Source organism: Capsicum annuum, chromosome 2 (assembly GCF_002878395.1).
Source record: "Capsicum annuum cultivar UCD-10X-F1 chromosome 2, UCD10Xv1.1, whole genome shotgun sequence".
Taxonomy (NCBI): domain Eukaryota; kingdom Viridiplantae; phylum Streptophyta; class Magnoliopsida; order Solanales; family Solanaceae; genus Capsicum; species Capsicum annuum.
In genome coordinates this window covers 146,599,024-146,669,489 of record NC_061112.1, presented here as the reverse complement: position 1 = coordinate 146,669,489, position 70,466 = coordinate 146,599,024, and the positions used below count along the sequence as shown (strand labels likewise).

Below are 70,466 nucleotides of genomic sequence, written 5' to 3'. Positions count from 1 at the left end.
TCAGATGTTTTAACTGAAATTTCTGCCATGGATGACATCTCCAAGAAATTAATAAAGCTCAATCAATTTATTATTGCTTTAGAAGAAGAGCTCAGAAAAATCGAAGCTTTCAAACGTGAGCTGCCCTTTTGTATGGTTCTCCTAAACGATGGTCAGTTTTTTTTTTTTTCATTTTTTTTCTGTTTTTTAAATTTTCTGAATTATTTTAGAAATTTAATTATTTATTTATTTATTTATTATTTTTAATTATTGTTACAGCTATTGAAAGATTAAAGGAGGAAGCTTTACGGTATAAAGGGAAAGATAAAAAGCCTGTGATGGAGAAATTCATCTCACTGAAGAAAGGTAATTCTGATGAAAGTGGAAGGGTAAAAAAGTCAAATGATCTTAATGATAAGAAAAACTGGATGAGTTCGGCTCAGCTGTGGAGCACTCCAGTTCAGTATGAACAAAGCTATGATCTTGAAAAGCAAGGACCTTTTTTACACCTAAATTCTGTAAGTATTGTTTAATTTTTTTTTTCAAAAATATTGTTAAAAAAAAATATTTTTTTTGACTTTTTTTTTTTTAATTGTTGATTAATCAGGGTGGGTTAGAAGAGAAAAACAAAGAGAAGGAATACCAGTTAGGGGTACATAAATTGAAGAGTGATAGAGGGGCATTTTTGCCATTTCAAGGACAAACTTTGAAGGAAGGGAAGAATGGTTTGCCAGTTAAAGATTTATCTCTGTGTATGGCAGTAACAGTGGCTGAAGGGCAAAAAGGTCAAAATCCAATTGATTTGAGTGTAAAAAATGATAATGGCACATCAAATGGGTGTAGTTTTTTACAGGATAAATCACAACAGAGGAAACAGAGGCGTTGTTGGTCACCAGAATTGCATCGTAGGTTTGTTGATGCTCTTCATCAACTTGGAGGTGCCCAAGGTAATTCTAGTGTTCGAATTAGTTTGCTTTTACATAATTATTCATAAGAGCATTGGTTATATCTCATCAATGAAATTTAAGATAATTATCGTGTTTGAATCAATTTGCTTTTACATAATTATTCATAACAGCATCAATTATATCTCATCAATGAAATTTAAGATAATTATCGTGTTTGAATCAATTTGCTTTTACATAATTATTCATAACAGCATCAATTATATCTCATTAATGAAATTTAGTTTGAATCAGTTTGCTTTTACATAATTATTCATAAGAGCATTGGTTATATCTCATCAATGAAATTTAAGATAATTATTGTGTTCGAATCAGTTTGCTTTTACATAATTATTCATAACAGCATCGGTTATATCTCATCAATGAAATTTAGTTCGAATCAGTTTGCTTTTACATAACTATTCATAAGAGCATTGGTTATATCTCATCAATGAATTTAAGGTAATTATCGTGTTCGAATAAGTTTGCTTTTACATAATTATTCATAACAGCATCGGTTATCTCGCATCAATGAAATTTAAGATAATTATCGTGTTCGAATCAGTTTGCTTTTACATAATTATCTATAACAACATCGGTTATATCTCATCAATGAAATTTAAGGTAATTTTTTTGTTCGAATCAGTTTGCTTTTACATAATTATTCATAAGAGCATCGATTATCTCGAATCAATGAAATTTAAACTTACTCTATGTGTCTCAAAATAAATATTGCTTTAAAAAAAATTATCTCAAAATAAATTTAGCTTCATAAAATCATGATAAAAATGGTGATGACTTAAAACTGTACCCATCTTAATGAACTATAGTTTACACTCTAATAAATAATAGTAGTAATTTAATAAATTGTATTTGTATTTATTATTTTGAGATGAGCTAAAGCGACATGGATCTCCTATAGTTTCATGATGGTTTATAGCCTAATCTATTTTTTCCCTTTTTTTGTTTTTGTTTTTGTTTTCCCTTTTTAAGCTAGGAAAGGGTAAAAGGAACACACTTTTATTGTTTTATAGAGTAGCATTTAGAAACCTGACCTTCAAACAAAATAATCTGGAAAAAGGTTGATAAAGAATAAAGAGACAAATACAAGTTTTGGTTTTGTCCATAGATAAGTGAAAACAATGTCTTCATATTAAAATAAAGGGTGATCTTGATTTTGTGTCTAAATTTATTCATCTAAACTGTCATTATTATGGTAGAAGCAAGTGTTAATTTCAATATTTAGTCTTGTTGAATTGCTGAAAATATTTAATATGACATCAACAACGTGTTACTATTTCATTATCATTTCTTTCTTCTACTACTTCGATTACTATATGTGTAACATGCTTTTATATAGAACAAAATATTAAAAATAATTTTGAAATAATGTCCTTGGCAGTGGCTACACCAAAACAGATCAGAGATATCATGCAAGTTGATGGCCTGACCAATGATGAAGTGAAAAGCCATTTACAGGTATATATCCATTTGTGCTCTTTCAATAAATATGAGGCCTCATGTTTTGTTCCCATGACACTTGTGTTAGAAATTAATATGTCCAATGGCAGAGCCAACAATTAATAATAATGGATTCTTTTACAAAAAATAAATCACTTGTATGATAAAAAGTTTGTTTTTACCCCATTTGTTAGTATAATTTTTTGACGAAGAGGTATTGAATTTTGAATGTCCTTTAACACGTAGCTCCACCATTGAATGTCCGGCAGTAACATATTGAGTGCGTCTCTTTGTTGCATTAATCCAGAGTCGATTTACTTTACATGTTGATCAAAAAATTTATACTCTGAATTGCAGAAGTATAGGCTTCATGTGCGACGAGTCCCAGTATCGGGTTGTTCGTGGTCTAACATGGATGAAATAGGAGAATTGTCGAAGACAAATGGCACACAATCTGGTTCCCCTGAAGGTCCTCTTCATTTTACTGGTTCAGGTTCAGCAAAAGGGGTGTCTATGAATGAAGAGGAGGATAATAAATCAGAAAGCTATACTTGGAATGGACAGCATCAAAAGAGCAATATTGAAGCTCATGTATAAGATCAAGTAGCCATAAATTTTGCTGCTACAAAAATAGGACAGACAAAACATAGACCAAATAACTCACAAGTAATGCTGAGTTAACTTCTAAAAAAAAACAAATAGGAGATAGGATCTGCTGATTTTGACATGTTTGTTGTGAAATCAGGTTTAATTAACAAAACATGTTTGATTTACAATCCATGGTGAGTAGGACTAATGAGTTTAATAGCCTGATACTAATACAGCTGGTAGGGTCCAGTGAAACTAGAAAGGAATATCAATTTACAAAATATATTGAAGTTTTATAAATGTTTCTTTACTATTGTACCTGTTGGGTTCAATATGTATGGAAAAGGTGTGAATGGAAAATGGAGAGAGAAATGGTGGAAGAAAGGAAACACCAATTTAGAAGGTGTACTCCCAAAATTAGAAAGTTTACTAATTCTTCTACATTGGTGGGAGAAGGGAACTATGAAGTGTTTTTAATAGAAAGCACTATGGAGTGTTTTTAATAGAAAGCACTTACTCCACATGCTAAGTGAGGCAAGAAATAAGAAATGCCTCGCGCCGTCGTTGCTCGCTCGGCTTTGAATTCGGATTCGGAAAATGATCGATGAGATTTATCTTTTTGGACAAAGTTTATTTCACGTAAATTTAATCTGAATGCCAAAAGGAAAACGCACCAGTAATCCTCCATTTACAACGAACTGATGTACTGTTTCGTGAACTGGTATGTCTGTTTGGAGAAGGACACGTTCTTTGGGTAAACAGACATGAATTTTCAGAAACATCACACCATTTAAGTGAACCAATGCCACCTTTCCGAAGAGGCATCTCACAGGCTATATAAACCTGCTTTCATTCACAAATTTTGATATGAATTTTTCTGCAATAAACTCTCTTCTTGTCTTTATAAATACTTTGTGTGATCAGTTAATCCGTTAAGTGAGTTCAACGATATTTCAATTGTTTGAGGTACCGCTACAGTTGGTCTGTTTGGCCATTTTATCCTGAGAGGAAAATTCCGTAAACTCGGGTACAGTGAGAAAAATTATTTCCTTAAGGAAAGTCCGTAAATTCGGGCAACTTGGCCATTTCTGTTTTCATCTTTATTTCTGAAAATAAAATACACTTCTAAGAAAGATCACTTTGATCTTGTGTTGAGGGTATTTACTGCACTTTATCGTGTTCTTGTTTTTAAACATAGAACTAACATTGAAGTTGTTGTTCTACATATACAGATTCTGCGTACCCGTAGAAGGAAATAACAATCTTGAGGAAATAATTTTCAGAATCTGTATAGCTTATTTTTGGAGATTAAAGTTTTAACTTTCTACTCCGCCTGAACTTAACTAGTGATTTGAAGTCATAAAAACTTCATCACAAGTTAAAGGTCATTCGGTTGACAATTGGAAGTCATAAAAATTTCATCGTCAACTAGAAACAAGAAGAAAAGTTTAAAGTTGCTTAACTTTATAAGTAGTATTCTGAAAATACTAAGTATTTTTTGTCTTGTGGTGACAGGAAAAATGACAAGCGATAGTCAAATGCAAGATGCGGCAACGTCTATGGGGGCAACTAATATTGTCACATCAAGTCGCACAAATGCTCCGCCTACAATGGCACCGACGGAGAAGCCCAAAAAATTTGCGGGCATTGACTTTAAACGATGGCAACAAAAGATGTTCTTTTACCTCACCACTTTGTGTCTGCAACGGTTCACTAGCGAAGACGCTCCTGAGGTGCCCGAGGGAACCTCGGACAAAGAGCATTTCGTAATTGTAGAAGCTTGGAAACATTCAAACTTTCTTTGCAGGAATTATATTCTGAGTGGTTTCCAAGACGACCTCTATAATGTTTACAGTGGAACTAAGACATCGAAGGAATAGTGGGGGGCACTTGAATAAAAATATAAAACAGAGGATGCGGGAATTAAGAAATTTCTTGTTGCACGGTTCCTAGACTTTAAAATGATAGATAGCAAATCAGTTGTCTCTCAAGTGCAGGAGTTGCAAGTCATCATACATGATCTCCTAGCAGAAGGTATATCTTTGAAAAATACCTTAGTTGAACAACTTGAAAAAGTTCTTAATACTCACATAAACTGTTTTGTAGGTTTGATTGTGAGTGATGTTTTTCAAGTAGTAGCGATAATTGAGAAGCTACCACCAATATGGAAAGACTTTAAAAACTACTTGAAGCATAAACGCAAGGAGATGACTGTCGAAGATCTTATTGTCCGACTGCGTATTGAAGAGGATAATAAAGCTGCCGAGAGAAGGTCAAAAGGAAATTCTACAATTAATGGAGCACATATTGTGGAAGATGACAAAAACAATTCTAAGAAAAGGAAGAAAGTTGAACAGGGAAGCAATCAACCCAAGAAGAAATTCAATAAAAAATGCTTCAATTGTGGCAAGATTGGCCACAAGTCCACGCATTGTCGTGCCCCGAAGAAATGCAAGAAAAAGGATCAAGCAAATATGATTGAATCCAACAAAGAATGCGATGATCTGTGTGCTATGTTCTTATAATGCAACTTGGTAGGGAATCCTCGCGAATGGTGGATGAATTCTGGTGCCACCCGCCATGTATGTGCCAACAAAGAGTTGTTTTTGTCATTCGCTCTGGCTCAAGTAGAAGAAATGATCTGCATGGCTAACACCGCTACTGCTAAGGTAGAAGGAACAGAAAAAATATGCTGAAAAATGACTTCAGGAAAGGTCTTGACACTTAACAATGTCTTGTATGTTCCGGAGTTATGTAGAAATTTAATTTCTGCTTCACTTCTAGACAAGAACGGATTCAAATGTGTAACCGTTTCTGAAAAAATTGTAATTAGCAAAGGAGAAATGTATGTAGGAAAAGACTATTTGACGGAAGGCCTTTATAAGATGAATGTAATGACTGTTGAAATAAATAAAAGTTCAAATTCTTCTTATTTGCATGAGTCCTATGATTTATGGTATGAACGTTTAGGTCATGTTAATTACAAAACGTTACGAAAACTTATTAACTTAGAAGCTTTGCTAAACTTTGAGTGCAATAAATCAAAGTGTCAAACGTGTGTAGAATTGAAGTATGCAAGGAATCCTTATAAGTCCGTTGAAAGGAATTCCAATCCCTTAGACTTAATACACATTGACATTTGTGATATGAAGTCAACACCATCACGTGGTGGGAAAAAGTATTTCATAACTTTTATTGACGATTGCACTAGATATTGTTATGTCTATCTGCTAAATAATAAGGATGAAGCAATAGATGCATTTAGACAATATAAAACTGAAGTTGAAAATCAGTTAGATAAAAGGATAAAAATTATAAGAAATGATAGGGGCGGAGAATATGAATCTCCCTTCTCCGAAATATGTGTAGAGAATAGAATCGTCCATTAAACTACGGCCCCATATTCACCTCAATCTAACGAAATTGCGAAAAGAAAAAACTGAACTTTGAAGGAAATGATGAATGTCTTGCTTATAAGTTTCGGTTTACCGCTAAACTTATGGGGGAAAGGCTATCCTTACAGCCAATCGTATACTCAACAGAGTTCCCCATAGTAAGACACAATCAATTCCTTATGAAAAATGGAAATGAAAGAAACCCAACTTGAAATATTTCAAAGTGTGGGAGTGTCTAGGGAGGTCCAAATTCCTATGCCTAAAAGGGTTAAGATAATATCTAAGACGGTGGACTTTGTGTTCAAAGGATATGCTAAAAGTAGTAAAGCATGTCGATTTTTGGTTAATAAATTCGAACATCTGGATATAAATGAAAATACGGTAATTGAATCAGATAATGCTGAATTATTTGAAAATATATACCCGTATAAACTTAGACATGAACAGTTTAGTAGAGGATTTAAACGACCTCGAGATGAACCAAGTATATGTAATTCGGTACTGCCAAGACTCCATTGGATGTTAACTTTGCACTTCGAACGAATAAAGGTGAAAGTGACTCACAATTAGAGTACGCAAGATTATTGGGATGTTTAATGTATATAATGAACTGTACACGACCAGACATAGCATGTGCTATTAGTAAATTAAGTCGGTACACGAGTAATCTCAACAAAACTCATTGGATGACAATGAAAAGAGTTTTGGGGTATCTTAAATACACTCAAGATTATGTTTTGCATTATAATAAATATCCTGCGGTACTTGAAGGATATAGTGATGCAAATTGGATCACTGGATCGAATGAAGTAAAATCCTCAAGTGGATATATATTTACTATCGATGGAGGAGCAGTCTCTTGAAAATCATCCAAACAGACTTGTATTGCTCGCTCTATAATGGAATCTGAATTTATCGCATTGGATAAAGCCGGTGAAGAAGCAAAATGACTTCGAAATTTCTTAGAAGATATTCCTTATTGGCCCAAGCCGGTGGCACCAGTATGTATACACTGTGATAGCCAAGTAGTAATAGGTAGGATAGGGAGCATGATGTACAACGGTAAATCCCGTCACATACGACGGAGACATAATACCATTAGGGAACTTCTCTCTAGTGGAATTATCACTGTTGACTATGTAAAGTCAAAGGATAATGTGTCGGATCTACTTACAAAAGGCCTATCTAGAGAAGGAGTGAAAAGAATATCCAAGGGAATGGGTTTAAGGTCTAGGACAAATCAGCATGGCGGTAACTCTACCTAGTAGACTGGAGATCCCAAGAGCTAGGTTCAAGGAGATCAAACAAAGTTGTGTCTGACAGGTTCAACATTGTCAATTACCCAACCCATTCTCATGATGTAGACAATGTATAGTAATCAAGGATAAGACTTAAAGTGAAAAGTCTTTTAATGATTATCTAAATTTGGCATATTTGACCAAATAGTTTAATCTATAGGATTGAGCGTTTAGAAATCACCTATGTGAGGGCGAAGTGGAAGCCGCTTCAAGGAGAATGTTAGTAAAGGCCTATTCTCCAAGCTCTCATGAAACTGGGACGTGTTCATGGCTGAAAAGAATAAAATCGTGAGAACCATAAAACGGTAAAAGGCTAGTTGTGTGATATGTGTTGTCTAGGTGTACATTAAAGCTCGACGGTTCAAAGATATCAAATCTACCGATTGATCGAGTGCATCCGACGCATGTTTACTACGAAAAGTTCAAAGGAAAATCGATTTATCCAAATGCAATTAGTCTTTGCTTGATGATTACATACTTGTCCGTAAAACTTTTACGAAAAATAGTCATTCCCCATTCATGTGGGGGATTGTTGGGTTCCATATGTATGAAAAAGGTGTGAATGGAAAATGGAGAGAGAAATGGTGGAAGAAAGGAGACACTAATTTAGAAGGTGTACTCCCAAAATTGGAAAGTTCACTAATTCTCCCATATTGGTGAGAGAAGGGAACTATGGAGTGTTTTTAATAGAAAGTATTATTCCACATGCTAAGTGAGGCAATAATAAGAAATGCCTCGCGCAGTCGTCGCTCGCTCGGCTCGGCTTCGGATTCGGCTTCGGCTTTGGATTTGGCAAATGATCGATCGATGAGATCTATCTTTTTGGACAAAGTTTATTTCATGTAAATTTAATTTGAATGCCAAAAGAAAAACGCACCAGTAATCCTCCATTTATACATGCATACAGATTTCGAAACAGTATTTTCTGAAATGATACACTGCTTCGAACTGATGTAATTTTTCAATGAAATGATATGTTTGTTCAACGAACTGATGTACTATTTCATGAACTGGTATGTTTGTTAGGAGAAGGACACGTTCTTTGGGTAAACAGACATGAATTTCCAGAAACATTACACCATTTAAGTGAACCAATGCCACCTTTTCGAAGAGGCATCTCACTGGCTATATAAACCTGCTTTCATTCACAGGTTTTGATATGAATTTTTCAGCAATAAGTTCTCTTCTTGTCTTTACAAATACTCCGTGTGATCAGTCAATCCGTTAAGTGAGTTCGACGATATTCCAATTGTTTGAGGTACTGCTACAGTTGGTTTGTTTGACCATTTTATCCTGAGAGAAAAATTTTGCAACCTCGGATACAGTGAGGAAAATTATTTTCTTAAGGAAAGTCCGTGAATTCAGGCGACTTGACTATTTCTGTTTTCATCTTTATTTCTGAAAATAAAATACACTTCTAAGAAAGATCACTTTGATCTTGTGTTGAGCGTATTTACTGCACTTTATTGTGTTCTTGTTTTTAAACATAGAACTAATGTTGAAGTTGTTGTTCTACATGTACAGATTCTGTGTACCCTTAGAAGGAAATAACAGTATCTCCTTACCGCACTTGGCTTCTCTTTTTTATTTTAATATGCTTTCACTTGAGTTAAAGATTTGGGAAACAATCTCTTCACCTTCACAAATCAGAAGGTAGGGGCAAGAATGCATACACGTCAATCTCCTAAATTCCACTTATGAGATTATATCGAGTATGTTATTATTGTTTTCCAATTACACTGTTTACATTACTTGTGCCTGCTGAACTGTACATATCCAAATTGTGTTGAAAATGCCGGAAGAGTCAAATCATAAGTCAGCTTGGCCTGCTCAAGTTCATTTTCATTTTGTTTGTTTTGTCTTATGACAATTCATTAATAATTATATCAAACTAATAAAGCTTTACTTTTATTTATCATTATCGTGGTTACATCAAATCCAAATTAACTTATTTTCTTACTTTTGATGAACTGGTCTAATTGGGCTACTATGCATATGTAGGTCAAATTAGCTCAAGCTTTTAGATGCGTTAAAGCCCAAATAACTTGTCAGTGTTTACTTAGTTCGACCCACCCAGAAGAATTTTTCAAACAGATTTCCCTGAGCAATACTCCTCTCAATACATTTTTTTCCTTCTTTTGTTTCAAGTGTACTTTTCCGTCTTCTATCGCCCAATATCTTTAACGGAAAAAGGACATGGGCTGATCTTTTTCAGAACAATAGGCCTACGTTTGGGTCATTGGACATTCATGGTCAGTCGGCCTAAACAAATTATATATTATCGCCATTTATAATTTGGGTCATTTTGACTCAGGTAGTTCGATATAGTTCAGATACCATATTAGTACAATCCATATACCTTACTGATACAGTTCATTAAAAAAAAGAGTTGCCAATTTATGATAATTGTATCATTGTTATATAGAATATATAATCTTTTAATATGATATAAGATGCATATAGAAGTTGTATCTTTATTGTATAGAATACTATCTGCATAGGATATGTATCGAATTTGTATCAGTATTATATAAAGCTACCATCAAATGGCTAGAAAATGAAATTAAAATTCAATGATCATTTTCGTGTCAATAGTTAAATTGGAAGTGTTATTTATGTCATTTCCCCTACTTAAGTTTTAAGGTAATTGTCCGCACCAATTTGTTTGGGCCTGAAAATTCTGAAGGCCCCAAAATGTAAGGACTCTAGGCTTTTGACGAAGCAAAATCCGTGGGCCAGTTTTAACAACCCAACTCTAGCTTATAATAGCCCATGCTTACCTATTTAAGCCCAAATCACAATTTCCAGCGAGAACTGTAAGCTCTGGTTACACAGAGGCATCTTGAACTCATAAACCATCAGAGGCGGAGCCAATCCTCTTTAGGGTTCGTTCGAACCCCCTTCAACGGAAAAATATACTATTTATACATAATTAAAATTATTTTTTATGTTGTTATAGTAAGTGTTGAACCTCCTTTGACCTAGTTTTCTTTAAATATTGAACCCCCTTACTTGAAATCCTAACTCCGCCCCTGTATACCATCATACATGTCATGTCAACTTGTTATAATTGGATAACAACTTATTAAACTAGTTAATCAAGATTTGGCTTTGTAACTTTTACAAACTTGTTTTAAGGCATAATAGATAAATATGACTTTAAACTTGACGCCAAATTATAACTTTGACCTTAAACTTTGATAGTGCACAAATAGGACCTTTAATTATTCAAAACCTGAACAAATATGACCTCCGATTTTGCAATCCCCTTGCATGAGTTTCACTTGCGCCTACGTGGAAAGGTAAGTCAATCACACGATGCCACGTCATTTAAAGGACTGATATGGCATGATGACGCGGTTTCAATTAAAACAACGTCGTTTTGCTTCTATTAAGTCAAAACGACATCGTTTTGCTGCTTATTATTATTATTATTATATAAAATTTTCATCTTAATAACGTTTTATTAATAACGTTAGTTTAATAACGTTAATTTAAAAATTTTAGTTTAATAACATTTTAATAACGTTAATTTAATAATATTTTAATAACGTTAATTTAATAACGCTTTATAAACGTTAATTTATTAACATTAATTTTATAACGTTTTAATAGCGTTAATTTAATATCATTTTATTAATAACGTTAATTTAATAATGTTAGTTTAATAATGTTTTAATAACGTTAATTTAATAATATTTTAATAACGTTAATTTAATAACGTTTTATAAAAGTTAATTTAATAACATTAATTTAATAACGTTATTTTAATACCGTTTTATTAATAATGTTAATTTAATAATGTTTTAATAACATTAATTTAATAATGTTAATTTAATAACGGCTTAATAATGTTAATTTAATACTATTTTTATAATGTTAATTTAATAATATTAATTTAATAACGTTAGTTTTATAACGTTTTAATAACGTTAATTTAATACCTTTTTATTAATAACGTTTTAATAACATTAATTTGATAACGTTAATTTAATAACTTTAGTTTAATAACATTTTAATAACGTTAATTTAATAATATTTTAATAACGTTAATTTAATAATATTTTAATAATATTAATTTAATAACGTTAGTATAATAATATTTTAATAACTTTAATTTAATAATATTTTAATAACGCTAATTTAATAACATTTTAATAATGTTAATTTAATAACATTAATTTAATAATATTTTAATAACATTTTATTAAAACTATAATTTTTTTATTCATTATTAGTATAATTTCATCTTTGAGCTGAAAATAATGTAAAAATAATAGTGAAAAGTCATTTAAATAAATAAAAAGGAATTAATAAGGGTATAATAGTCATTTTATCCTTTTTTTTACTGTTGGAACGCTCAAAATTTAAGATGGACGCACCCAGTTTTGCGTGCTGAATACGCGTTTTGCCACGTAGTATCGGAGGTCATATTTGTGCAGTTTTGCATAGTTTAAGGTCATATTTGTGCACTGTCAAAGTTTAAGGTCAAAGTTATAATTTGGTGTCAAGTTTAGGATCATATTTATGTATTATGCCTTGTTTTAAATTTTATGTCCTTTTAATAACATATTCTTATGCAAGATATTTTAAAAGAAAATACCATTTTCTTCTATTCAATTTATAAGTGACGTGATCATTTCCACATCTAGTTCAAGGGATAATTTTTTTTAACCAATACTTAGTTTAAAATACTAAGGATAAACAGATACGTACTTAAAGGACAGATAAATACCTCCTTGCTTTTCCCCTTTTTTTTGGATTACATAATATAATTGAGTAAATTTTTTGTTTGTTTTAGTATTTCTTTACTTCTAGTAAGAGTTGACTACTAATAGTTATGAACATTGAACACGAAGCCATGATGTGTGCTTACCTATCCAGTTCCCAGAATTTAACAACATAATAAATTGACGCAAATAATTTGTTACTGCAATGAACATAAAGTGTGTGCTCCGCCCCTTTATACACTTTGATGAAAAACTATACTATATTTATTTGATTAAAATTATTTTTTATATATATATAATTAATGTTAAACTCTCCTTCGATTAGTTCGTTGTTCTGCCACTGTTCTCCACATTCTCCTATACTCAATTGAGTAAATTTAAGGCGAAAAAAAATAAGTAGCTAAAGACCCTACAGTACTTGGAGCAAATAATATATTTTAATAGGGGTGGGGAAAAAGAAAAGAAAAAGGTGTAGAGGAAAAACAGAACATATGGAACAATTCAAAATTGGTGCACCAACAAGCAAATATCTCATATTTATTTGATTGATGATGAGTTTATTTTTATTTCGAATTGTAATAGATGGTGAATGTTCCTTTTTTTCTTTTCTCTAATTCGGAGTACGACACTTGTACTGAGTTCGATTAATCCGAGTCATACCTCGTAAGACCTATTTTGAATGAAGTGATTTCTATATAAAAAATAATTCATATGAAAGACATCTAGTGGTGGTGAGATTAACCAATCCTCTAACACGTCCTTTAGTTGATGAACCGTTCTAGTAATATACTCTGCCGCCCACCAATTGCATGGTCATCATAATTGCTTTTCCCTTTTCTCTATTTTCACTCTACATAATAATTAAGATACCTTTTTCTAACTTTAGAGTGCAAATTTTCTACAGAAGTTATTTCAGATAGTCAATCACTGTTGTACTAGAAGGCTCATGCTTTTTGGTTGCCTTTCATTAAGGGTGTTTTAGGGACTACACTTGTTGATTCCCAACACCCCATGACCACCGCTTTCATTAAGGGTAAAGGGGTCATTTTATCTCTCATTTGTATTAAGACTATATAGTCCCTTATTAGGTCTTTACTCTTTAGTTTTGATTGATATGAGATATTGAAAGACTTTTCCTCTCTTGTGAGTAGACCGAAATTGTAACTAGGATAGCATTAGTGTAGAATCACTTTTGTTACGTTTTGGCTTGAGACGTTGGTGCTTGAGGAGGTAACGTCCCTCTTGTATCTCTGTAAGAGAGTGGTGATTGTGTGTGTAGGTGTTAAGAGTCCTTAGATTTAATATATCTTAGGATTCTTAGGGTTTATACACCCATTTGTCATTCTATCTATCCATTTTATCTATTGAAAATCTTTTGCTTTTGTGTTTGTGTTCTTGTAGCCGTGTTGTGTTCTTCTTGTTCTTGTGTTGTTTGTGGACTGTTTTGAGTCATTGTGGGGTGTCTCGTTTCACTAAGCTAAATTAGAACTAAATGCATGGGGAGTGGTAATATGTAAGTAGTTATGTATTAAGATAAAGGTGTTGAAACTGTTAATTAGTGGACATGTCAACTTACTTCCGGTAATGTCCAAGCTATGCTAAACTAGAGCAGAGCTAAATGCACGGGAGTGGTAATATATACGTAAGCAGTTGCATGCGTATTTGGATGGAAGTGATATAAAAAGTAGTGGATATGTCTAGTAAACAACTATTGAAAAGTTCCCTTATCATGTCTATCAGAAAACTGGATTACAAAAGTACTATATATGCACAAAGTTAGGAACCAGATCCTTCACAGTAGACAGGAGACGATTGATGATCAGCTGACATACACGAAGATTCCAAGTGCAAGAAGGCTTCCTAAAGGACTCAAGATGGAAACATTATCATATTTGCACACATAGAAAGAGCTTTGGATATACATAGGAGAATCTAAGTGAAGGTTGAAACAAATATAGAAACCACAAGTCCAACTGGGATTGGATTTACTGAAAATTCTCATGGGATTTAGAGATTGAAGCCAAGGAAATTCGACCATCATATATCTTATATAAAACACCACATTGATGCTATAGCAAGTAGAGGCTATTCGTATAGATTTATTATTAACGAGTAGTTTCATTGTGAGAGTCTTTTGTGTGGGTATAACTATCATCAACGAAGAGAACCTACTGCTTTATAAGTTCTCGCGTTGCTCATTTGATTGTTCTTGAATTGTAACCTATTTATTTTTATAGACGACTTATAATGGGTGTTTGATTCTTGAATAGTGAAGGCTTTTCAGATTGAGGTACCAGCCATGTTTGGCTACCTTCACCCAGAACAAATGGTAGGTAATCTACTATAGTAAGTATGGTATCTTTCTTGCATCTATGAATTCATATGCATATTGACTTGTGTCTAGTGGGGTTCAATGTAACAGGAATTTCATTGAAGCAGGATTGCTTTGTGTGTCATATGAGAGGGCTGTTTGAAAATTTCCTCAGGTGGTATTTTGTCAAAGTTAATAACCGATCATAGAAGTCAAAATATATATATAGACAAATATGTATGTATAACTATAGCCTATCCTCGGAAGATTAATTGGGACCCTTTGTCCGTGTCCCTCAATATTAGCGGTCTGCTATCTTGACATATATTATCTTCTTAATTTTCTTCGACTTGTCACTCACAATATCTTTGTGGTTCCAAACTCAATAATGGTAACTAAATATGATGATTGATATATATATATAATATCGTGCTCGTTAGGAGACTTAAAACTTATGAAACGATCTGGGGATAGTCATGTACCACACTTTGTGTTTGCATTCTTGAAGACAACCTCTCTCTATCAAGAAAATCACAGTACTTATAATCCTAAGAAGGTTCTTCTTTTGGTTGTTTGGCTCTTCGTCGTCTACTGATAATTATCCAATATCAACATCATATATGTCATGTAAGAGGAATATTAAAACAATAGTTTGCTCAGTTCCCAAATAAGGTAAGGCAGGCTTCCCCAAGGGGTTGAGTAGAGTAAACCCCTTGTTGGTTAGGTAAGGACCTAGGTGGCCAAATAACTTGGAAAATCTCCCTCAAACCATAAACTATCACCTATAAAATCTCACATCACCTAATAGCACATGACAGGTAGGTACCTAGCACCTTTTTCTTCCAAATATGAAAGTGTGGCCATGTGCAGGTGATCACCAAAGAAATTCCATCACAATATTTTTTTAGTTTCCAGTTCTCTATGTTAGCCAAGTATACCACTTGTGTAACACTAGAATCAACATATATTATAAGTCAAATATCACATGGCCATCAAAGCCATTTCATGAAATCTATGAGCCCAACTGTACTGAAGATAAAAAAATATTTCATAATACTTCTATATTCCACGGAAGCTCTGAAATCTATAAGAAAAATACTACTATTAAATTTCAATAAACAGTAATAGAAATATAAAGAAATCATGGTCAACGATCTAAGGTCCCATGGTGCATCTGAATCTATCACATAAATTGAATGACTTGACACTGATGCATCATATACTCATGTAATGCTATCATTCTTTCTGTTGATCATTTATCTAGAATAAAGATAAATGTATTTGAGCCTCTACGTCGATTGCATTGTTTATATTATACTGTTGACAGTTTCCTTTTCAATTATTTATCTTCTTGAGTGAAAGTAATTGAGTTTATGAAACTGGTACCACTTATTAAGGAACAAAGTTCCACATACTCTAAACAAGAAAAAGTAAGCACCTACACAGGTAAAGAAAGACAACAGTACTGCTGTTTTAATTTGAAATTAATGCTGCTCCTACATTTTGAGAAAATGTACTTTCAAAACTCTAAAAGGGTCTTGATCAATAGAAAATTTGGAGAAGGAAACAAATCTAAGAAAGGCCTTATACCTAAGAATTTTAATGGTTCAAGTTGAAAATTAATATTCATATCTCTTTCCGACTATCTCTCATGTCTCTTTGTACACCATAATCTCTCTTCTTCTATCTGATGTCTCTTTATACGCTTGTGTATATCCCCCGTCAACTTGCTGCAGTTAAAAAGAAAAGTTAGCGGAGATGTTTGCTTAGCTGAAAGTATATATTATTAGGAGAATTATCGCAATAGATAATTATGGATACGCTCTCGCTAGGAGACTTTGTTGCCAACAAAATTGAACTCGAAAAAATTTGTTAGCTGATGACTGTACAACATGAAGGTTTCCTCCTAAAACAAATTTATGCATATGTTAAAGATACACAAAGAGAATGCAAGACCTAGTAATCAAAACTTGCACTGGATGTCTAAATGTAATAAAAGCTTCATAGAATCACTTTTTAAACAAAAATTAGCTACTGGATAACAAAAAGACTAGAAATAATTAATACCCCTCCAGAATTGGTCCTAGTACATTTGCATTTCATAAGTCTTCCATTGGGATGCCATAATTTCTTCAAATGCTTTTGTGATTGAGAAGGAACTCATATTTCTTTGTCAAAGTCAGAAAGCACAAAGCAAAGTCATGTTGTTGAGGGATACCCATAACTTGGTATAATAATAACAACTAAATATATCAAGTTAATAGGGAATGACATAGTCATAATGGAACATTGCAAATATTAACTAATATAATACTATCATAACTACCTAGAAGACATTTCACTTGCTTGGCTATGAAATGAACATGCACTGGTTTACAAAGAGTACTTTTTTTTTTTTTTTTTTTTTATAATCGTGGTCCAGCTTTCGCGCACCTCGACTAAATTCACGGGATACCTGCCACCTCCCACCAGCAACAGGTACCAGGTAACTCTGTCCACCAAGGCTAGAACAGATGGGAAGAAAACACCTTTGATTGCTTAACAAAGAGTACTATTTGCTTTAATTGCTTTAAAAATGAAATCACCCATTTAATGCTAGAGAAGGGATTAAAACTTTTCACCAATAAATGTAAGCCATACTACAAGGACTTAATTATGCATATACATATAGAAAATGCAAAGCATTTAATGACACAGAGACTTACCAAATAAAAAATGTAGATACTGAAGACATCAACATGAAGGCCCAGTGCTCCTTGCCTCCTCTTGGCTTTTGGCTCTTTGTTGTTGCCTCGGAGTCTCTGGTTGCTGCGGTGGCGGTTGCTGCTGCTGTAGCAATAGCTGAGACTGAAGTTGCCTTTCTTGGTAACTAGGATAAGAATGCCCATGTTGGCCAGTCGGGGGAAACAGATTATGAGGATTTTCAGGGGTTCCAACCAAAACCAACGAAGGAGATATGGGTGAACTCATTTGATGAAATCCAGTAGCTGTAACCGAGCTCGTAGAGTCCAACCCACTGTGAAACCTTAAAATATCATGTTGCTGAGAAGGATGCTGTTCTTGTTGTTGTTGTTGTTGCTGCTCATAGTTCCCGAGCATCTCCTGTTGCTCCCTTTGTTCCCTTGCAGCCAATGCTGCTGCAAATTGTTGAGCTTCAATTATCTGCTGCTGCTGTTGCTGAGGGTCGCGAATCATCAATTGACCACCTTGTGGGACTCCTGTTGGCATTCCTAAAATTGGGTTCATATTGAAAGGCATCATGGTACTAGAAGAGGGAACATTCATATGATGCTGTGGAATAAACCCTGGAGGCTGAAGATTAATCGGTAGCATTGCTGATGGACCAATGTAGTTAGTCAGTTCCTTTTTAGCAGCCAACAAATCATCCTGAACTTGCTTCAGCTTATGTTGAAGTAATGAAATAAGCCCAACACACCCATAGACTGGGTCTCGAAGGCGATACTCAGCCTCATAAGCAAGGGAATTCACAGCATCTTCCCTTTGAGCAGCATTCAGTTCGTTGAGGAGTTTAGCCACATTGCTCGCACCGAACACTTTGTGGACATTGGCGAACTTTTGGGGCTGATCAGGCGGAAAATAAGGTGCGAAGACACACTCCTGGGTGCATTTTCTGCGTAAGAATTTGCAAGCTGCGCATGGAGAACTTGACGATGACATCCTTCTATTCCTAAAGAAAAGAAATGTACACATCAATCCCACAAAACACACAAGGGATCTCAAAGAATTAAAACTAATACTAAATGGAAGAGAATATATATATATTCGCTCTCCAAATACATTTACACACAAATTGAGCATAAATAAAGAAATGATTGTGGCATTCAACGAAGTTTCATTTAACAATATTAGAGAGACAGTGAACCATTAATGGCACAGCAAATCGAAGCAGACATGGTAAGTTAATAAAATCATTAAATACCAGTAGGGTTTTTTCTTTTAATCTTCATTCATTGCTATAATTAAATCAAGTCAGAAAGCATAAATTTGGCAACTGTAGAGTGATTCAAAATCATACACAAACATTTGAACCAATTTTTCCGAGAAAACCCAATGTCATAACCAAGCTTAACAACACCATTGCCAATAAAGACAGAAATGAAAATAAAATAAAAGAAGAAAAAGGTACAAGGAGCATGCTAAACTTGCAGTGATGAAGAAAGATGCCAAGTTTCTGAATGAAAACAAAATTTCACCGATAACTCTCGCTTTTCTCTCTCTCTCTCTCAAAGTTGATAAACTTGGAATGCAAGAAATCTTTTGTTTTACGGATCTATCTACATCAATGATATCAAACACAAAATAAAAATCACACAGTTCCTTTTCATAGAATTCAAACGCGAAGATCCTTCCAATACACAAAGATCAGAAGAAACAAATCAAACACAAAATCAAATATCAAAAGCGAGTTCAAAACAGTATAAACAAAACCATGAAGTAAAAATAAAGAATACAAACGAGGATTTTTCCTTATCGAACCGTAGAATACAAAATCAAAAGAAACAAATCAAACACAAAATCAAAAATAAAAAACGAGTTCAAAACAGTATTAACAAAGCCATAAAATAAACAAAAAGAACACACACACACAAAAAAAAAACGTGAAAACAGAAAACTCATTCACCTTTCTTATCTAAAACAAACCCTATTCAGATCACTCTTTAACCTTCTCTCCTTTTCGTCAACTCATTTCATCTGCGAGTTCACAAAAAAAAATGAAAATGAACAAAAAATATTGCTTGTAAAAAAAAAATTAGTTTAACCCTAAAAATATAAAAATAAAAAAGAGAAAAAAATTAAACTTTGGTTAATAGGAGAGTGTAGAATTTCAAAAGCTCTTGATCCGATTTTCAACTTTCACGATCCCACAGAAAGAATCCAAAAGAAGAAAACACCGCTATTTTTCTATAGTTTCATCATTGATATATAGAGAGGAGTGCAAATGAAAATGAAAAAATAATGATTAAAAAAGGTGATTTATTTAGAAGGATTTTCATGAGTGGTCGATTTTGTAAATAAGTACATTTACTAGGGTTAAGTGATGAAAGAGAAACCCTTACACGGCTTCTAGTATATTGAGGACCGTCGATGGGATCAAATGTAATGTATTGACCGTCCGATTAGAACTTTGTCTCGATTGGACACGTATGAGAGAGGATTAGTTTTTCTGAGTGATGAATTAATTGGACACTGAGTTACCTTTTTGTCCCTGCGCAAATTTATCGTATTTCCCAAACTTCCCCTATGATGCGTGAGGAGTGAGGACTGTGAGGTGCTTTCAAGAAACGATTCTAACTTCCATATTGACAAAACTACCCTCGCATTTAATTAGTATACTTTTGGGTTTAATATCTCCAATGTATAATAGTATTTCTTAAAGAACTTAGATTTCTCAAACTGTCACTCATCTGCTCATGTTTGTAAATTGTAACAAAAAAAAAAATCACTCAATTATTTTTATTTCACCTATAAAGTCATTCAACTATTATTATTTCATCTAAAAAGTTCCTCAATCAATTTAATTAAGTCATATTTCTAGGAGATATTGTTGACGAGAAGAAATTGAAATCCAATTTTAAAAAAAGAAGTAAAAACTGATTCATTTTTTTTTCGATAACAGATTGTGAATATTACCAGAGCAGACACAACTTTACAAGTTACTGAGTACGACATCAAGTCATCAGGTTAGAGCCTCAAGGAGCCCTAATTACAAAGTTTTTCCCGTAGCCATCTACATTGTCTAGCATTTCTTGATCCCTCATACATTAATATTCTCTCCCTAATCACAGTTTGAATTTACCTAAATACAAAGTTTTTGTCCACAGAATAGTTCTTGAAAAGTCGACCATTTCTTGTCAGCCATACCTGATAAATCAACGCACCATACCCAGCCATCACCACTTCTTTGCGAAAGTTCTTCCAATGCTTACGTCTAATCATTTTGATAATATAAAAAATTGGTCAATTTAATGATTAATTAAAATAAATAGCTTTTAATTTTTATTTTTCAAAATCTGGATATAAATAAATAACTTTTTAATTATTTTTTTAAAAAATAAATAGTAATAATTGAGTGAGCTTTGTAGATAAAATGACAATAATTAACTGACTTATTTTTATAAAACAAAATTAAGTAAATTTGTGAAATAATTATTATTAATTTTATTAGATAAAAACAGTTAATTGAATTGTTGAGAGATTAAAACAAATCAAATTACTCATCAAAAGTCAACACTAGCAATATATTCTTGTAAGTTTTGAAGTAAATGTTATAAAAAACAATATTTTATTTTTATTTGGATTTACACATTATTTATTGTGTTAAATACTTCACGTAATGCTTCATTATAGAATTAAAACGCCATAAAATTGCATAAGGTCATTATAAAAGTCTTTCCAAAATAGCATAATTTCGATGTTATTTCATAAAAGTATTTAAGCACATAAAATTATTAAAATAAACTTATTAAAATAAACAGTAATTGGAGATAAAATTAATTATATTTTGAATTTACATGTATTATCAAGATATGTACCAACCATATGAGTTTGGATTATTTCTAGAATAGATATTGTTGAATTTGAAATTCAAAATGCAGAGGTAAAAATTTGAGTTCATTTTATCTTGATGTCTAACTTGTTTATTTAACTTTAATTCCTTTCTATTAATAAAATACAGACTTGACTTGTGAGTGAACGCATGATATAATGAGCAATATCCTCCTAATAAAATTAGTGGCCTAAAATTAAATTTTTAATTTAAATAAATATAATTAATTTAATTGAAGGGTCTTTTTTCTTTTTCTTAAAACCTTTAAGTTTACATTGTAACATAGCTATTTATAAAAGTAAGAATTAATTCTAGTTAAAGATATTTGTCATTTGTATGCAATATATTAACTTGGATATGCTTGTAAAATTTTACTTATTAATATGAAGTTTTGAATTATTTAATTTAAATTTCTAAAATATTTCTGACAAAAAATAGATAGTTTTTCGTGTTTTTTTAATATAAACTTTGCACTATTCTATAATCTTCAATATTTATTTAAGTGAATTTTTAAATCATAAAATTTATTACTAATTTTTTTAAGGCGTCAATAAGTAAATGCTTAATTAGCTTTTACCTTTGAGCCTCCTGACAATCAGCCACGAGCCATCTATCCTTGGGATGACCGTTTACCAATTCACAATTTTTTCAATATTAATATTACTAAAAATAAATGTTCTTCAAAGTAATAGATGAATTATTTTTTTTGAAGCAAGTGTCTTCTTTACTTTACAGATTATAAATTCACGTATTATGGTCAATTATATATACCGCACATATTTAATTAGCACTTAATAATATACATTATTTGACTAAATGACTCTAATCTACTTATACGAAAAAGTAAATAAGGACTGAAATTTTTTCGAATATTTATTGGACCATTTAGTACACAAAGTTAAATTCAGAGAAACACTAATCCCTTGTTTTGGACTACATTTTAAAAGTTAAAAAGATTACTTTTTCCATTCTTTTTTAATTGTTTCTCTCAATTTTCGTAAGTCAATTTAACTAAGTTTTAAAGTTAAACTTAATTAGATTAACTTAATTTTTTAATTAAAATTTAGATGGTCAAAAATGACATGAAAAGTACTAAATTACAATTTTTCTTTTATTTTCAATTTAATTAAGAAAATATTAATCAAAATTTATATGTTTAACTTAAAAAATGAGTAATTAAAAAAGAACGGAGGAGTAATTAATTGTCGATTAGAGAGAGTATAAAAATTGTATCCTTTTAAATGATGTCTTAATTTCCCCCCCCCCCCCCCCCCATTAAATTGGCACTTAGAATGAGGCCAAAATATAAGAATGAGTACTAAAGTTGGAGTAGTGAAGAGGGTGGCAGTGTGTTGGTGAGCAATTGCGTGCAGAACTATCCTTATTTCCATTAAATACAATACTACATGCTCCTCTTCCTCCTCTTTTGTCCTTTCCAGTTGTGGTATTTTAGTTAAAAGGTACATTTCTGTATCACTATGGACTCTGCACAGTACATTGCATTCTCTCTGGTACACTGTTTCCCCTTTGTCTTACTTATATCCTCCTTTTTATTTTATTTTTTCATACATGGATTCCAGGAAATTCCTTTTTATGTGGTAATTGGCATGTTTCTATATATTTGGAAAATCAACTTAATTAATTTCCTTTTAATTCATTCTTTTCAAAAGGAAGGAAAGGTAACTTGCCGGGTTGGTTGGAGATAACACATACTTAGCTAGAGAGGAAATTAAGTTTAAAAACTAATCAATCTCCATGTGATGGAGTAAAAAAAATCTTTTCTTCTTTCATGTTTTGATTATGTGTTTGTATCATTAATTCAGATAATTGGTGCCAATAAATTAAATTAACCTATTAATCAAGGGGTAAATAATTCATTTTGAAAGAGTCAAACACTGTTCTCATATTAAATTAGACGAAAATTCAAATCATAGAACTTGTTGCATCTGTATTGTGAAGGCCTTTTAATTTATTTCCAACTTAGTACTTTCTGAAATGCATCGCCACACATTCAATCGTCCTCCACTTTGTCCTACTCTGCAGAGACTAAGGTAATTAGTTGTCACATATGTAGTGTTTTCTCTAGGGAAAGTCATCTTAAAATTAATAGTTCAATTTGACATTATTATATTGCTGCCAAATTCAACTAATTTAATTATTATCACAATAGCTCAACCCGTTCTGCTAGGTTCTCCCAAATCTTCTCCCTTGCATTAATGACAAGAAGGAGAGCTATATTTGGTTACTGAAACAGTGTTAGAGCATTTACTAATTCAAAAATATATCTTAAAATGTTAGTTAAAATTACAGTGTTCAACTCTCATAAAGTAAAACATGACATATATAAATGAACGAAGTAAGTACATGGTACAACAACAATAACAAACCCAATGTGTTCCCACAAAGTGGGATCTGGAGAGGACAAGATGTACGCAGTACATACCGCTACCTCCGAAAAAGTAGAGAGGTTGTTTCCGATAGACTCCGGCTCAAGAGAAGTAAGTACATAGTAATTGAAACAAATAGAGGGAAGACATAGAGTGTTATAAACGATCAAATCTAGCATAAATGTGAGGACAATCATCCTCTATCCCATCAAAATTAAGTTTATAGCTAGCAGGTTAGGGCAGTTGGCAACGAAAACGAGAAGCATAGCTAGCTAGCTGCTATATATAGTACATGCCACATGGGGACAGATAGAGACGAGAGATGAGCAGTCTGGGCATATAATACACTTATATGGTTGATGTGAAGTTTCGTTGAAAACATCAATCAATATATAACCTACAAAATATTTCAGTGAATGAATGAATTTGCAGGATTGGTTCAGAATATACACACTTGAATCATCACTTTTATCATCGTCTATCTGCTTCGCCATGCATACATATCTAGTCAATATTTCATCTACTCTTTATAGTTTTCATATTATTACTGTTGTCTACAGACATGCATGCACACATGAAATTAATGGGAGAAGGTTAAAGCCCAAATTATAATCATATATCAACACCAGCAGCAAGCAGCAAGTACTTCCTCCGTTTCATAATAAATGAATTGTTAAATTTTGGCACATATATTAAGAAAAAAACATTAAAGACAAATTTAACACAATTTTCCATTTTTACCCCAAAGAAAATAAAAGATGACCTTGTAATATTTTTTCAAAAGTTAATTGGTTGTCAAATCATAAGGGTAAATTTGAAAAAAAATTCAATGATTCACTTATTTTAAAACATCAATAAATACCCCAATAATTCACTTATTCCGAAACAGAGGGAATATTGTTTTGCCACGTAAAAAATAAGACAACTTAAGAATCTTATCAAACACAAAAAATATGCATTTATGTATTGTGTCTGTTATATTGTTATTGATTCTAAGCTGGGGTCTATCAGAAACAACCTGTCTACTTCACCTGAGGTCGTGGTATGGACTGCGTACACTTTATTCTCTTTAGACCCCACTAGGTGGGAATATATAGAATATGTTGTTGTTGTTGTTTAATTTAATGGTGCAATCACATTTATAAAACACGAATTACACCGAATGATGACAATGTATGAATTGAACCTTGTTACAGAGTTGTTTCAATACTAAAAATCTTTACAGAATTTTCACTCAAACTTGAGAGGAATTAGAGAAGGAAGAAGTTTTTCCTCTTCTTTTTCCTTTTTTGCAGAGATTGAAGTTGTAATCCTTTTACAATTTCGAAGAGGCAACTTTTCAAACAATTATATCTCTTTTATTTATTAATGTATTATATATAAATTTGAGTTGACCCACATGGATGACTCGGTCCAATATCCTTCAACAGCAAAATTCGTTTAATTTACTTTCGAGATATACAAACGTATTGTGTTTATATGTATTTCTTATATATCATACACTTATCAACGGTCATCAATTTTGACTTTGCACGTGCATAGATATGCAAATTGAAATTTTTGATCTATTATAATCATTAATAGTATTATCTAGTGAATCAGTTTCAACAGGTAAAATCCAACTAATTGGAACCCGGTTCCTCTTCATTTCCATTCTCTTCAATTTCTCTAAGTTCTTGCTTAAGATACATGTTATAGTTTAAAATTAATAATTAAAATTTAATAAATTAAATCAAAATTTTAATCATAATAATCTACTTCCATATATTTATTACTTAAATATTTTTAACAATTCATTATATCTTTCTTAAATATATTAAATCATTTCTTTTTTTAATCCTTGAACAAGTTTCTGCTGGCTTTTTACTTTTCTTTTTGGCTAAAGTTTGCCTTTTTCTTCAATAATTTTTTCAAATGAGAAAATAAAGATTGTGTCTTGAAGTTTTACTAATTTTATTTTCTTTTTGTGTCAATAATAATCCATTATATTTGTGCCAAATCAAATATATATAAAAATTGTGCCAAATAAATCCATTACATTTTCTTTATGTAGCTCTTTTGAATTCTTAATTAGAAAAAATAAAATTTTAACTATAGTATGAATTTTTAAAAAATAAAAATATTTAGAAAAAGTTTTTAATATATATTTGTGGTGGTAAAGAATTTATTTTAAAAAATAAGTAAAAGATATAGTGAATATTTAAGAAGAAAATATAACTAAATATAATTTTAAATCGTAACATGGGTCTTCAATTCAAGCAAGAATTTGGAAAAATTGGAGAGAAGAGCGGAATGCAATATCATGTTCTCTTGTAGTGTATGAACACTCCTCCGCCCACTTTTATGTGAAATTGATTTATAACATTATTTTGCATATATTGTATGTTTTTTTATAATAATATTTTGACGTAAAATCAACAAAATATTGAAACAAATAATAATAATAATACTATCATAAAGAGATCCAACTTATTTATAATTTGAAAAATTCAATCTCTTTTCGTTATTGTGCAAGAGATCAATCAAACAGGTTGAGATTATTGACTTGCATAATTGCATTAAAAATGGAATATAATGTTGTTTCCGTACGTCATCCATGCAAAAAATAACATACCTTTTGGTTACTTTAATTCTTACATTGCTTCAGTGTAAGATAAAGTGCCCCTTTCTTCAGGAGTTTTGACTATTATGATAACGTGAGCGTACATAACTGTTTAATTTCTCCTTTACTGATAAAAAATAAAGAAAGAGAAATTCAGTGCAGTCTCGTTTTTTCCTTTTTCTTTTTCCCAATTTGGGGCATGGAAGGGAAAATGGGTAAGGACTAATTAAGGAGTTTACAATGTGTGAAATTAAACTTAGTTACTAAAATTATTCATAGAAATTCAGTAGAATAATGTTTGGACAACTTATAATTAAAAAACAGAAAGTGCTGCTTCTATTTGGTGCGAATGTCTAGTAGTCGATTTAAAAAATATTTTTAGTGTTTGGTCTATTTTTAAAAAGTATTTCTAGGTGTTTTCTCAAAAAAAAAAAAAAAGTACTAGTTTTAAGATGAGATTATTCTATCTCTACTTCATATGCGATAATAGCTCACTATTTCATTATTTTATCTCAACTTCATATGGGGATAATAACCCACTATTTTACTATTTTATCTCAACCTCATATAGGATAATAATCTACTATTTTAATATAAATGATGGCATAAAATAATTTTGAAATTATCTACTAATATTTTATATATATCAAATATGAAATAAAATTAATCTTAAATTTATCTTGAGATTATTATATTTATCTTACGAGCATGCAATTCTTATAGTAGTTGATTCAGAAAAAGTAGAAGCTTGTCCATGCATAACCTAGACAGAAAGCTGGCTTGGCAGTGTTGTTTGGGAAAATAACCCTTATCATATCCCATCAAATTAAATAATATCCCCATTAATTTGCGGTATAAAAAGTTAATTAATGCATCTGCCTTTGAAGTGTGTAGAGAGTAGTTGGCAACGAAAACGAGAAGGTGCTATGAGTGACTGATCAAACCAGGCCTTTTACATTGATGTGAAGTTTCCTTGGAAACCTCTATCCATCTAAAAAACAATGTAGTGAATGTGTATGTAAATAGGAGTACCCTTTTTGTGAATGTGTAGAATTTTATTTTCTTTCTTTTTCAGATATAAATTTGAGCGTGTAGCGGAGGAAATAGTTTCTCTATTTCAGTTATGAGGTAATGCAAAGTATGTTGTTGTTTTCATATATAAATTTTTTTGAAAAATATTTTCACATTGTTAGTGACAATCGACCGACGGTACGGTATATTGGACTTTAGAATCTTAGTTGGTTATTATAACTAAAAATATCAAAAATTGCGTGAATAATAGGAAAATATGAAGATGGAGGATTAAGATAAATTGTTAGTAGCATAGGTGAGCGAATTCTCTCTTTCCCGTGATAGAAAGTGTCCTAGTATGAATCAACTATTTACTCCTTTACCAATACTATTATTAATTTAATAATAAGCTAACATTAGTTAACTCTTCAATTTTATCACTACATTTCTCCTTTTACTTTGGTTAGTAATATATATTATTTCCACTGTTAATATTTTTCCTTTTTCCGTATTTCATCATAACCTTTTAGTTGTGCGAACATGTTCTGAAACACAATTTTTCTAGTCAAGAATTAAGCAAATTCAACCTTCCCATCCCGCTAATATAGAGATAAGGTCTATGTGCATTCTATTCTTTCCAACTCCACTTATGGGATAATCAACGTCTGTGTGTATTTCATCCTTCCAAACTCCACGTACTTATGGGATAATCCATCTCTTTGGCTACTGCAACTCTTACGCTAATCTCCTTCAACAGACTTATCTTTGATCATAACGAGCGTGCAAGTTTGTTTTTTATTTTCAAAGGGAAAAATGGACCCTATAATGAATGTTTTCCTTTATTTTTCCTCAATAAAATGAATGTCATCTAATCACTACCTCAGCAGTCTGCTCTCTAATTATCCTTTGTAATGATAGTTCTCTTAAAAATACATAATATAGCGTGATAGTTTGAATTTTATAACGAATATGCATGTGCAAATACACTGTATTTTACTGTTATTATATGCACGAATAAAGTGTGTTCTGCTACGTTTTATAATATAGATGATGCTAGTTTTTATAATTAACGGAAAATATCATAATAAATCTTAATTCAAAATAACCCTTTTATGTGCTAGCATTTCCTTATCTGAGCTAAATTTGGTTACATCTAGTGGGTGGTGTTCGATCTAAATGCAAGGGCCCAAATCAAAGCCATAGTCCGGCGAATCTAAAAAATAGATTTAAATTGGGGTAACTTTTAAATTTTAGCCCCAAATAATTTTTTTTTTATTAAAATAGTCTTTACCTATTAACTAATATTCTTTTGGAAAAAATTGCCCCTGATCAATGGAGTAAATTACATAAATGATCCTCGTAATGGATAACAACTCAATATTTATATCTTTCAACTTTTATTTTTTTTTTTCTCTTTTTAATTTTACTTTGATTTTAATTTTTTTCTTTTTCTTTTTAATTTTAATTTTTTCAACCCTTACTTTTTTTCTTTTTTCCTCTCAACTTCATTTTTTTCTTTTTTATTTTATATTATTTTTATTTTTTATTTTTTCTTTCCTCTGTTTTTTGTTCTTTTTAGCTTTTCTCAATCCTTACTTTTTTTTCTTTACACCTTTCAACATCTACTTTTATTAAAAAAATATTTTTCTTTGATTTTTTTCTTTTTAAATTTTTCTCAACCTTTATTTATTTATGGTTTTCTTAACCTTTTTTTTTTTTCTATTCTCTCTCAACTTCTACATTTTCTTTGATTTTGCTTTTTAAATATTTTTCTTCACTTTCTTCTTTTTTTGCAATTTTTATTATTTTTGTTCTTTTCTTCGATTTCTTCCATTCAATTTACATCCCATGAGCAAGAGTTGACACTATCATATTATAAAGGCAAGTCTTATGACTTTCGAACAATAAGCTATGTTTCATGGGCAAGAGTTGACACTACTACATTGTAGAGGCAAGACTTATGATTTTCAAACTAAAAGTTATGTTTAATGGGCAAGAGTCGACACTACCACATTGTATTTTGATTTATGAGATGTTTTATAACTCTTACCTTAGAGGAAAGACTTAGCTCAGGGACTTTCAAACAACAAATTATACCCCACGGGCAAAAGTTGACTCTAGCACGTTATATTTTCATTTATGAGATGTTCTACAACTATTGCCTTGGAGGCAAAACTTAGCTCAAGGACTTTTAAACAACAAGTTATGTTTCATGGGTAAGAATCGACACTACCACATTGTATTTTGATTTATGAGATGTTCTACTACTATTGTCTTAGAGGTAAGACTTAGTTCAGGTACTTTCAAACAAAAAATTATACCCCACGGGCAAAAGTTGACTCTATCACGTTATGTTTTTATTTATGAGATGTTTTACAACTGTTGTCTTTGAGGCAAGACTTAACTCAAGGACTTTCAAACAACAAATTATGCTCCATGGGCAAGAGTTGACTCTACCACAAAAAATTTCATTTATGAGATGTTCTACAACTATAGAGGCAAGACTTGGCTCAAGGACTTCCAAACTACAAATTATGCCCCACGGACAAGAGTTGGCTTTACCACGTTATATTTTCATTTATGAGATGTTCTACAACTATTACCTTAGAGGCAAGACTTAATTAACTCAAGGACTTTCAAACTATAAATTGTGTCCCACGGGCAAGAGTTGACTCTACCACGTTTTGTTTTCATTTATGAGATGTTTTACAACTATTGCCTTAGAGGCAAGACTTAATTGACTCAAGGACTTTCAAACTACAAATTATGCCCCACGGGCAAGAGTTGACTCTACCACGTTATGTTTTCATTTATGAGATGTTCTACAACTCTTGCCTTAGAGGCAATACTTAATTAGCTCAAGGACTTTCAAACTACAAATTATATCCCGCGGGCAAGAGTTGACACTACCACGTTATGTTATCACTTATGAGATGTTCTACAACTTTTGTCTTAGAGACAAGACTTAATTAGCACAAGGACTTTCAAACTACAAATTATGTCTCACGGGTAAGAGTTGACTCTACCACGTTATGTTTTTATTTATGAGATGTTCAACAACTATTGCCTTAGAGGCAAGACTTAATTGGCTCAAGGATAAAAGAGGGAAAAGAAAAAATAAAAATGGAAAAAAATAAAAATAAAGTTTGAGAAAAATGAGAGAAAAAAAAAAGAACTGATAAAAACTAAAAAGAAAATAAAAAATAAAGGTTAAAGACAAATGAATTTAAAAAATAAAAAATAAATAGATAATGCTTGAGAAAACAGAAAAAGAAGAAAAAAATTAAGGATGAGACAAATAAATTAAAACATGAAAATAAAATTAAAGCAAAAAATAAAAAGTAAAAATAATAAAAAAATAGAACAATAAAATTAAAGAAAAAAATAAAAAAGTGAAAATAATAAAAAATAGAATAATAAAATTAAAGGAAAATAAAAAAATAAAAAATAGAATAATAAAATTAAAGGAAAAAATAAAAAGTGAAACTAATAAAAAATAAAATTTGAGAGACAAATAAGTATAAAAATTTTAAAAAATATATTTGAGATGTTGAGGGGTAAAATGATACTTGTACTATACTTAAAAGGCAAAATGACTCGATGGACTCTTGTACTATGTCTTTTTTGTAATGTGGATACTGCTACTTACATGTTTGTCATTTGGACCCCTAAACCCACTAAAAAGCAATATTTTAAACCCTTTGATCGTTGATCGGACCGATGTGGTATTTAAATGACTGACTAGAACAAAGTGCGTGATCACACACGCGTGAGGTGCAAGTGGGGGTCATTTTTTAATCAATTTTATATTAAAATAATTAAAAATAATATTTTTAATAAATAAGTAATATTAAAATAATACTAATTTTTTTTTTAAAAAAAAAGGGCAGTCAGCCCTACAAACCCCCCCTCCTCTTCCACACATGCTTTTTCTCCCTCTTCCCTCCCCGTCCCTGTCCACCACCACCGTCTCTGTACACCACCTTCACAAAAGCTAATAAAGTTGATACGGAAACAAGTTATACCATACATATTAGAAGAATAATCCTTCTAAAAAAAATTAGAAGAATTAAATGAAATTGAAGAAAAAAGAGCAATAAGTATTTGGCCAACATAAAATTTTCCAAGGATTTCGTGGGCGCATATTGTGAATGATAAGTTTATTTATTTTGGAAGCATAGTAAAGCTTAATAATTCAACGGAATCAACAACAGTGGTCGGGTTTAGCAGTTTGAGATCGTTAATGGAGTTTTGGGTCGAATTTTTGGTGGGATGGAGCAGATGACATGGTTTTTCGGCGAGAACTCATCGAAAAAAGTGAGTTTCTGTGCGTTTTTCCTCTCTCGAGTCTCTCTCCCGTCACTTTTTTTTCTTTTCTCCTCTTTCTTTCTCAATTCTTTCCTTCTTTGAATTCCTTTATCGATTTCTCTCTACTCTCCCTCCATTTTTTTTGCGTCTTCTATGATTTCTTTCCTTTTTCGCTTAATTTGTGTGTGTGAATCTGTGAATACGATGTGTGTGGATTGTTGCGTGTATATATCAGCTTATGTGTGTTCTGTTTAGTGTGTGAGTGTGTGTATTTTTTCTTATTCAATGGGAACAGCTTGGGGCTGCAATGGGAGATACCCTGCAATGGTGTTGTGTTTGTGTGGTGATGGTGGTGAAAATTTACAGGTTTTGGAAGGTGTCGAGACAGGTGCGGCCATGGAGATGGAAAAGAAAACCCAGCCCCCACCATTTTTTTTTAATTCTTAATTTAGTTTTTTTATTTTTTAAATATCTATTTTCTTATGTGGCATTTAATGTAATATTTAAAATGATGTGGAAGCTGATATGGAATTTAATATAATATTTTAAAATGATGTGGCAGCTGATGTGGAGGCGAGTGTGTTACACACACCAAAATAGAGTTTAAAATATTACTTTTTAATGGGTTCAAGGTTCCAGATGACAAACATGTAAGTATGAGTATCCACGTTACAAAACGAACATAGTACAAGGGTCCACCGAATCATTTTATCTACTTAAAAAATAAAAAAAATTACTTTTTAAAGACATTTGTTATTGGAATCAAATATTTAAATCCACCATATTTGGATCTAGGACATGCAACCTTCTGGTCATAGTCCATTATCACTGCACAATGGGCCAACAATAAGCCCACTAAAAAGCCCAGAAGCTTAAACCCTCCAAATTATTCCATGCAGTAGTAGAACCCTAAACCCGAATTTCCTTCTTTACCCATTTCCCCGACTGACACTTTCACCGGAACAGCATGTCGAAATGGTGGCGTGCGGCGGCAACAACCGCTGGAGTTCAGAGGTCGACGGCGTCAGCTAGACGGAGATCGTATTTTACAATTCAAGCGATCCCTAGGGAGGTTACCGGAAGTAGAGTTTCGAGTAGAGATCGAGCTCAAGGTCGTATTCCGGCCGTTGTTTTCTCACAGAACTGCGTTCAGTCCAAACCTAATGATCCAACTTCCATTGTAGCCGGAGGTTCTGTTTCTAGGAAGTTCCTTCTTACAACTGAAAGGAAGCAGATTAAAGCGATCATTGATTCGATTGATCTACCTTTCTTCTATTCCACAACGTTTCCTCTTCAGATTCGAGCTGGTTCGGGATCGTCAACTTTACTGGAATCTGGAAAAGTACTTCCCATTAAGGCAAGTGATACTTGTTTTTGTGTTTTCTGTTATTGTTCTATTTGAAAAGGACTGTATTTGATTTGTATATTTTATTAGTGATACTGAAATGTTATAGAATGGTTTAAGAATTAGTTTGATTGAAGAAAAGTAGGTTAAAGGTGTACATTTAAATAGATTATTGAATTCGAATTTAGGAAGCTGTATGCATTAGAATTATATCGAACATTTTGGACCGTTGCAAGTGGATTGTCATTGTCATTGTATTTTGTGGTAGTTTAAACTTATGTTTTGATTCTGCTGTTTGTATAGATTCATAGGGATGAAGAGACTGGGAAGATATTGAATTTGGTCTTTGTATGGGCAGAAGACGGAACGAAATTAAAGGTCGACGTGCCTGTTGTGTTCAAAGGGGAGCATGAGTGCCCTGGTCTTAAGAAAGGTAAAGGCTTCTCTTCTTCTTTTTGTCTCTGTTTTTTTCTCTCCATAATTTCTTGTCACATTGCTTATGGACAAGCATATTCTTCAGAGAATGATTTATCATTTGCAAGTAATAAGACCTATCTCTTTATGGGGACTGTTCCTGAAAAATCTCCAGTATATTTGTAATAGAGTGATCAAAGAGAAAAATGGTGAAGCATGCTTGCTCTCACTATTTCAGAGCACTATTATTGATATACTTAGTTGTTGCCGTTTGTGTTTGGGAAACCAATTAATCAATTACAATTCAATCTCAAATTTATTGTAATGTTAAGCATCTAACTGTGGTAGGTTTTCTGTTGTCTCTTATGCTTATTACGGAACAAGAGTGACATATCATTATAATGTAGCTATAATTTGTGAGCTTCTGTAACTTATAAAAGAAGCATGAGCTTCTGTAACTTATCAAGAAGATTAGGGGCTTCTGTACGTATATGGCAGTTTTCTAAAGTATGGCTTATAAGAATATCAGCTTACATTGTGTATCACCCTAGTTAGGATTGGTCTCGTATGTGAAATAGGAGAAGTAATTTACCCAAACAGGTGAACCATGAGAACCCAATAGCTTTTGCATAGCCGACCTGGGATATATATTGCTCACATGACATTCTATGCATTTTATCACTTATAATCTTTTCCATTGCTGGCTGATTTTCCTCTTGAATATACTCAATTAAAGTGAAATTACAATCTTTCTGAGTGATTTCTGTTAATTAGTTCTGGTTCTGAAATTAAACACAGAAATATGACTAGCTAGTAGTGACTTACAAATCATAACCACGCATACCTTTGACAGGCAACTATTGTCCGAAACAACATCATATAGGCTGATTTGAACCTTCAAAGCCAGAAAGTCCAAATACTTCAAATTTCCTGTTTCCTTTTATGACCAACAAAGATCATTTGAAAGAGAAGAAGTTTTCCATTTTCTTTGTTAATACCCTTCTTGGGGTGATTTAACCGGAAAGAGAATACTCATGAATACGTTGGAATTTAATTAGTCTGTAACATCATGGTATATATGCTGTCTTGAAGGGTATCAAAGAGGATACTTTTATTGCTGAAATCCCAGAGTTTATGCATTCTACATTTGCATGACAACTATAAAGAAGTACCACTTTATCCAGCTCTCTGGATTATCCTTCCAACACTATTTCAGAAGCTGATTGAAGTTGCACAGTGAGAACTCCGTATGAGTATTTTATGTGATCCAATATTCAAGAGATCCCTTCCCTGCAATAGTGTTATTATACTCGCATCCATTTACGAAGGACAAATATTTAGGAGCATACATTTGCTGACACCAGCTGGCTGCAAGCTAAGTAATAAGATATTTGGACCTATACTATAAGTCTATAACTAATCATCGAAGACTTGGTATGCGTCGATTCAGTGAACATATCAACTTATTAGGCTCAATATGCAATTTCATCTCTAGCATTGTCTGAAAATTTAAATGAAGTACCTTTTGGTGATAGAATACTGCTTTCAATAAGATCTCCCTCTCAAGAACTATTTAATGAGAATTCCAGTTTGAACCTTGGCTATGTCCCGTCGTGCTTTCTTAGATTATGCTCTGAGTGGATGGTGATTGAAAGGATTTATGTCAGCCTGTCTGTCCTAGCTTCCAGCCTACTACATTTGCTTGTCAAATTATTTCAGGCAAACTTTCATTTAATCTTTTGAGATTTTAACTGCATTAAGCAGCTTGAAACAATTAACCTAAATATCGATCGAAGCAGATGGTCTAGGCTCTACAAATTTAACACTACCTGTCTTTGTCTAATTATGAACTCCAGTTCCAGCAATAGTAAGCTCCTGTTTTTGTATCCTTAGAATATAATAAGAGGAACTAATATTTCAAAAAGAGTTTTCTCCAGGAGTTCACTTAAGATGCTGTGAAGCCTGATACTTCCTCTAATGGAACCCACATGATAAACTAAATTTGGTTTAAACCTAGATAGGTCGTGAAAGCCCTTTTTTATTTGCTTCAGAAAAGATGTCTTCTAATATCAGCACGCGGAAGGGTTATCTTGTTTAACAGGATTAATTTTCTGTTCAAATTATGTGGAGCAACTGCCTAGTGCCTTCTCAAGTTACAACAAAATATAGCGGGTACTTATTGTCTTGACACCTTAAACTAATGGCAAATTTTTGTCAGAAATCTTGTGCCAGCATCATTTTCAAGTTTCTTTAAGGTGCTTATTTGTTATCCTGTCTAATGCTAGGAATGACAATGGAAAAAAGTAAGTAAAGCTTAATGCTTAGATTGGCTTGCAGTAATCGTACCACTTCTCATTGATATGATAGACTGTGTGCGCTTCCTTTGCTATTAATTGTTCCATGAGAAAATCCGACATACATATATTTGTTTATAAATATGTTCAATGAAAATGATTATTCGCCTTTAATACGAAAGCAGGTGGTTATCTAAACAAGATCAGACCTACCCTAAAGTTCTTGTGTCCAGCCGAACATATACGTCAAAAAATTGAGATCGACATAAGTCAGCTAGATGTTGAAGACAAAGTGTCCCTGCATGATATAGATGTTCATCCTACGTGGAAGCTCTTAAGCAAGAATGAAGCCATCCCAGTTTGTAAGATTAAGGCAACTGTTGATAGATAGTTTTTGTCCAAGCTATATTGAGACTGCTAGAGGCATCTGAAGTCCATTAGCTCAACATTGTCTATTCTAATTTGACATGGTTTTGTTGGTTGAATGGTGTATAAGGACGGTCAAAAGACATTAGAAGCGTTTGCATACTGTAGTAGTGAAAGTGCTATTTTGGGACTTCTTCTAGAATAATAAACCTGTGCATTAATGAGTAAATGGAAAATGCAACTGCAGTCTTTTCAAGTTTTTAGGAGTGCACCCAAATGCTGAGCTTTGAGTCACCTGTGGCTGCGTCATTAAAATATTTTGTTATTAAGCAGGAATCCTCTCGAGGATTTTTTTATTGTTAAGACTTGAAGAGTATTGTACTATGTTGAAGTTTTTGATAAACCTATGTGACTTATTCTAACTAGTAAAGTCAATTTCCGTTCTTGTAAACACCGGAAGACCTGGAAGGAAAGTGGCAACTAACAAGCTTTAATGCATTGAAATGAATGGTGGGTCAAGAGAGAGAGAAGACACAGGAAAATATTACTATATTTTTTTTCATGATTGATTGATCTGCAAAATATATGAGTTATCTTTAAAGTCAAGAAGATGACTTCCTTGGTGAAGCAAGGGGAAAAAAAAAGCAAAATGATTTCTCATAATTTCGTAAGCCACCATCTTTTTGGAAACCTCTCTATCTCACCTCTGAGATAGCGGTATGGGCTGCTTACATTTATCTTCCTCAGACTGAGTATGTTATTGTTGTTGTTCGTAAACCACCATTTGTTGAGTAGAACCCGAATAACCTGAATGGCCACTGACTCTGGGAATCCCGACCTGAACTGTAGGAGTCTCGTCCAGAATAACATCCCTGGAGCCCCTACCTCCAGATGAGGTACCATTGAAAGAACCAAAAGTGGAGGACCTTTTGTTCTAAGCTGGTTATTAAATATAAAAAAAACCTATAAAATTATTTATTTAACTTCTTAGGCAGCCTGGATTCCAAGTCCTTGCTCCGTACAACTTTGCAATCATAAATGAAATAAGATGTCGGGGGATAACACGTTCTTAACACTAATGCAGAAAAAAATGGGAGACACGTTGTTCTTTCTTTTTCTTGATTGGTCTTTTTCAGAAATGAGAACCACATTCTCTCTTCTTCTTGGTTGTTATTTTTCAATGTAGTAGTGATAGTGCGTTATCTCTTCATTTTGGTTGTTCCTTTTTCAGTGAGAAATCTTTTAATATATACTCCCTCAATATTAAATGACTAAACAAAGTATGTTTACTCAAATTTATATTTTCAAAGCATAATTAATAAAGCTAATTTGGTAAAATAAATTCCTAATAAATGTTTTCTTAAGAAAAGTGTCAAGTAAAAAAGGGTCAATTATTTTGAAACGGAGGGAGTAAGTGTTTCACATTATTGCCATTAATGATGTGAGGCTTTTTTTTTTTTGTTTCTCAAAAAATTGAATCCAATTATACACTATCTTCAATTCCAACTTTTAAAAATTCAAATAAAATGAAAAGTATTTGAAAAAGAATATATAGTAGATCATATATAAGGTCTAATCTACGATATTATGAAATTATATATTTTGCGATATTATTTTTTAAAGCTAAATTTTGATTAAATTATCAACTTAATAATTTTATCAATTTTTCAAAATTAAGAAATATAAACTATATTATAAAAAAGTAAATGTAAGTTTTAAATATTCGATTTTCACTAACCAAAATCTAAAGTCTGAACTCTAAAGAAAAAGGCAAGACCAAATTATTCAACAACTTGAAGACAGGTGGGTCTAATTTTTTTTTTTTTGGGTCTTATCACCGTAAAAGAAAATTGGAAAAAAGGTGGAGTAGCACGTACTAATTTTGTACTCCCTCGGTTTTTAAAAAATAACCTACTTTAATTTGGTATAAAGTTTAAAATAATAAAAAATATTTTTGATCTTAAATTAAAATTATGTCAAATATATCAAAATATTTTTTAATCTTATGATCCTAAATATGTCACGAGAAAAATTAAAATTAAAGTATTACAAAAAAAAAAAAATCTTTCTTGTTGAAACGGATTAAAAAGAGTAATTCGTCCTAAACATGTCACGAGGAAAGTTGAAATGAAAGTATTACAAAAAAAAAAGAATCTTTCTTGCTGAAACGGACTAAAAAGAGAAACGGATTAAAAAAAATTAGATAATTCTTTTTAAAATGGAGGAAATATTTTTTATTAATGTTAAAATATTTATTTTAATATTAAAATAATTTTTAATAACAAATTGGTATAAAAGAAATGTACTAGATGAAGAATAAAAGGAGGAAGAGGGTAGAGTTCATTTTGACCTCACGATGGAGATATTTTTCTTGTTTTTTTCCTATCATTTTTCCTTATAACTCTCTTTTACTTCCTTCCCTTTTCGAACTTTTTCCGGGAACCCTCCGACGCCGATCAACCCGACGCCGGCGAGTTCCCCTTTCTCCGACGTCCCTCGGTTTCCGTGCCCCCCCCCCCCCCCCCCCCCCACCACCACTATGCTCCTTATCCTATCTTATGTACATGCCTTAAATATATCATGCATTTTGTAACCATAATTACAACAGGGGGCGGAGCCAGGGTACCGTAAGGGTGTTCATTTGAATCGTTTTATCGAAAAAATTACACCGTATATATATATATTTCATGCATGCATGCGTGTGTATAATATATGTTGAATCACCTTGATTTATTTTTGTAACAAAAGATCCTGGCTCCGCCACAGTAATAGAGACAATGCGTTGGTGGCAGAGCACATTTTCATCTTCCTCCGGTTCGTCCTCCTCTTCTTCATCGTCCTCGTCATCTTGCTCCAAAGTACACTCTGACGATAGTCTTATTGCCTCCAGTGGAGGCATTCGTTATTCAATCAAATCGGCTTTTTTCTTCTCTCGTAGGTGTCATCATGCTCGCGCTAAAAAGCTTCAAAATCTGACGGAAAATGACGCTGATGACTGGCGTTCTAACTGTTCCAATGATAATTTGCAATCTAAATGTTCCTCCTCCTCCTCTGATCGTCCGCCTCCGCAACCTTTGCCTTTGCCGGAACTGCGTCTTCTGCTCCGCCATGAATCCAATGCGGGTTCGAATGAACCTAATGTGCCATTGCCGTCGCCCTCAGACGCGCATTCCCATCATAAAACTGGAGAGGGTTCTTCCGATGTTGATACCCGTAAGGATGGTGTAGCGTCTCATGGGAGGTATGTAATCTCCTTTATGAATTTTCTTGCGCACCTCCACTAATTCCATCAGATATCTGTCACCTCTCATTAACATTTCATATACGATTAGATGAATAGTTATTTGTTTCCAATTTATTTTGTTTTAGTTGTGGATTCTGAATTGAATGTTTGGGTTTCTTTTTCAGAAAAATCAACTCAGTCAACATTAATGTTTAGTTTTTCTTGTAAAATTTAGCCTTTTATTGTAGGCTCTACCACAGTTTTTATTGGTCGGACTCTCCAAAAATGTTTCCGTACTTGTGTTGGATCCTTCAAAAATGCACTTTTTCGGGAGGATCCTACCCGCACCTAGTGACATTTTGTAGAGTCCGAGCAACACAGCGAGTTTTGGGTTATTAGTTTTCCACATTTGGAGGAGATAGTTGAAATTCAATGATATTAACTCATGAATTGGAGAAGATTGTCTGGTTGATGGATAGATCTTAGTTCTTCCAATAAAAGGAAAAGAAACCAGTGCTGAAATGAAAGTACCTTCGACCTCTAATGATGAGATTGGGGGTTCGACTCAGCAAAATGGGCTACTGTTGACTCATTCGCCATAAAAAATATGATGGAGGTTCATAGTAAACTTGAAAGGATGTTCCTATTTTCTCTCAGCATGGTATTTCTCATTCAGCTAGGAAGCTCGTGTAATCTTCGGATTATACTGACCCTGTATTTGTGTTCTTCTCTTTTCCTGTTTCAGCAGATTATCAGGCCAAGATGCTCAAAAGAAGAAAAAAGAGCACTTGGGAAGTCGGTTGTCTAGGAAGACACCTCAGAAGCTGCATGTTGGTGACAGAGTCTCTGAAATCAGGATCAGTGCACCTATTAGTGCTCCTGCAACTCCTTATGCAAGCCCTGGACTCAGCCCACTAAAAGATAGAGATCATTTAAGTTCTAATTACATGGCATTCCCTGGTGCTTTTCAAGTTTATTCTGCACCCGAGATGCCTCCATCCGACACCCCTCAGTATCCAGGTTTCTATTACCGTGTACTCCCGGAGAAAAATGCTTTTAGTGTTGAGAATTCTCCTCATCAAAGTCCAAGAGTAAGCCCACAGAGGAGTAGAAAGGTTGCAAGCGGACCTTCATCACCTTTGCATCCCTTATTACCAAATGAGAACTCAGCAGCACGCCGTGAGAATAGTTCTCAGGGCAATGTCTATCCGCTACCACTTCCTCCTTTAGGTGCCACTTCTTCACAACCTACTTCGATTCCATCGGTGTCCTCTAATGCAGAGCTGACACCAATCAAAGGCCAATGGCAAAAGGGGAAGCTTATTGGGCGTGGGACATTTGGAAGTGTATATGTTGCATCAAACAGGTATAGTTTCCAAATAGATCTTATTGCATATGAATATGTTTCTCCTCTTGCATACACCGTTAAGTTTCTAATGTAGCCCATTGTTTTTAATTTTAATCAGAGAAACTGGAGCTTTATGTGCGATGAAAGAAGTTGAATTATTACCGGATGACCCAAAATCTGCTGAGAGCATAAGGCAATTACAGCAGGTAATATTTCCCTCATTCTCTTTGTTTCTTAGTCCTTCAACACTTATACTTTGTGTCTTGATTTTGATTGTTCATAGTCAATAGCACTTACTGAAAATCTAGATATTTTTTTGTTTTATAAAATTTAGATATTCAAAAATTATATGAAAAATTTTACAAGTTGCATTTCTTGCTCATGTCAATATGACAAAGAACATATATTTTAAAACTTTATTCTAAGTTTACATTATTTGAATCTCGAAAAACGAAACATGCCACGTAAGATGGGACAGACGGAGGATTAAATTTGCATCTTGATTGATGAACTGGATCATATTGACCATTTAAAGCAGCAGTACCAAGCATATTGAGTATGAAATGTTGAATGTGAATACACTTAAAAATTAGCAATCACCAAAACTCTATCAGGGGCACATGAGGACATCTTTGTTGTCAAATGGTTTCAACTTCTAACAGTCTCCAACTTTTATCTTGGTATAGGAAATCAATGTTCTCAGTCATCTCAAGCACCCAAATATTGTCCAATATTACGGCAGCGAAATAGTAAGTCGTCGTTATTCTCCAATTAAGTTATGGACTTGATTTATCAGTGCATGTTGTCCTCAACGAGAGTCTACTTCTTTGATTGTGCAGGTTGGTGACCGATTTTACATTTATCTGGAATATGTTCACCCTGGTTCTCTCAATAAATTCATCCATGACCATTGTGAAACAATTACAGAATCCATTGTACGGAATTTCACTCGCCATATTCTTTGTGGATTGGCTTACTTGCATAGCAAAAAAACCATTCACAGGTAAAAGTCTGAGATTTCATTTATGATGGAGGATTATACTGAACATTCTGAATAACAAATTTGAAATTTGTACATGTATAGGGACATAAAAGGGGCTAATTTGCTTGTTGATGCTTATGGGGTCGTAAAGCTTGCAGATTTTGGGATGGCTAAGCATGTAAGTTCTCAACTCAAAAATATGTGGTATAGTCATTTTAGTTACAATAACAGAAGTAAAAATGTCGTTAGGAGATTCCCTTTTCCTGGATGCCAGACTGCCAGTACGTGTAGCATAACCTTTCACTTTGACTACATTATCAATGACAAGAATAGAATTTTTTTTCATCTTTATAACTTATACCGGCTGTTGTGGGCCGACTTTTGCTAGTCTTATATCTTATCTTGAACCTTTACTCTTTCTATGCAGCTCAATGGGCAAGCAGCTAATCTCTCCTTAAAGGGAAGTCCTTACTGGATGGCTCCTGAGGTACTTTCTTTGAAACATTCACTTCGTTCTTATGTTCTCTTACCTCATGCAGTCATGCTTATACCTTTTGTTGCTTGGCAGCTCTTGCAGTCAGTTATGAAGACGGATACTACCACTGATATCGCGTTTGCTACTGACATATGGAGTTTGGGTTGTACTGTAATTGAAATGCTGAATGGCAAACCACCTTGGAGTGAATATGAAGCAGTAAGGACTTTGATTTGCTCATGCCTAACTCAACACATAATCTTTTTTCTTCCTCATGCTTAGCTCACATGTAATCTTACTTGATGGAGATGCGTTTCTTTTGCATGCTGCCATGCTCCCTTAGATTCATGTGGTCTACAAGAAGTCTCGCCCTTTTTATGGATAATTTTTTCTTGTAACCCTACCTCTTAGAGTGAAGTGGAGGTTTTCTTGTAGTAGTAATTGCGCTAAGCAAGACTGATGTTGTTATCTTTTGCATTGTGTCTAGGGGATCTTTTGATTTCACTAGTTTCCCTATTCATTGGTGCCAAACAAATATTTTTGCTGGATCGGTATGTTATTTCATTTCCTTTTTTTACCCCTCCCTAGGAGCTCCCACCCCTTTTTCTCCCTTGATGACCCGAGCTCACAACCTTCGGATTGGAAGTGAGGGGTGCTTACCATCCCAACAACTCCCTCTTGTCGTATGTTATTTCATTTCATTATTGAAGTTTGCAGTAAAGGCACTGTAGTGATTATATAAGTACATCGGCACAAAGATAAATTACTGACTCTGCATAGAACCAACGAAGCCACACAACTTGTCTAGTCATCTCTCCTGTGTTTTTGCTCTAATGCATAAAGTTCAAGTATTTCTTTCCTCCATTCAAAAGTCAACACTTAGTTATCTTACCAATGTAAGATATAAATGGATATAAAATCTTATGACACTCGAGTCAGTGGAATGTTAGTTTATCCCCCTTTTTGCAGGCTTAATTTGTAAAGCAACTTGTCAAACCGTCTATGAAGAGCAGCACCACATTAACCATATTCATTTTTGCAGGCTGCAGCCATGTTCAAGGTTCTAAAAGATACACCTCCAATACCGGAAACATTATCACCTGAAGGGAAAGATTTCTTGCGCTGTTGTTTCCGTAGGAACCCAGCAGAGAGGCCCTCGGCCAGCATGTTATTAGAACATCGCTTTATGAAAACCTCTCATCAGCCAGATGTACCTTCTTCCCTCAAACCAGTTGATGGGCTACGAGTCAAAGTAAGTATCTTCAATTCCTCTCCTCTCCAGCTCCTTTTCTTCATTTTCTCTTTTGAGTTGTGATTATCAATGCAATAATGTAACTTTAACAGGAAAAGTTGAATTCTCAAAAAAGGCAGACAACATACCATCTTGACCCAGGGCGTTTATCACTAGAGAGGTAGCTCTCAAAAGAACTTTCAGTGAAGTGAAACTTAGATGATTCCAAATGATGGACCGCTTACGCGAACACATTCATGAGATGGGCATTTCTTCATGCATGGACATCTAATCTTCTGTACAATTAGGACAGGCCAGCTGTGGATCATTGAAACTCCAACTTAATATTGGAGCCCCATCATTTCACTCGTTCAACTCCTATGGCCATGTCCACAGTTAATCCCCATGCACCCTGTTCGGCGTATTGTTGTGAGCACTATTGCAAATGTAAAGTCATTGCATATACCGGGTGCAACTACAAAACCGTCAACTGATTTGGGATGTAAGTAGCAGACAATTTTTGGTTTCTCTTCCAACAAGAGCTGAACTTGTGAATACAATGGAGACCTCTACTATATATATACGCTGTGTAGATAGCTTGAAGGTGAAAACTGAGTTGGAGCCTGCAGGCACTTTTGCTTGTTGTCAATACTAACACCTCGAGAGGATCATAGGTTTTATCAACTAGGGAAGTTTTTTTCCTGCAGACTTTGGAGTTTAGAAGTAGGTTTTCTGTAATTTTCCAAAGCAGGAGATTCAACAACAATCAAAAGAAAATGATATTCTTTGACAATTACAAAATTCATTATTGAATCTCGTATCTATTTTGTTTTCTTTTTCAATTTCCACGATCATGATTCATGTCTAGTGTTTTTGTTGTATTGTGCAACTTGGGGCAGCTAAAGCTAGTTTGACTAAGCAACTGCCACTCTTGTGTCTGTAATAATGACTAGATTTTTCAGTGCGTTAAATTTATAGGAGTATCATGGTATCTCTTACTGAAGTACGAGGATAAACTAAACAGCATCACACATTTGACATTTTCAGCTAAAAGAGAAAGAAAATGAATTGTTGAATGAGCTTATTTATCAAGCGATGATAAATAATACTAGTAGTAATAATAAGCCCAACTTATTGATCGTCATTAGTGAGAATGACACAAAATAAGCTAAACTGTTGTGCCACTTACTAGAACCTTGCTTAAAGCTGAGATGGAAAGTGTGGTCAACAGAAAAGGTAGAAACGTCAATGTAAAAGATTTTTTTTTTTAAAAAAGATAAAGTACAATTTACTACTCCCTCCGTTTAAAAAAAAATGACCTAATTTGATTTGATTTGAATTTTAAGAAAATAAAGAAGATTTTTGACTCTTGTGACGTTAAATGTCCTTCAATCTTATGGTTTTAAACATGTCACATGAAAAGTTAAAATTAAAAAGTTGCTAAAAAAGAAAAAAATCATTCGTTTTTAAAGGGACGGAGTAATAAAGTAGGTAGGTGTAGGCTGTAGAATAAATACATAAAATTTAAATACTATGATTTTCTTTCCAAATATATGGATTTTCCCCTCATCCAACCAAACAAACATCCCCCAATCATAGTGCAATCACGTGCCTCTTTCCTTTTGCCAGTTCATCTCCTTTCAATATCTAAAATTTCCATAAACAAAATCTTCATCGCACAGGGATGGATCCACCACAGGTAGAGTCCATGGACATCTCCACCAAAAACTACCCCCCAATTGAAGATGATCAAGACAAAATAGTTGACCAGTGGTAATTTTTTTTTCTCCTCAATTTTCCCCTTGTTGTTTTCTCTTTTTAGTTAAGTACAACTATTTCTGTTAGCGTAAATTTACTTGTTGTTTTTTATTATAATATTTTTGTTGTTTTTGTTGTACATGTTTGTGCAGTTGTTCTTGCTTTTACGACTGTATGGATAGCTTGTTGGAGTACTTGTGCTGCTATGATTTCTGGTGTTCTTAGGGATACACTTTATTCTAAGTACTCTGGAGTAGGGAACTTGTTAGATGAACTAATTATTATGTTCTTTCACTTTTGCTTAGCATGATTTTGCACTGCATTAGTCAATTTAGATTAGAGTTATTTATCCGTCTTATATTGTAATTAAAGTACTAATGAGAATATGAGATGGTCGTTGTCTTCTTCCAGCTAATTATATTCCTATGGTCCATAACATATAGTAACATACAGCATAGTTATTATAGTCCTACAAAGTGGAGTCGTATAGAGTGTATGCAGACATTTCTACTATCTCGGAGTACTATCATGTATAACCAATTTTGATATTCAAGTAGGTGTTGGTTCTTTTAACAGTAGTGTGATTAAAAGTTTCAGTTGAGAGAGACTGGATTGATAAATAATTGATCAGGGGAAAATCAGAGAGTTCAAGAATTCTGTGTTAGTGATGTTCATATGTACATCCATTGGCTTTCTGGCCTAAAGTGGGTTCCCTCCCACTGTTTGTGGAGCCATATAGACCACTTGCTTGATCTTGTGAATCCGTATCTTCAAGATTTACTCCTTATATCAAAATTTGTTGACTCGATTAATTGGTTTAAAAGACCGAAACGAAGGAGGTTAAATCTCCTTTCAAGTAAAATTTCATCTCTTTCAGTAGATACACCTTTATTTATTTTATGGCGGTGTTGGTAGTAATTGAACTTTTAAAGTAGTGGTAGCCTACCAGAAAAGCCGCTTAACGCGCAGCAGATCCAGTAAAGGAGTAAAACACTCCATTCCAAATATCCTAATCATCGACCACATAGAACATTTATCACATTTTTATATAAAAGGTGTATGAAAGCACGTGTCTAATAGTCTACCGGCACACCAATACACAGCAATGTATTTGGTTTCTGGGATTAGCTGTGGACTATGATCAGGTTATAGTTGACTTGCAAATGAAGAGGATATGGATAAATGCTCCATTTTAATCTCCTTAAAAAAGGATAAGAGACAACAATTATAATTTAATTAATTGTTATCAGTAGCATAGACGATAAATTTTACCGCACATATTGTTCATTGGATTGTCACAGCCGGGACCAAATTCATTGTTCACAGAAGATGACTAGAACTGCACTATTTGAAAAAAAGTGTGTTCTCTTTTTTTTTAAAAAAAATAAAAATAAAAAATATACTCTTAGCTTTATCCAAGTGCAGTCAAGTTATAGCTTGTCGAGGATAAATCAATCAATTAATTAATTACATCTCAATCCCAAATTAACCGAGTTTGTCTATGGTAATATTCAATATCTGTATTTATTCTGTTGTATTTAGACTTGTAATAGTTTCAATCAGGTAGAGACTAAGTATCGGTTATGGATTCAGCTAAATTCGGTAGCTTTGCTTCAAACTCTACAATTATTTTAAAAATCAATTGACGAATATGTATAAATTATTAATTTAGAACTCAGTAACTTTTAAAAAATAAGAATTTAGAATTCATAAGCTTCAAATTCTGAACCTTAGTTACAATGCTCGACGACCATAAGGTTTTATGAATCTGAATAATCAACTTGCCTTTTTTCTTTTATGTTGTATATGACAGCAACGCAGCACTCTTTCTTCCTTCTTACTACCACTAGTACACAATATACTAGTTATTTCAAATAGTGATAGACATGTCATGCAAGTCCAACATATGCATAAATTATCCAAGTTAAGAGTTAAAAAGGGTGATACCAATTGAATCTGGACAGAAGTCTAGCTAGAGAAATATCAGTTTTATACAATTCGATTGTTCAATTTGGGCACTAACACCTCCTTATTGCTGTCATTCGTCATTCCTCATATATAGTTCCCACTAGCTAGTGACTAGGTGTAGTGCAAGGCTGCTGTACACTATGAGTTTCTTTAATGTGCACAAATGTTTTACTATACTATACTACAGTATTGCAATTTGCACGTTTGACAATTTTTCCATTTTGGGTTCTTCCATCATCTTTACTTTTTTTCCTTTCCAAGCCAAACATTTTACAAGGTGTCCTCACTTGTTACAAAGATTGCATTCTGGTACTTAGAGTTGATAGTGTTTATACCAAGTCAATACTAGAATGAACTTAATCAAAACCCCTGAGCATGGAATGATACTCCTTCTGATGCTTTTTATCCTTCACTTTGAAAAAGATTAAATTTAATTGAAAAAACAACAATTAAGGAAGAGATAAAGATAATAAAACCATGAACAAGAAAGACAGAGCTTTGAGTTTTCTTATTTAATGTTGTCAAAACAACGAAATAGAGGGCGAGTTGAATTGATCACCTTACAAAGGAACAAGGTTCAAGTCTATCGATTTATATGGATATGGGCAATCCTCCGCACTTGAGCCAGCTTTTGGGGTTGAGTTAGACCCAAGTAATTACTTCAACCTGTGATGTATCATCCTGCACTCACATGAACTACTTTATTTTTGTAAAGAATCAAGGATTTGTACCAAACTTAACTGACAGAGACATTTTAGTTCTTAGTGGCCCTTCCACTCTCTACTCTGTGCTGAGCATGAGTTTCTGTTTGCTTATAAATAGCACCTACCACTTTCTCCTGATGTTATAGTGAAAAGAGTAGTGTTTACCTCATCTGCAATCGTGAACATGAAAAGCCATATGATTTTAACTAACCCTTTGCTTTGCTTCTTGTTTCTCAGTACCTTTGTGTGTAGCCAACTTGATTACAAATACTACGATTACACTTGTCCCAACCTCACAAAAATCGTTAGAAATGGCGTCTGGTCTGCTATTTCCAACGACACCAGAATGCCTGCTTCTCTTTTGCGCCTTCACTTCCATGACTGTTTTGTCAATGTATACACATGAAAAATCTTGTTATAACCCAATATTCTTATGCATTCAAAAAGTTAAAGCTATTATAAACGTAACAACATATTAAGAACATCGAGTTAATGCTGGTTAATCTAATAAGTTCCTGTTTGTTTATGTTGTGTAGGGATGTGATGGATCAGTGCTGCTTGATGATACTAGTACGTTCACAGGAGAGAAGAACGCAATTCCTAATCGAAATTCAGCTAGAGGATATGAAGTCATTGATGCAATAAAGGATAATGTGGAGAAAGCTTGCCCATCTACTGTTTCATGTGCTGATATATTGACTCTAGCAGCTAGAGAAGCTATTTATCTTGTAAGATTCTTTTTTTCTTGTCAAAGGGCTTTCTGGTTCCTGATCTATATAATATACTTTGCCTAAGCATCTACGCTATCAAATTGTTTGATACTACAACGTAATTGACTTAACTTGTAATTGATTTATACAAATGTTTTTTAGACTAGAGGACCCTATTGGCCAGTCTCCTTGGGACGTCGAGATAGTCTTGCTGCAAGTCAGAGCGCAGCTAATGATCAGATTCCATCACCTTTCGAGCCCTTAGCAAACATTACTGCAAAATTTGTATCTAAGGGTCTTGACATAAAAGATGTTGTGGTGCTTTCAGGTAAAAAATAAGTTAAACTTTGATCATCCAAGGAATTGGTTATCATTACCAAGATTAGTCCTTTACAAAGTTGATCATCACACATTTGATCCAGGTGCCCACACAATTGGATTTGCTCAATGTTCCACGTTCAAGCGAAGGTTGTTTGATTTCGATGGATCAGGCAATCCTGATCCAACACTGGACTCATCATTGCTAGGCAGTTTGCGGAGCGTCTGCCCCAATCAGAATGATTCAGATTCCAACTTGGCCCCTCTGGATCCAGTCACAACCAACAAGTTTGACAACGTATACTTCAAGAACTTACTGAACAATTCCGGGCTTCTTGAATCCGACCAAGCTCTAATGAATGACAATACGACTACTGCACTGGTGTCAAACTATAGCAAGTATCCGTATCTTTTCTCCAAGGAGTTCGCGGCATCAATGGTAAAGCTGACCAATATCGGTGTGTTAACAGGAAAAGATGGAGAGATCAGAAAGAACTGTAGGGTGGTGAATTAGAATTTTCGGATAGTGAAATCATTAGCTTTGCTAGCAAGTAACATATTATCGATGTATGTTTGATGTTGTATAAGAAATCATCTTGGATCTAGTTGAAAGTACTTCATTGTCACATTTCCACTGTTTAATATGAACTAAGTTTATATGACATTGATAAACAAAGCAAAGTTTCTTCTTGTCTAATAGTAGTAAATAAGTTAGTTATGGCTTCCATAAAGTCTGTCTAATATATTACCTAAACAATACAAAATTGATCGAGTTGGAAACCTGGAATTTGGGAAAATGTGCAATGTATGTAGAGGCAACCTACATTATACATGACATGAAAATAAACTAAGCAGATACAAGGATTGCAGCACATACTGTTCATTGTCTTTGACCAAAATAGTTACAGAATACATGGACAAAGTATCAATAGCAATTACGTCAGGAACAATGAATCTCTTTATGATAAGTAAATCCATTATACATCGTTTTACATGTTTGTTATTACGGATAGTTCCTATAAAGAATCGGACTAATAACGTATATGATATTTGAATTGTAGATATAAATATTACATAATTGATTCTGATCCTTCGAAGTTTAAGAGTGTAATAAGAGCATTAATGACAAAAAATTCAGCCTAAAATGATCATTACAAATAATAATGGCACCTTACTTGAGTTCATTCCTTAATGGTGTACATCGAATTTTACACAAAAGATGTTAGTTCTTTGAATTAAAGATTGTGATGGTTAAAACTTCTATTTATGTTCCAAATTAATATTTATTCTCATACTAATATTTTGTCATGTACTGTCAGATAACATTCCTTATTAAGTGTTATTTCTATCGTTGTCCTAGAAAATGTTTGAAACACAAATAAGTTTATTACTTATTTTTTAATGTTTCGTAATAAGTAAAAATATTTGTCTCAAAAATATTTATATGTAATTTTAAAAATTATTACTATGAAGGATGAAATTACAAGATTTAATCAACTTTGAATTGAACGACCTTACATCATTTACACTTTTGAAAATTTTTAGAAGATGATTAGGCGCTTGATCATAGAAATCAAATATTTTCATTTTATTTGAAATTTTAAAAGATAAAATTGTGTGTTAAACTATATTTTTTTTTACAAAGGAAAGAAGAAAATATTTTATTTAAAATTATGAAGACAGAGTTGGAATTATAAGTTATTATTTAAATAAAATAGAAAATATATTCCGCAAAAAGTGAATAATTTTAATGGCCAACGGTCCTAATTTCCAAATTCTTTTTGAGTTTATTCATGTTTCTTTTTTTTTTTTTCAGCGAAAAAAAATGAAATCTTTTTCATAATTTTCAAATTAATTTTTTTTTTAACATTATTACAACCAAATAAAAATTTCCAAACAATTCATTTCAACAAATCATTTTTGGCATAGGATGCCAAAAATTTTATGTAGCTACAGAATACAACAAAAAGCAGACATGCATTTGGCGCTATTATACTGACAAATATTACAGCTGTCACTATACAGCCAAACTGGGCTTTGTAGGTTATAGTGGGCCCATGGGCTTGACAAAATGGCCCACAAATAACATTCCAAAATGATCCAAACAGTTTCCCCATTAGTCCACAGGTATTTGACAGTAGCAGGAAAAGCGCATGCTGTCTACTGCCTACTAGTACTATACCATAAACCCCTCTCCTTCTTCAAAAGGTTTTTCCATTGAAGCATTTTAAGTAAAAATGGTGAATCTCAGGTGCTTTTTGGACATTAGTATTGGTGGTGAACTTGAAGGAAGAATGGTGATTGAGCTTTACAAAGATGTTGTACCTAAAACTGCTGAAAATTTCAGGGCTCTTTGTACTGGTGAGAAAGGCATTGGCCCGAACACCGGTGTTCCGCTCCATTTCAAGGTTTTTATTCTGTTTTACCGTTTTCCTGTCCATTCTATTGAGTCGCCCCTGTTTAAACACTAATGTTACTCATTTGGTGGTTTGTTTTCCGTCTCTATACACATGGCTAATTGAGTTTTTGAATGAAAAGGGCTAAATAGATGAATGTTTGGAATTTGAGGCTTATTTGTGCACTTGTAGCAGTTGTTGTTGTTGTTGTTGTGTGTATTTTAGTTTTTGTATGTTCTCATTCTTTCAGTTTCGTATTTGTAATCTATTTTTATGGCGGTATATGTTGATGAGTCAGCGTGCTGTATGTGAATTTTTGTACGAGTTGATGTTGGTCAGTGTTCGGTGCTTATGAATCTGTCATAAACTCTGATATTCTTGTGCCAGTAGGGGTGGAACTCTTTTGCTTATCTGCGTTGTTTTACAGTTGTACAAGGAATTAGTATTAATAAGTTTACTATTAAGATTAGGGAAAGAATAAGGAGAATGGGGCTATTCTCACAACTTCATGGACTGTTAATCAAGATTATCAACCACCAGCAAATATAAATATACATATATGAAGAGGAGGAAAGTAAGTCTGGTTGCACAAATGGAAGTTATTCTCTCTTTGGGTGAGAAATGGATTATTGTCCATCAGTTTTTGGTTATACGACATGATATTCTGGAATTGTCGAACACTCTTAGTTCAAGTGATGATATCCTAGGGGAGAATGAGGACTGATTGCTGAGAATTACTCTAAACAGTTCCAACCCGGCATGAATTTTGAGTGGATGTTCTGGAATTATTTGAACTTCTAGAGCAACTGGCTCTGTTTCTTCATGCTCTATCCTATTTAAATCTATTTTTTTTTTCCAGTGACCCAAATAAATTAATTCTCTGAATGTGATTTTCCATTTTAACCTTTGCCTTTAGCTTTTTGTTCCATCCATTGTAATATTGTTTGCTTCTTATGCAGGGTTCTTGTTTTCATAATGTTGTCAGAGGCTTTATGTTGCAAGGTGGGGATATTTCTGCTGGAAATGGCACTGGCGGTGAATCAATTTATGGCTTGACATTTGACGATGAAAATTTTAAACTCAAACATGAAAGAAAAGGGATGGTTTCTATGGCTAATTCTGGTCCAAACACAAACGGGTCTCAATTTTTTGTCACTGTTTCTCAAGCACATATTCTAGATGGAAAGAATGTTGTATTTGGACGAGTAATCAAGGGTTTGGGGTTGATTCGTGTAATTGAACATGTTAAAACTAGTGAAAATGGTTTTCCTGATCTTCCTGTGATAATAGAGGACTGTGGAGAAATTCCAGAGGGGGCAGATGATGGGACAATTAACTTCTTTAAAGATGGTGACACTTACCCTGATTGGCCAATAGATCTGGACGTGAAACCAGATGAAGTTGCTTGGTGGACAAATGCTGTTGACCGTATCAAAGCCTTTGGCAATGAACATTACAAGGTACTAGATTAATGGATATTTCCTGTTCGTTTCAAGTATACCTTGTGTTGTTGTATAAGTTCATACAGATATGTCTCCAAAAGTAGCGTGTTCTTAACACGGAATAAGATCTACTGCAAATTATAACTAAATAGACAAAACAAGTGAGAGAGAGAGAGAGAGAGAAAGAGCAATTTCAATGTAATTTGTATAATTTTTTTCCAAGGGCGTAGACTTAGATGCTCATTTTGTCTATTTCAAAATGAGATTGCATGTTACCTTTGTATTTGTCATCAACAGAAGGAAGACTATAAGATGGCTATCAAAAAGTACCGGAAGGCTGTTCGTTATACTGACTTATGCTGGGATAAGGAAGACATTGATGAAGGTGAACTTTCTAATTGCAGCTATAAATAACTATCTGATTTGCTTTGATTCTACCATTTAGAGCTTCTCATAACTAGGATATCTGTCTGAAGGAATTATTTGCCTCCTTATACAGTAAAAAGCGAGTATTTGAGGAAGACAAAGTCCCAGATACTTGCAAATAGTTCTGTAAGTTCTCCTAAATTCTCTTGCAATCCGTTGGTGTCACGTAATGGTTTTCTTGCTGTCGGAATTGTGTAGGCCTTAGTAGGAATTTCAGTTACATAAAATAAGAACTAGTCCCTTTTGTGAGCTTTATGGTGAGAGCATATCCTGAGTATGTAGCTTTCCTGAAGAAATCAGCTTTGTTAATGTTACTTCTATTTAAGTAAATAACAACTTTGTTTTAGTCTGTACATTTTGGCCATCAATGTCTATATACATTGAAGAATACTCAAAACTTTTTTTTTTCACTACGAGATGCCTTGGACTTCTACATTGTTCGTTTTAAGCACTAAGGCCTTTTTAACCTCTTGATTTTCCATTTACCGTGGATTTCAGACTAATTGCATATAAATATTTAGACTTTGTTCTTGGTTCTGGATCATGTAACATATCCTTTTCTCTTGCTCTGCAAAATCACATTCACATTCTTGTTCAGGCCTGTAAACTGAAGTTAGGAGATCTAACTGGAGCATTGTTGGATGCTAATGAAGCAATTTATGAAGGAGAAGACAACGTCAAAGCTTTTTACCGTCAAGGCCAGGTTGGTGTGTCACCTATAAAAGATAGTTCAAGTGGCTAGATTTCCTGAACGAAAGCCTGACTTGATTTGTGAGACATAGAACAGTGAATAGCGTATAACATGATCTACTGCACAACAGCAGTATTGTGCTAAAAAGCGCCTGTAACATCATTCTCCTCAGTATTCTTGGACTTAGAGGTCTTAATGTAAGGAATAACGTACAACCTTCCAATCTTCATCATCCATAGAGCTAAACAAATTTCTATTTCTTTTGCATTGAGATTGTTTACCAACCTTCTATTTCTTCCTAGTGAATAGTGGGGTCTTCCTAGTGAATAGTGAACAGCCCTTTGTACTATTATATTCCGGAGAAACGTTAGGTCATAGCAATATATCTCTTATATTCTTTAAATCCTACCTGAGGCAAAAACACTAGGCGACTTCTTCCCATTCGTCCAAGCATTGGTGGACAGAGTTACCCGGTACCTGCACTGGTGGGAAGTAACAGGTACCTTTTGATTTAATCGAGGGCGCACAAGCCGGCTGCACACCACAGTTCTAAAATATTTAGTTGATGGTGTAGGATTACTGATTCATTTGTACCTTAATGTCTTCATACTTCACTCTGCAGGGTATTATACCTATCGAAAACTTTGAAACATCATTTTCTCTATTTCAGGCATATATGGCAATGAACGCTATAGATGCAGCAGCTGAAAGTTTTAAGAAGGCCTTGCAGTTAGAGCCAAACAATGGTTAGTGCGTATAATTTCATCTTTTGACATTTTATGGGAAGGACTTCTCGCAAACTTTTGAAGTATAAAGAGTATATGTTGCTGCGTTGATTAATGCATGTGCTGCCTCTCTACTTCTTCGGAGGTAGCGGTATGGACTGCGTACATTTTACCCTCCCCAGACCCCACTTTGTGGGAATACACTTGGTTTGTTGTTGTTGTATTATTTCCCGGCTACCTGTGTACTCTAAGTTGTATTATATGATTCTCTTGGAGCGAAACAAGGTTGCAGTCTTTAGCTGTGAATCTCAGGCTTAGTAACTTGCATATAAAAGTCCTTTACATGCGGCAATGGAATTTTTAATCCATAAAAGGAGAAGTAGCAGTTGAAAAAGTGTGTTCATTATGTTTTGCCTAATCTGATTATACAAAAGCCTCAGAGATACGCATAGAGTTTCCACTGGAATTTCAGATCATGTAAAGTGCCGTACGCTTCACACCAACCCAAACTTCCTACCCTCATAAAAAGTTTTCACATTAAACTCCATTTGACTGGTTATATTTTGTACGAATAGATGAAATAAATATCATTCACCTCTAATCTTGTTATACGTCCTTGAATATCAGCCCTGTGAAAGTGTCATCCTTATTTCTTACATTTTACTTCCAGGGGGGATAAAGAAGGAGTTGGCTGTTGCAACGAAGAAGGTTAGTCATTATCAGATCAAAATATTTGATCCAACATCTTCACTTCCTTTTGCAATTTCAAGTATATGAACATAATACAAGTTTTCTAATTTTTCTCTCTCAAAAAATGCATGTTTTCTAATTTGTTAACAATTATGACAGATTGCTTATAAACTAGAGCAGGAGAAGAAGGGTTATGCTAAAATGTTTCAGTAAAATTTCCATTGGTATGCTCAATTCTTTCCTCAAACGTCAACCTGCAATCATTTTCTATGATCATCCAAATTTATGATTCTCCGAGATAGCTCAAATGCAGGCTGCTAGTAATACTTGTTAGTTGAATCTTTTGGAACAGTTCACAATAGACGTATAGTGGTGCAGTTTAACTTCCGGGCCTCAAAAACAGCTAGAATCAGGTATGTCGCTCCGATGTGCTACATGCAAGCCTATCATATCTTCTCTCTCTATTTAGCCTATCACACCAGTCTGTCATTTCTTATCTTATAGGAGTAATAGACACTTTGGTAGATAAATTTTTTGTATATCCTTCAATCTCATTGATCTTGTTGTTTCTTTCTAATTTTTGAGTCCTTGCAGGATTTGTTTCTCGGAGTACAAAAACTAAGGGTTTATTCTCAACTCCCTACAGAGTGGAAGACTAACTGCGCTGAATCGAAGTTTGAGCTGATTTCGGGAATTCTTCTGTTGAATACAAAATATATAGCACTTAATATACCTCAACGTATTTTGTACAGAAAGGAAAGGGGATTTAGTGCAGGAAAAAAGTATCTTTCCATTTAATACAGTGATATGGATGTTTGGCTGCCCTTAACTTGAATATTTTGAACCTCTTGATGTGCAATATATCTAGTACAAAGAGTTTCCTGGATTCATTTTTATCTTCCTATGGATTTACTAGGAATATATCCGTTGTGCATTTGTCTGTTCTTCCTTGAGGTTATGCAGCAATTGTCATCTTACTCTTAAAAGCGCTGCCTGGTGCTCTAGGCTCGTGTTATGTGCGTGCCAGAGCAGATTGAGTATATTATGACACCTTAATGAAGCAACAATCCATAGGAACTTATGGAAACAAAAAGAAGTACATAAATTTTATTTTCCTCGTGGGGATGTTTATTTTACTATTGAAAGTCAAAGAATGAAAATTAATCTTCTAATCATCCAAAAAATTGTGTGATAAATTCTTGTAGTATATCACCAGTTAGGGTGATCTGTGAAGTGCACTTGTTAGTTGGCTATTCGGAGCTTCCTTTCCTCTGAAAGCAACTGGGCAAAACGGACCATAGCAGCTTCGTTGGTGCCTTCCCCAACAACTGGTTCGTATCGCCCTGTTTCTAAGTTGACCCTTGAAATTGGCTTCTTCAATAGACCATTACCAATTTGTACAAGTGTCTCCATGTTTTCTCTGGTTGCAATATCCATAGATGCAGCCTCCCCGACCAAATTGTCGTCCTGTACAATCAAACAAAAATAGCTAGGTTACTTCACTGGGTATATGGGAATGTTGTTATTATGTATATTAATGAACTTATCTGATCGAGTCATTCTTACCTGAATTCTGACGTAATTCTTCTCACTGCCAAAGGTCTGAAACATGGTGGAAACATGTATATCTACCATATCAGCACTAGCATCACCAAAAATATCTATCAAAGGGGTGGCACCATTGTTGAACACCCAGCCTAGCATCCCCCACCTGGAAGCCACTGTAGCGTTGTACTTCTCTTCGTGCTTGCCTATACCCGTTCCCAATGACAAAACCAACATTTTCTTGCAGTCCACATTCTCCATATCCTCATACTGAAAGTTGCCCCTCATGATTTGTTTTGACACGTGTGTTATTGCCATTAAGGTCTAAGATGGACTCAAAAAAGTCGTGTCAATACAGATACTTCTAAAATAATTTAACTTTCGTGCGCTAACAATGTAAGTAGAATGTCTACTCACTGGATTATTTGCAGCTACGCCTCCATCGACCAGATTAAATGTACGTGTTTTCCCTTGAGCATCCTTAGTCTCAAAATAGTGCACTGGGAAATAAGTAGGTGCGGCCGAGGTACTGAGGCAAACGTCTGACAATTGAGCATTCTTAGACATATTTGCTTTTGCCTGTAGACAAATTAATTTGAATAATTAGATTATACAGAAGAAAATGTATAACATAAATTAAGATAAAGAATGTTGTTGCTATAGAAGTTTACATCAGCAGTACTGAAGATAATTGGTTGAAGGCGTTTGATATCAAAAGTTGGTATGACTGTATTAGTCAACGTTTGCTTCATAGTAAGATTGCCTAATATTGAAGTAATAATTGTTCTCAAGTACTTGCCATCATACTTTGGTCCCCCAAACAAATTTGTGACTCTTCTCAAGAAGCTGTTACGCCTGAATCATTTATAATTAAACACTTCCCTTCAGTATTAAATATAAAATTAGAAAGACAAAAAAAAAAAGCTCATAGATTAATTAATTCACTGTTTTAACCTGCTTTGAGGAAAAATTTGAGGGCCATGCTGCATGTAGAAACTGGAAATTTCTTTTGCTTGATATAAAGGGCGATTATCCTTGTTAGGAGCAGTAAGCATAGTTGTTACTAATCCACCTGTGCTTGTTCCTGCTACTACATCAAAATAATCTGCAACTCTTGCATTTGGTCCATCAAGTTCCTACCAGATACATATAAGTTTTTTTCAGTCGATCTGTTAAAAAAGAATGACATATTTTTGTATAGAAATGTCACAGTATGCTTAAAATAACAAGTTCCAAGTATATCTTTAGGTGTGTGGCAAACATCTTTCTTTTTCTTGTACTCAGTGTATAGTCAAATAACGTCACATGAAATAAACAAATGATGTATATTAGCATAGATACCTGAAGTTTGGATTCAAGGAAAGCTAGAAGGGTGCCAGGAATAATGCCTCTAATACCACCTCCATCGATACTCAAAACAGTTACCATCTTTCCTTTGGTAGCAGCAGAAACCATTAATGGAGGTTGTAAAACTTGAAGGGTCACAAACAGAATCATTGCTGCAGCTATAAGAACCATCCTCCCCATGTTGAGTTATCCAATACACAAAAAAAAATTTATCTATCTGATTTTTTGAAAGAGAGGGAGAATGGCGTATGTTAATATGTTAAAAGAAAGCTAATTTGGTGATTCGTTTCTTTGTAGGAGGCAAGTATTTATAACATTAGCCTATATTGGCTGCTGGAATATTGCTAAATGACTTTTATCAAAGTCTTTTTGCTCTTGTCCTGACTTTGAATGAGTGGATTTTGACGAATTTTAGTTCACATGTTATTTTATTACACGTTTTTGGCTTTATCGTAATGACTAATATGAGTCTTTATAGCTTTTTTTTTTCCTCTTGTATTTGGATTTTGCAGAATTTCAACTGTGTAATTTTATCCTCGTAAATATATGTGGTATTTACTTATACGGTTTCTATATCATTATTCTGACCGTAAAAATTTGCTCTCGTATGTTATTTATAGTAATGTGTATTTATGGTATGATTTTATCATGAGGCAAAGGACAACAGAAGTCGCTTAAATGTCTTAAGTGGTAAGCATATAATTAAGCTAATTTAGCAAGCTCTAATCACTATAAAGTCGTAGCTTAACATTTGTTTTGGTTAATTTCTACCAAACACTACTACTCTCTTCATTCTCAAATGCTTCTTCTCCTTACTAAAATAGATATTTCATAATATTTGTCATTTTAAAAAAGTAAGATGTAATTAATTATTTATTTCTACTTTTATCTTTAATTAAAATTCTGAAGAATTATTAATATAGTGCAAAAAAAAAAGAAGTACTATTAATTAAAGATTGGTAGTATATAAGAGTAATTTAATTAAGGAGTCATGCAAATAAAAAATGTGATACGATATTTAGAAACAGAGGGAGTAGTACTTAATAAAATATTATTCCAGTAGTATCAAACAGTATTATTTGTAGTGATATGGACGAATCTCTTTTGGAAAGTTAGTTGGAGTTCACTTATATATATATATATATATATATATCCCACTAATTACATCTTTTTCACTTTTTGAACCTTCAACGTTTTTTAATATTATAACGTGGTAAGGAATGGTAATAAATCTGGTATAAGTTAATTACCCATGAGCATTTTTAAAATACAAGTTAGTTTCGACTCTATTAACTTTTGTGATCGTGGATCGTGGTACAACAACCTAATAGTCTGACTTTTAACCCACGACACGCGTCAAAGAAAGAAAATGGGAACTTAGAAAGTTTCCAATCAAGTTGCTACGCCTCCAAACTTGATTTTTATGCTGGACCTAAAGGTTATGGTCATGTGATTAGCGTGAAAATATCATTTTGTAGAGATATAAAGTAAAATTATATATGGCAAATTATATTCTTATGGTATGATTCTTATTTGAACTTTGCGCATAAGGGTAGTTTCAGTCATCGGACCGCTTTTTTTATATAAGGAGTAAAAATATTTCAAAAATTACACAAATACATAACTTATGTTTTCAATATTATAAAAAATCTCAACTTCTTAAATATATTATAAAAATTCTAACATATACACAGAATATTATATATATATCGACTATATTATGTAAATTAATAGAAAGAGAGAGTAAAGTAATTAAAAAAGTGAAAAAATTGATATTTATGTTATTTATAAAAAAAAAAAAAAAAAAATACTTCTATGTGAAATGAAAGAATGGTCCACTTTTAATATGGAAAGACCCAAGAATTTTCTTTACCAGATAACACCAATTACTAGATCTTTGTAAGCTTTGACTGATTACAAGGTGAGAAAATGTTGGGACCAATCAATATCGTCAAGTCCTACTCAGTAGGAGGACATATCCAAATTAGTGATCAAACGCGCCATCGAACACTTTGATACCAACTTGGATAATTCTTCTTAGCCATCGACGGTTTTTTTTTTTTTTTCCTTTTCTCTTTTTGTTTCTTCTTCTCTAGATTTTAGATTCTAGTAGCCATTTTGCGCCGTTTGCTAAGTTTTAACAAGGGATTACAGATTATATAAAATTTTCCAAACACTTAAAAAGAAAAAGGAGTCATGTCCAAAAAAATAGCCATGTTCGCTTCTCTTCTTATGTGCTTCTCCTATGTCTTCTTATGCTTATTCTTTTGCACAAACAAGAATGTTATCCCGATCACAAAGAAATTAAACTTCGTAGAAATGTGATGCTGTTGGCATTGACCCAAATACTATCCCACTTTATAACATGACCCGGGTGCATTATGATTTTACTTCTATTTTCATTTTATTAATACAATGTATATTATCTTCTAGAAGAAGAGGGACGGTTGAGATATTTTTAGTTTTACAGTCAATACAAGTTTTCTCTCTCTTAACTCAGTTTGAGTACTATGTTTTGCTCCATGAATTTCCATGGCGATCTGGTAATCGAAATACTTAACATGGTATCAAAGCAGGGATCTGAGATCCTCTCGTCCTGATCTATCTTCCGATATTACTCGTGAAGGTCTCGTCGGAGAGTTTTTTGGTGACTGTTCATCTTCTCAATGACATTCAGCGTTTTCCGACAGTTTTTTTTGGTTTATTTCATTAGACTTGAAGGCCTTACTTCTTCAGGTTGCGAAGAAGGGCGGTATCTCCTGTCGTTTACATTTTGTATATTGCGTCTATCTGTACGTTGTACGTTGACTGATTTTTACCACTGATATTGTGTTTCTCGATTGTTGCTCGTTCTACAACTGTTTTCTTAGCAAAGCTTCATCATGTCTACTGCTGTTAATAGTACAACTACTGACGGGTTTGAGGAGTTTACAGTTTCTTCAACTCACCCTTTTTATCCGCATCCGTATGATAACCCTAGATCTCGTTTGGTTTCCCCACCATTTAATGGTTCTGGGTTTATTATATGGAGAAAAAATATGCTCACTGCTCTTTCTGCTAAGAATAAATTAGGGTTAGTCACTGACACTATCCCGATTTCATCGTCCAATTCTTCGTATTTTTCCTTCTACAAGAGATGCAATAACATGATTATTGCTTGGATCATTAATTCTCTCTCTCATGAGTTGGCTACCAGTGTCATGAGTTTTGACACTGCGAAGGAAATCTGGACTGACATTAATGAAAGATTTGGTCAATCAAATAGGACCAAGTACATTCAAATTCAGAAGGAGATTAACTCCACCGTCCAAGGTTCCTCCAGTATAGCATCTTACTTCACACGAATGCATAGTCTATGGGATGAATTACACTCTTCTTATGTTGGTTCAGTGTGTGCACCTGTGGTGCTTTAGGGAAATTTATAGAACAACAGAAATTGTTTCAGTTCCTGAGTGGACTTAATGATGACTACTCCGTCTGCAGAAGCAATATGCTCATGATGCCTGCCCTCCCCTCTCTTAGTAGTTCATACTCTATATTGCAACATGTTGAGAAACAAAATGAGACTACTACTTCTATTCTTAGTTTTTCTAGTGAATCAGCTTCTTTTAATGCTTTCACTACTTCATATGGGAGAGGCCTTTCTCAGAAAGTCCACAATGATATTAGGAGGGGTTTTATCCCTTCTCCTTCTTCTGATCTTAAGAGAGGATACATACTTCCTCCAGGACCTTATCTGTCTAATGCTAAGAGGTTTACCTCCAGCCCATTGACTTCACTCTCTTGCAAGTACTGCAAAAAGTCAGGGGACACCATTGATAAGTGTTACAAATTACATGGATATCCCTCAGATTTCAAATTTACAAAAAGGAAGAAAATTCTGGCCTGTGTGTAGAATGATGCTACTCTAGCTAATGCCACAGTCTCCTCTCTTTCTCTTACTGAGGGTGATTATAAGTTTTCCAAAGATCAGTATCAACACTATCTGCATCCTCAACACCTGAATCCAGGCACCCCTATGCCTACTGGTTCTGCAGTCCCTGTTGCCACAGATTTTGGTTATGCGCATTTTGCAGGTGTGTTTACTCACTCTGCTGTTACTGCTACTGCGTTCCATGCTTGTGCAATGTCTTTACTGGGCTCAAATCCTTAGATTCTTGATTCTGGGGCTACTAACCACATGACACCACACAAACATCTTCTTTTTAATCTTCTTCCCCTTCCCACTCATCTTCTCATTTCATTACCAAATGGTTACAGAGTTAAGGTTTTGTCTACTGGGTCTTTACAACTCAAGCCTGACATTACCTTACATGATGTTCTTTCGGTCCCCTCTATCCAATTTAATCTCATTTCCATCCACAAGCTTCTTATTCAGCTTTAATGTACTGCACTTTTTACTGAATCAAAATGTGTATTGCAGGGCCTTTCTCAGAAGAGGCAATTGGAAATTGGTAAAGCTGAGAATGAGTTGTATTTTTTCAATGTGGATGTTTCTCCCCCTGTGCCCTTTTCTTTTCCTGCTTCTTGTAATAGTTCTGTTCCTTTAGCCCACTGTAATCACTCATGTAATATAAATAATTTTGATTTGTTCTGGCATCAAAGATTGGGTCATCTTCCAGTAAAGACATTGCTGGCTGGCTTTGATTTATCTGAGATGAATGCTCTTAAGTCTTTTCTTGATCATTCCTTCAAGATTAAAGACCTAGGATCAGTGCATTATTTCCTTGGTTTAGAAATTACTTCTAACCGTTCTGATTTCCTGATTAATCAGCACAAGTACACTTCTGATCTGTTGGAGGATTTTAAGTGTTCTCATTATACTCCTGTCATTTCTCTTTTCGATGCCACTGTCAAACTCACTACTGACATGGGTGATCCACTGCCTGATCCTTCCATTTACAAGCGTTTGGTTGGTAAATTAAACTTCCTCCAACATACCAGACCTGACATTTCCTTTGCTGTGCAGCACCTTAGTCAGTTTCTACAACATTCTTATGTTCCTCATATGATGGCTGGCTTGCATGTCCTTCGTTACCTTTTAAATGATCCTGCTCAGGGCATTTTTTTGCCCTCTTCTTCTGTTGCTCTTACTGCATATGCTGATTCTGACTGGCCCGCTTGCCCATTATCTCACCGATCAGTGACTGGTTATTACATTTTTTTTGTGGTTGCCCAGTTTCTTGGAAAAGCAAGAAACAACCAACTATTGCTCTCTCTTCTGCTGAGGCTGAATACCGTGCCTTGCGCAAAGTTGTTGCTGAAGTTATTTGGTTAACTCGTCCATTTGCTGACCTGGGACTTCTTGTTTCTTCTCCTGTGCCTATATTTTATGATAGTCAAGTTGCTTTACATATTGCCAGGAATCCAGTGTTTCATGAGCGTACCAAATACATCGAGATCGATTGTCACTATGTCTGTGATTGCTTGTTATCTGGTGTTATATCTTTTCACCACGTCTCTTTTGCAGATCAGGTTGCTGATATCATGACCATGCCTCTTCTTGGTCAAGCTCATATTTCCTGTTTGCACAAGCTGGGAGTTTTTTCGCCCTCCAGCTTGAGGGGGGTGTTGGCATCGACCCAAATACTAAGCCCACTTTACAACATGACCCGGGCCCATTATGATTTTACTTCTATTTTCATTTTATTAATACAATGTATATATACATGGTATCTTCTAGAAGAAGAGGGACGGTTGAGATATTTTTAGTTTTACCGTCAATACAAGTTTTCTCTCTCTTAACTCAGTTTGATTACTATGTTTTGCTCCATGTATTTCCATGGCGATCTGGTAATCGGAGTACTTAACAGAATTCAGGTTTAATTTCTCCAGCTATGTTTTAAACATTTGGTATTGTTTATGCTGAATGATGCGTCTTGTTCCTAGCTATGGTCATATGGAAACATAATTCATATCTCTTGTTGCTATGCTTGCTAATTTTTTTCTAATATAAGTTGTAAAAACCATCAACTTCCAAATGTAGAGGTTATTTGGGATTGCTGCTAGAAAACTGCTTATTTAAAAGCATTTTGTAAAATAGCTTTTCATAAAAGTGTTTTCAAAAAAAAAAAAAAATTGTATTTGACAAATTCATTTGAAAAGTATTTTTGATAAACAGATTGTGTTTGACTAATAAAAATATTATATAAATCATAAAATAAAATAAAGAATTTATGGTGTAAAATGAAGGGTAACCACTGCATTATCTTGACCTTAAAAATGAAGTAAAAATGGAACTCTTAATTTGTCGTGAATGTGATGTGATATTAACCACCGCATGATCTTAACCTTGTGGCTAACTCTATACTTGATACACTCAAAAAAAAATTCCTGTTTTTGGTTGTTGCCAACTCTTTTCGTTACTTGTATCCTTCTTTAGTCGCTTTATAATTTGTAAGGAACTCAAAATTCTAATAATGGTATGTGTTCACTTTAGAAGTTAAAAGCAAAGGAGAAAGCTGTTGTGGAGCCGGAGAACAACTTACAGGTTCGACAGAACTCAATAATTTTGATTCAAATTTTATATTTATCTTTAAAAATCTACTATTTAATATTATACTAAATTGTTACTTTAAACTTAGTAATTTAAAAAGAGTAGAATTGTAAACCCATAAACTTTAAATTATGAAATTTCCGTACAAATATCAACAAGGCTAGATAGGAGTGGTATGTGCCTTAGTTTTCTAGCAGAAGTAGGTATTCTCAGATTCTCAGTAATTAATTGGTCGTACTAAATGTGCTCAAATTTGCAAACTCAAAGGATAAATGGTCCTAAGAATCAAGATTATATTTAGAGGCTAAATTTAACCTACTGTCAAATATGATGGATAATTTTTGCTAAAAACACTCGGAATGACCTTGGTAAAGAGCAATTTGGTGGACTAAAATTCTCGGTTATGTGCGGGATCTGGGGGAAAGGTAAGGCTACAAGGGTCTATTATTGCAGTCTAACTTTACATTTCTATAAGAAATTGTTTCCATGGCTTGGACTTTGAATGACCTTAGCATCACGACAAAATCCCAGTTATCCCTATTATAGTTTGCAATGAGACAAGTTTTTACCGTGAATTTGGGATAATTAGATTTGTTTATGGTTCAAGAGCATGCATTATAACTTTTTAGCTTCAGGTTAACGGCGAACATTTGGAAGAAATTAAAATCAATGAAACGAGCGAATAACTTATTGATAAATGAGAAAGAGATAGAATGCAAATCTAAGGGATCCATAGTGCGCAATTATACTACGTATTAGAAAATCGTGATCGTAATGTAACATAAACAAGTGTGAAAGCAAGAAAATAATAATTGAAGCCAGGGGCGAAGCTACCTTGAGACAGAGGATCCGAACCCCTTCGGCCAAAAATTATACTATATATACATAGTTAAAATTATTTTTTATGTATATATAGTAGATGTTAAACCAGGGGCGAATCTATGTGTACTCATGGGGGTGGCACGGCACCCGCAGACCTCACTGTATATATATGCATATAATGCAGAAGAATTGAATATATAATATACTTGACACCCCATGTACAAAGTAGCCGATAGTGTCACTGGCAATAGGCAGAAAATACCACCCTACAGACCAGGGATTGAAATCCTATCAATGAGCATTGTATTTTTGGCTTCTTCCTTTGCTTGCACAAAGGAAAGCTGCTCAACACTTCAACCATCCCCACTTAATTTTTTTGTGTCTTTTTTCCTTAAATGTGTGTCAAGGGTTTAGTTGTCTTTTTATTCTCCTTTTTAGTTTTTTTCATTAATTTCATTTACTTGCTATTTTTTATTAATTTAAATGGGTTATTTTTCTTTAATTAATTCTTGTTTTTCTAAATCTTTCTCTTGATACTAGTGTTTCATGTGTATTTGTGTGAATTAATGTGTATTAAATCTTAAACGTCACATAAATATTAATAAGAACATATTAAATCTTGATTATTATGTTAGAGATATTAAAATTTAAAGTTTTCGATCGTTTGAACTAAGTGAAGATGATTAAGTTGAAGCTATAACTTTTAATTCTTTCAAATTATATATCTGCAACAACACTCTCAACATATAAAGGTAATGGAATATGAATATATTAAGATAACTATATCATATGGTTTATAAAAATTTAAATTTTTAACATGAAAAATCTCTTTTTCTCTCAAAGTTTTGAAGAATAAAACCTCTTATATCGAAAAAAATTAAACTACTTAGGAGTTTTTGATCTAAGAATATCTAAAAAAAAAAGAATATAACTCACTAGACGTATTTGATTGATTTGTTTATAAAATAAAAAAATAATAAATAATTCAAATTGTAACCCAAAATTAAAAGAATCGACCCGCAAATCCTACTTGAACGGCATGACATCCGATACCTCAGAATCTTGGATCTATCCCTGTGTTGAACCTCCTTCGATTAGTTCATATATTCACTTGTGAAACCCCATTACTGAAAATTCTGACTCTGCCACAGACTGAAGCTAAAACACCTAGAGAAAAGTAGAGGAAGCTTAAGAGCCAAGTTAGAGACTATTTCATTGCTTATATGTTAAAGATGAGCAAAAATCAAATCATTTACAATTGGAGCTGGGGTTGGGGTTGGGGAAGAGGGGGGGAGGGGGCTGTATTTATAGGACGGCAGCATTACTCGCGATCAGTGGGAGAACGCCATGTGCCCTTATGCCGTTGGAGAGTAGCCAATCCATTAACGTGTGTCAGATGTGGTTCTGCCGAGGATTGCTGGTGCCTCCTGAAATACCAGACACGTCGTTCTTTCATTTGTTTGTTAGTGCGTGGTCGCCATCATGGTTGGTCTTGAGCGACTTTGCCTCTACCCGAGTGGACGCCTCGCCGTGACATTATGGGCCTGCTCCTCTTATACTCGACCCAAGTCACCCTGGTAGGCCCAACCCCAATCTAAGCCGTTTCTACCCGTACAAAAAAAAGTAAATGACATTGACATGATTTGTATGATGTGAAGAGCTAAAAAGTATGAGATGGGTGGGGCACATTAGCTAGTTGTTTCTCTTTCTACTTGCATTTGAGATATGGGACATGGAGTCGACATCATTGCCGTCCTCCTTGGTGGAATTCAATCATGTAATTACTTTGGTCAACGCTCACTTTTGAGGGGAAACTAAATATATATGCTACTAGTTTTTTTTTTTTTCCTTCGTCTCAATTGGTATCTAAAATTTATCACGCTAAGAACTCATTACAAGAAAATACTTTTTACCAAAAGTTTTTAAAAACTTGAAATCTTCAATTAGAAGTGAATGAATCATATTCATTCCAACATACTCGTTATAATTGAAACAAATATATATATATATATATATATATATATATACACTTTAATACTATTAAGAGACAGCCCACGTACATTCTCAGGTACAATGTCTTGTGACAAGTGAGGTAATTTATCAGATTATCAATCACAACCACAATTGACTAACCTATATATTACCAAGATCAAATTCCAAACAGAGTCTTAGTTATAGATCATATAAGTTATGACATTACACACATTATGATTTTACACTGTGATGACATTAATTACTAGTAGTGACCAGCGAAATTTCTCTTTGCAGTACAAAGTCAGATAGTTTACTTAACACTCGCAAGTAAATCCTCATCCCATTAATTGTATATAGTGTCATTTTAATTAATCATTCGAAGCAAAATAGTGAATTATAGTACTCACCAAAGTCTCACTCTCACATATACAAGAGAACTTGTGAAATGTAAGGTAAGGGTGTCAAACGGACCGGTTTTAACCAGCCCGAACCAGCCCACTAAAAGAAACCGGACCGATTTGACCCGGCCCGATAAGCCCAAGGGCTTTAAGGGTCCGGGTCCCAGTCCGGTTGAATTTTGAATTTGGGTCCGGTTAACCCGAACCGGAATCAACCCGGTTAGGGCCCGTCTGTTAACCGGCTCGGCACGGATAAACCCATTTAATTTTTATTTTTATTTTTTTAAGATTTTGGAAAATTGGGCGAAACTAGCCGTTGGCCCAACGGCTATAACGGCTAGTTTGGGCCCAAATATAAAAAAAAAAAGTTTTTTTTATTTTAAATCATTTTTTAATCCCAATTTTTTTTTTATAAATACCCTACACTTTCAAACCATTTTCCACACAATTTTTCATCCTCTCAAGTCTCAAATCTCATTCTCTCTCAAATCTCATTTCTCAATTCTCAAATATTCTATATATTTAATTTCTAAAGTGCTCACTTTAATTTTTTAATTTTGCGATTACTAAGTACGAGTGGAAGTTTCTAAAGTCGCAACCTTTGGATGCTTTCAAAATTTGGTATTGTCGTTCCATCTCTTACTTTTAATTTATAATTAGTGTATTAATTGTTGAATATTTATTTTTATTACTTTTTGTGTATTTTGAATATTTTTTAGTTTGATTTATACTATGGATAAATTAAGAAACCTCAGTAAAAGTGTCAAAAAATTTTATCCCGGAAGTGGTAGTTGTAGCAAAAAGCAAATTACTAGCGGTAGAGGTACTTCAAGTTCTAGATATACCCGTGTGTCTTCGCCTCCAGTACCACTTAGTCAACCTTTTGAGGAAGAAATAGGTGTAGGTGCACACGATATGGATTATTTAGAAGTTCAGAAAAATTACGGTATAGAAGAAGAAAAATGAAGTAGATGCGGTTGATTTAGATGAAGATGATGAAAATATTGGCGAGACATCCGAAGTAGAAAATGCTAACGTTAGATCCGAATCGGTTAATCTCCCTCCCCGTCCTCTTCGTGCCCCAAGAGCTCGTAAACAAACTAGTGTTGCATGAAAATTTTTTGAACGTATATCAGATACTGAGGTGCAATGTAATATTTGTCAAAAAATATATAAGCATAAAAGAGGAGGCAAGCAAGGGGGTACAGGTACGTTAATGAGACATTTAGCTGAAGACCACGAAAGAGAGTTAAAAATTGCACAAGGTGGTGAGGCTGTGGTGGGCCCACACAAACTAGAATGGACCCAACAACCGGTCATGTAACAAAGAAGTATAATAAATTGAGGGACCGGGAATAAATAACAAAAATGGTAGCTGTAGGTTGTTTGCCTTTTAGTTTTCCTTCTTCTGATGTTTTTATTCAGTATATTCAAGCAATTTATAATTCTATGTTTAATGGTATTCCTAGAAGTACTTGTCGGTCTGATATTTTTAGACTTCATTCACAATATTGTTTTTATTTATCTACATTATTAAAAAATATTCACTGTAGAATATCCCTAACTTATGATCTTGGTCGTGCTGTAAATAAAAATGATTATTTAACCGTTACTTGTCACTGGATAGATAGTAATTTTGTGATGCAAAAACGTATTCTTACTTTTTTATACGATAAAGATCGTAAACATACTGGACAATTTATTGCTGACTCGATACATAAAGTTGCAGCATTTTATGGTATCGAAAATAAAATCTTATGTATCGCTTTTGATAACGCTTCTAACAACAAGACTGCTATAACAAAGTTGAAATCTAAGTTATCACCGTCGTTATCTGAAATTTTTCATATTAAGTGTGCATGTCATATATATAATTTAATTGTAAAGGATGGTCTTGAGTTTTTTAAGATTTATATTGAAAAAATCCGTCTTGCTGTTGGTTTTATACAAGGAAATAATCGTAGATCGAGAATTAAAGAATTTAAAGTTAAATGTCAAGAAAATGGACTTGCACCGATATTGATGCCTGAGGAAATTGATATTAGATGGAATTCTACGTATGATTTTTTAAAAACTTGTTATAAATATAGAGTTCCTATTACATTACCTTTTAACCAACATTGTGGTTTATTTGCTGATTCTTCCGATTGCATGCTACTTGATTCTGATTGGGTTGTAATTAATGATCTTGTTAAGTTTTTGGAAAAAATTTATGTAGCTACGGTTGAATTTTTCAGTGCTTATTATCCTACTGTTTGTAATATTTTGGGATATATAACCGATATTTCTGATTTGCTCAAAGAATATAAAAATTAAGAAGGTTATGAAAATGCTGTTGGTGCCATGTTTACTAAATTTAAAAAAAAAAAATTCTCGATTCCCCCTATTTTCTTAGTTGGTGCTATGCTAAATCCGTGCATTAAATACCATACGATGTGCCACTTTAGTACTCTTATTTATCGTAACTTAGAAATAAATACCAACGATGATTCTGAACAAGTACAACATGATTTGTGGACGGCTACGTCTGATGCGAATGCTTACATATATAAATTATATAACCACTATGCTGATTTAGTTGATTTAGCTGTACCGACACATATCAGTCCAATTGTCGCTCATCATCCTCCTGAGATGCCATCATTTTCTAAAAGGTCGGCACATTGTGGTTTTCCTGATTCCTTTTATGATTTACCCTGTTGGAACAGTGTTGACGAGGGAGCTTACACATCAACTTATCGAGAAGAGCTTAAGTATTATCTTCGGTCGCCGTCAGAGGATCGCAGACGGTGGATC

General features: G+C 33.7%; 8 protein-coding genes across 13 annotated transcripts in view; 6 read left to right on the top strand and 2 right to left on the bottom strand.

Moving 5' to 3' along the window:
• LOC107860328 (transcription factor HHO5) overlaps positions 1 to 3,157 on the top strand; it is a 3,302-nt gene extending 145 nt beyond the window's left edge. The window contains exons 1-5 of the mRNA XM_016705646.2: positions 1 to 151; positions 259 to 497; positions 587 to 926; positions 2,326 to 2,402; positions 2,742 to 3,157. The exon at positions 1 to 151 is cut by the window's left edge and continues 145 nt beyond it. Coding sequence (XP_016561132.1) covers positions 1 to 151; positions 259 to 497; positions 587 to 926; positions 2,326 to 2,402; positions 2,742 to 2,981 — 1,047 coding nt within the window. The 3' untranslated portion in view covers positions 2,982 to 3,157. The remainder of the gene's footprint in view (positions 152 to 258; positions 498 to 586; positions 927 to 2,325; positions 2,403 to 2,741) is intronic.
• A 1,330-nt stretch (positions 3,158 to 4,487) lies between these two features.
• Positions 4,488 to 5,901, top strand: LOC124896094. Its single transcript, XM_047407402.1, has 2 exons — positions 4,488 to 5,006; positions 5,079 to 5,901. Exons 1-2 carry the CDS (start codon positions 4,934 to 4,936, stop codon positions 5,495 to 5,497), a joined length of 492 nt encoding a protein of 163 aa, XP_047263358.1. The 5' UTR covers positions 4,488 to 4,933; the 3' UTR covers positions 5,498 to 5,901.
• A 10,252-nt stretch (positions 5,902 to 16,153) lies between these two features.
• Positions 16,154 to 19,680, bottom strand: LOC107861399 (LOB domain-containing protein 36). 3 transcript variants are annotated; one of them, XM_016706739.2, is made up of 4 exons: positions 19,527 to 19,680; positions 19,349 to 19,419; positions 17,412 to 18,394; positions 16,154 to 16,436 (listed from the first exon to the last, which is right to left on the bottom strand). In XM_016706739.2, the coding sequence occupies exon 3, from the start codon at positions 18,382 to 18,384 to the stop codon at positions 17,440 to 17,442; it is 945 nt and encodes a 314-aa protein (XP_016562225.1). In that variant the 5' UTR covers positions 18,385 to 18,394; positions 19,349 to 19,419; positions 19,527 to 19,680; the 3' UTR covers positions 16,154 to 16,436; positions 17,412 to 17,439. The 3 variants fall into 3 exon arrangements, with proteins under 3 accessions (XP_016562225.1, XP_047263357.1, XP_016562224.1); XM_047407401.1 differs by lacking the exon at positions 19,527 to 19,680 and having other exon boundaries at positions 19,349 to 19,507; XM_016706738.2 differs by lacking the exons at positions 19,349 to 19,419; positions 19,527 to 19,680 and adding an exon at positions 18,743 to 18,892.
• Positions 19,681 to 32,455: 12,775 nt separating this feature from the next.
• LOC107860327 (50S ribosomal protein L25) lies at positions 32,456 to 36,452 on the top strand. Its single transcript, XM_016705645.2, has 3 exons — positions 32,456 to 32,939; positions 33,231 to 33,360; positions 35,821 to 36,452. The coding sequence occupies exons 1-3, from the start codon at positions 32,550 to 32,552 to the stop codon at positions 36,024 to 36,026; spliced, it is 726 nt and encodes a 241-aa protein (XP_016561131.1). The 5' UTR covers positions 32,456 to 32,549; the 3' UTR covers positions 36,027 to 36,452.
• A 1,876-nt stretch (positions 36,453 to 38,328) lies between these two features.
• Positions 38,329 to 44,073, top strand: LOC107860324 (mitogen-activated protein kinase kinase kinase 5). Of its 2 annotated transcripts, none has more exons than XM_016705641.2 (10): positions 38,329 to 39,242; positions 39,970 to 40,590; positions 40,691 to 40,778; positions 41,259 to 41,321; positions 41,412 to 41,575; positions 41,657 to 41,732; positions 41,982 to 42,041; positions 42,123 to 42,248; positions 43,072 to 43,281; positions 43,374 to 44,073. In XM_016705641.2, the coding sequence occupies exons 1-10, from the start codon at positions 38,779 to 38,781 to the stop codon at positions 43,443 to 43,445; spliced, it is 1,944 nt and encodes a 647-aa protein (XP_016561127.1). In that variant the 5' UTR covers positions 38,329 to 38,778; the 3' UTR covers positions 43,446 to 44,073. The 2 variants fall into 2 exon arrangements, with proteins under 2 accessions (XP_016561127.1, XP_016561128.1); XM_016705642.2 differs by having other exon boundaries at positions 38,338 to 39,242; positions 39,973 to 40,590.
• Positions 44,074 to 47,817: 3,744 nt separating this feature from the next.
• LOC107860325 (peroxidase 10) lies at positions 47,818 to 49,590 on the top strand. The gene is made up of 4 exons (XM_016705644.2): positions 47,818 to 48,084; positions 48,227 to 48,418; positions 48,563 to 48,728; positions 48,823 to 49,590. Exons 1-4 carry the CDS (start codon positions 47,875 to 47,877, stop codon positions 49,230 to 49,232), a joined length of 978 nt encoding a protein of 325 aa, XP_016561130.1. The 5' UTR covers positions 47,818 to 47,874; the 3' UTR covers positions 49,233 to 49,590.
• Positions 49,591 to 50,777: 1,187 nt separating this feature from the next.
• On the top strand, positions 50,778 to 55,978 carry LOC107860322 (peptidyl-prolyl cis-trans isomerase CYP40). Of its 3 annotated transcripts, none has more exons than XM_016705639.2 (10): positions 50,778 to 51,126; positions 52,074 to 52,574; positions 52,854 to 52,941; positions 53,056 to 53,108; positions 53,581 to 53,685; positions 54,344 to 54,419; positions 55,069 to 55,106; positions 55,248 to 55,312; positions 55,402 to 55,501; positions 55,683 to 55,978. In XM_016705639.2, exons 1-8 carry the CDS (start codon positions 50,956 to 50,958, stop codon positions 55,299 to 55,301), a joined length of 1,086 nt encoding a protein of 361 aa, XP_016561125.2. In that variant the 5' UTR covers positions 50,778 to 50,955; the 3' UTR covers positions 55,302 to 55,312; positions 55,402 to 55,501; positions 55,683 to 55,978. The 3 variants fall into 3 exon arrangements, with proteins under 3 accessions (XP_016561125.2, XP_016561126.2, XP_016561124.2); XM_016705640.2 differs by having other exon boundaries at positions 55,391 to 55,501; XM_016705638.2 differs by having other exon boundaries at positions 50,782 to 51,126; positions 55,441 to 55,501.
• A 211-nt stretch (positions 55,979 to 56,189) lies between these two features.
• On the bottom strand, positions 56,190 to 58,246 carry LOC107860321 (patatin-like protein 3). Its single transcript, NM_001324789.1, is given in 6 exon segments — positions 56,190 to 56,555; positions 56,655 to 56,957; positions 57,051 to 57,212; positions 57,305 to 57,488; positions 57,588 to 57,769; positions 57,975 to 58,246. Coding segments are annotated over 6 exon segments (1,242 nt in total). The 5' UTR covers positions 58,161 to 58,246; the 3' UTR covers positions 56,190 to 56,330.
• Positions 58,247 to 70,466: the final 12,220 nt, after the last annotated feature.

Excerpts from the sequence above, each read along its gene's own strand:
- LOC124896094 (XM_047407402.1), top strand. The coding sequence starts at position 4,934 with ATGATAGATAGCAAATCAGTTGTCTCTCAAGTGCAGGAGTTGCAAGTC. Across the intron at positions 5,007-5,078 it reads ACATGATCTCCTAGCAGAAG|GTTTGATTGTGAGTGATGTT; the intron begins GTATATCTTTGA and ends ACTGTTTTGTAG.
- LOC107860327 (XM_016705645.2), top strand. The coding sequence starts at position 32,550 with ATGTCGAAATGGTGGCGTGCGGCGGCAACAACCGCTGGAGTTCAGAGG. Across the intron at positions 32,940-33,230 it reads GAAAAGTACTTCCCATTAAG|ATTCATAGGGATGAAGAGAC; the intron begins GCAAGTGATACT and ends CTGTTTGTATAG. Across the intron at positions 33,361-35,820 it reads GTGCCCTGGTCTTAAGAAAG|GTGGTTATCTAAACAAGATC; the intron begins GTAAAGGCTTCT and ends ATACGAAAGCAG.
- LOC107860324 (XM_016705641.2), top strand. The coding sequence starts at position 38,779 with ATGCGTTGGTGGCAGAGCACATTTTCATCTTCCTCCGGTTCGTCCTCC. Across the intron at positions 42,042-42,122 it reads CTTACTGGATGGCTCCTGAG|CTCTTGCAGTCAGTTATGAA; the intron begins GTACTTTCTTTG and ends GTTGCTTGGCAG. Across the intron at positions 42,249-43,071 it reads CTTGGAGTGAATATGAAGCA|GCTGCAGCCATGTTCAAGGT; the intron begins GTAAGGACTTTG and ends TCATTTTTGCAG.
- LOC107860325 (XM_016705644.2), top strand. The coding sequence starts at position 47,875 with ATGAAAAGCCATATGATTTTAACTAACCCTTTGCTTTGCTTCTTGTTT. Across the intron at positions 48,085-48,226 it reads TCCATGACTGTTTTGTCAAT|GGATGTGATGGATCAGTGCT; the intron begins GTATACACATGA and ends TATGTTGTGTAG. Across the intron at positions 48,419-48,562 it reads CTAGAGAAGCTATTTATCTT|ACTAGAGGACCCTATTGGCC; the intron begins GTAAGATTCTTT and ends AATGTTTTTTAG.
- LOC107860322 (XM_016705639.2), top strand. The coding sequence starts at position 50,956 with ATGGTGAATCTCAGGTGCTTTTTGGACATTAGTATTGGTGGTGAACTT. Across the intron at positions 51,127-52,073 it reads GTGTTCCGCTCCATTTCAAG|GGTTCTTGTTTTCATAATGT; the intron begins GTTTTTATTCTG and ends CTTCTTATGCAG. Across the intron at positions 55,107-55,247 it reads TGGCTGTTGCAACGAAGAAG|ATTGCTTATAAACTAGAGCA; the intron begins GTTAGTCATTAT and ends CAATTATGACAG.